We start from the raw sequence: 72,089 nt of genomic DNA, 5'->3' as shown, positions 1-72,089 counted from the left end.
ACACAAGTCACCCACGACTCAACATCGTGGGATGAGGGAGTTTATATGATAATGGTTTAACATAGTTCATTGCACTGTACCAATTAAGCTACTTTTCTCCTTATATAAATACCTATATTTCATGCTCAATGTGAGATGAGCAACCTTTTGTCTATTGATAAGAAAGCACAAGCTTTTGGGCTATGTTAATATGAGAATGGTAGAACATGGTTCAATGTAATGTACCCATTAAGAAACTCTTCTCCTTATATAGATACCTATATTGCAAGATATTTAGATTTATAAACTTTTTTATAGCATAATACAAGCATATGTGATGAAAAGTAAATTAAACTCATCAAATATGAGAAAAATAAATTTTTTTAAATGAGAAATGATTAGCATAGTTTTGTTTGAGCACAAAAATTTACTTACTTTTTAGTTTTATAGCTTGGTGATAGGATAGTAAGAGCCCTCTAGATAAAATCCTAAGCATCAAACTAGTCCAATGGAGCCTTAATAATAGGGAGACCACTAAGAAAATAAAGCAAGGGTGATTTTAAGTCCAAGATTTTTAGGAGAGATCATGAGGGGATAACCTTAGACAAAAGTAACACTCTAAGAACAAGAAATCCATGTGCTCTTGATGGGGTCTTGATGAATGTGCCATATAAGAGGCACACCCTGCTCTCCCTTGTGACTTATATAAATGCCCCCATAATACACTCTCCTTAAAATCAATACCATCTTGCATGATTGGTGCCAACAATGCCATGGATTAGTCCTCATGCTATTTGCATCCTATTTGTTGACTTCACCTTCCTCTTCCTTATTTTATAAGCATTAAGGCACATAATTATAAGGCATCAATGTTGAAATACTTATCATACCACCTCCCCCTTATACAAGCTTGAGTTTTTATGCAAAAATTTGGGATTCCAATGGATGAGGAGATCTTGCCAAAAGTTGAATAGAAAATTGTTGTGCATTTCCTTGAAGAACTAGACTAGCCTGTGACAACACATGCGATGTCATGGTGGACTTGGGAATTTTAAATAGTTGAGATGTATTAATACTTATACTTTATGACCTTAAAGTGACATCATTAAGGCTTGAACCATGACATTAGTATGGCTACATAGTAGATATAAAGTGGTCATATATATTCATATGATGTATGAACTAAAAGCCTTTTGAGATCATGGCACAATATTTTATGTTGCTATAGTTTTGGAAAATGAACATGAATTATGAATATCTAATAACTATAAGAAAATATTCTATTCCCTTTATTTTATATGTTTATTGTCATAAAAAATAGAAAATGTGTTAATGTTCACAATTTACAATCTTAGGTTTTCAATTCTTGGTTATGTGTGGTATTTCCTTGCACATGATATTTTATATGTGAAATATATTAAGTCAATACGCTTAACGATCTTCCACTATTCATGGGCTGACCATGTGATTAAGTAAATTCTTGTGATTTCTGCATGGAATAAGGTGACCTTGCCCATGTACATGCATGAGGATATTTTCAGGACCTAAACGGGCCCGCGGCACTGGCTCCAAGGCACTAGCCCAGCCTAGATCTACTACACACCCAAACCATCCCACACGGCCTTGTGGCTAGGAGCATCTAAGGGTATACTACCTTAACCTCAAATACATAACTTTGTGTTTGTATGGATTATAATCCATCAGATAACCCTTTCCATTCTCCTCAGAGGTAGTCCCTACACATATTGGTGTAATACACCACATAAGCACAAATAAAGGGAGTGTCCCTTGGCTGATTGCCGTAGCTCCACTACGGCTCTCCTACATCTTGGGGTTTGGCCCCAAGATGAGTCATGAACACATAAAGCACATTTGAGACATAATCCACTCCTTCAATCGATCGATTTGGGAGATAATAGGCAATCCTCACTAAATACTCCCCAAAGGAATGAACCACTGACCCTACAACTTACGGTACCTCACCTCCTCAACATAGGTCATTGTTCATGAAAACAATTGTTGTGCATTTAGGATGATACCATGTTTTGTGTGCAATGCAATTGTGTATGATTTATAGTGCTCAAACAAGTCTATCCATTAACAACCTACATTGTGAAGGTGCAAAAATAGTTCTTTTCATGCCTTTCTCCTAATCGAGATTGCCGCGTTGCTTAGGGCCAGCACCGAGCATGCTCGTGCTACTAGACCCTCTTAATTTTAAACACATGTATTCTATATGCCATGCATTAGAAAAACATCAAAATTTAGTGTATTTTAAGCATTTAACACCCCCCCTTTCTCCCTACCGCTTAAGATTGTGCATTTGATGGTAGGTTCAGAGAGCGGGTTTTTATGTATTTTTCCTTCATGAAAGCAATAAAAACCCACTTTAACATAGAGATAGGGCTAAGAACTGAGGCTAAACCTCATGCCTAAGCCTTAGCATATATTCATAAACAAAAATATTATTTTTCTCTATTTTTTGGACTAAAAAAATCTAAAAATTTCCATTATTTATTTTTACTATTTATTTATTGATAATTACTATTTTTTGATTTATTGATTTAGATTGATTGATCTTCCTAATAATTATTTTCTATCATATTCCATCCATGCGAACACTGTATGCACAACGAAACTCCAAAAACACATAATTTTAAAACACAATGTTGTGGGTTTTATGTGTTTATAAAAAATTATTAGATGACTGATTTTTCTTGATTTCTCTAACATTTCTGATGGATTAGAGCATTAGCAACCAAACACAACTATTTCCAACTAAAATTTGTCATAAAACAATAAAATCTACCGCTTACTCATAAAATCATGCCTTATGACGTATATATCTCATAATTGGAGGTCCATTGACGCTTTCCAATAGTTGACGATCCTTCCAACCTCGATTTACGCTCCTTTATACTCTAGCATCATCCCACGATCAAAATATTTCATCTCAACCCACCCTTTTCTCTTAAAGAATCAACCATGGAAACACACAACAAGAGAAGAGACAAGAGAGAAAGATTGAAAATTAAAATTTTGATTCCCTTCATGAAAATTTGCACACTCATAGTCAAATTGAAGCCCTTGAGGAGTAGATCAGGAGGGATGTGCCATCATCTCTTACTCATCCCCAATATTAAAGAGGCATCAAATCTCACAAATTTGGGGTGCCAAAAAAATTGCACCCCCTCCTTTCTCATGGCTACAAAGTTGCATTCTTTTTTTATGTTGCATTTTATGTCAATTCATTTGTAAAATATATGGTTCACACTTTGGGCGTTCACATTGCCTGGCAACAAGTGGTTATAACATGAAACCTTGCAGGGATTAAATGGGGGGTCAAATGGACTCCAATCAATAAACCGAGACTTGCATTGCATTCCTGGCATTGAACTCCATCTTGGAAAACTAGCTCATCAATCCACAACCGTTTCATTTTGCATGAAAAATTGATCTTTTACACCTCTCGGGCCACTTTTTTGTTTCAAAAAAATAGGCTCCAAAATCTAGCTCTCATTAGCAACCACGGGATAGGGCGACTCAGTCCGTCAAATTCCACGAATTGATCTATATAAATAACAACTATAAAAAGCATGAAGTCTTCACAAAACAGAATACTCAATCAATGCACAATAATAGCTCTCACCTTACCCCTTGACAAAATCGAGGCACGAAAATCCGTAAGGGATAGGAGGCCCAGCATAATCTGATAGAAATCTAGAGCAATTTGCTAACCAATTGCTCCCCCATAGACTTGCTAAAAATAACCATCAAAGAAGTCATCCTAGGTGGTGTCTAAACTTCCTACCTAACTTGGGAAAATTGGACCAGGGACTCCTACTAGGCGAGGACTCCTATAGTCTAGTCAACATATATTTTCTTTTAACATAATTTTTTAAAAGTTTACCATACTCGAGCATGTAAAAAGGAGGGAGCTAAGAATAGTGACCCAAGGAGAATAGGACATTGGCCTCAGGTCCTCAACCCAAGAACCTACCAAGCTTTTTCGAGGTGACACTTAATCCTTTTCTTGTGCTCACTTTTATTTTCGCTCTAACATTCCTTATTTCTTTATTTTGGCTAGTTGTTCCCTCTAGGAAGACAAGGCATCGACCCTTTTGACTCGTCCGTAGGAACCTATCAGGCCTTTGCAAGGCAATAATCAATTGTTCTTGAGATATTTTCCCCCTTTTCTTTTCTCTTTTAGGGGACTAAACCCCTTTTTACACACCTCTATATTTTGATATTGCGAGTATACTCATGCTTGTTTCTTCCTTTTTATTTCGATAGGCTTCTCTAACTGCCTCACACTAGTAGGGATTTCTAGAATAGATGCCTAGTAGGCTAGCAAAACAAAATCACTTGGATTGCCTTCTAAAAACAAGTCTTAGAATGCTTGACAATGTCGTTAAAGGAGGTAGACAACTACTTGAACCTCCCCTAGATATACCTAACCTAACCTTAGGACTTCATGCCTTGATTGCTGGTCCCCAACAAAAGAACAATTCTCTCTAAGTACACAAACACATATAGCATAAAAGGAAAGTACTCATAAAGGAAAAACATTACCTAGCCTTGGCCAGAAGAAGCTTCTGCATAGCAAGAGGCTCCCTCTAGGTTCTCCTAAATCTATTTAGCACAACACTAAAACAAAACCCATTAACCACACACGCACCAAACAGACACATGGCCCTCTTAGCCTAAGGAAATGCAATATTTTACTGCAAAATGATTGGCCCTCTTGGCCTAATGAGATAATTCACAAAATGATAATTCAACATCATACTATGAAAACAAGCCCTTGGTCCTAACATTTCTCTATTGAAGCACAAGTCTAACCAAGGATAAGGGCTCCTCAGGCCCTACACTAAATGCATCAGATTACTGGCTAACTCTTGCATAAATAGCAAGGGATGTTCGACAAATATGATGATAAACAATCCTATGTGTCCATAATTGTAGAATAGGAAGGTGCTCAATTACTACTTGACTCATAACCCAAACTGGCCACCATCAGTGGCCAAAATAGGACGTGTTAGTAAGAAGACCCCAAAGTAGTCTTGGGCTAATGTTAGAAGGTAATTGTAAGAGCTCCCCTAGACCAGAATTGAAAAAGGCATCTTTAATGAAAGCATAATTAGCCAAGGAATCTACAAAGCGATTCTACTGTCGAGGAACTAGCTGACAAGTCACCGTCTCAAAAATATGCAACATATCCAAGGCTGCACGATGGTACATTTGTAAGATGGGATTCCTCACACTATAGGTTCCATTCAACTAGTTGATCAGTTATTGCGAGTTACCTTTTACCAATAATTGACGGATACCACCAAATTGGGCTACATTCAGCCCCATAACCAAGGCCTTGTATTTTTCCACAGTGTCCTAAATATACTCCCATTTTTATAATAACCCTACATTGGGAATCTTTTTAATGACCATACCAATGCTCACATGTTTAGCGGGCCCTCTAGAAGCTCCGTCAAAATACAAAGTATAGACCCAGTCTTCAGTGATAGGTTACACCATACTAATCAGCTCACTCGTACTTATGATAATGAAGATTGCGTCAAGCGAGAGGATGTATGATAGGTACAATCCCTCCTTCCTCGTTGAACTCGATAGGAATACTTGTAAGAATCCTTTGACAATGGTGGCAGTAGACCTTAAAACTAACCTTTCACAAATTTATATTTCTTAGTTCGAAGGTCATGAAGTTCTTTCATTTTCTTCTTCCCTACCTCTTGATGTAATAAAGCTTGCAATCGAATTTCATCAAGATGTGCAAGAGAAATAAATCTTTCTTACAATGCTTTTGCCTCACCCAATGAATGATTGCGAGTGAATTGCTCAGTGAATAGCTCTATTTCTAATCATAAGACACACTCTTCCCCATATGCTAGCTTGAACGGGGTGTGGTCTGTAGCTCTTTTAAATGTCATATTGTAAGCCCAAACTGCCACATACAGTTTCTTATTCCAATCTCACTTACTTTCAGACACTATCTTGGATAAGACCCCTACAAGCTGTTTATTTGTACTCTCAGATTGACCATTTGCTTGAGGATTGTATGGGGTATTTTTGTTGTGTTTAATCTTCAAAGCTTTCGTCAAGGCTACTATGATCTTATTTAGGAAGTGTGTCACTCGATCAAATACTATCTCCTTAGGTGGACCAAAATGGCAAACAACTTACTCCATAATGAAACTAGTGGTCTCCTTAGCATTATCCTTCACCATTGCTTGAACTTTAGACCACTTTATAAAGTAATCTTTTGCTACAATGATATAATGCTTTTGCGTAGTCGATGAAGGGTATATTGGTCCAACAAAATTGACACTCCATTTTTCAAAGGGTAATGTAACTAAAAAAGGGTTTAGTGGTTGCTTACGATTCTCCCTCGCATCATGTCTTTGGTAGGCATCACAATGTTTAACATAATTGAAAGCATCCTAGAAGATCAATGGTCACCAATATCCAGCATGGAAAGCTTTTTGGGCGATAAGCCATCTAGCAAAATGTCGCCCACATGATGTTGAATCATGGCATTCCTCTAGAATGAAGGGTACCTCATTAGGTACTATGCATCAACGATAAATCTCATCCACCCATTTTTGATACAAGACACCCACTATAATCAAAAAGTGTAGTGCTTGTTGTTTAATCTTTCTCTTCTCAGACTTTGATAGAGTAGCCCCAAATCCCCTTGTAGATAGATAATGCATTATAGTTACATACTAGAAAGGGATGGAAACTGTATCAATTTTCAATAGACCTTTGATGTCACTTCCTTTATCTAGAATTTCCATTGGCTCCCCGAAATCCACAAGACATTCCATAATGCCTTGTAACTTCTGTGGTTTACTCCTAATCTCATAGTCAAACTCCTGCAAAGTGATTAACCACTTTGCTAAATGGTCAGGTGGATGCAACTTGTTCATCAATAGTCTAAGTCCTTGCGCCTTTGTAAAAAACACCACATTCTCATAGAGAATATAGTGCCTAAATTTCTTTATCATGCAGACCATTCCAAGGCACAATTTCTCCATATAAGTATAGTTGACTTTAGATATCCCCAATTTACGACTAGCAAAGGCAATTGGATGATACCATTTCTCTCCCTAAATTTGGGCTAAACAACAGTTAATACTATGCATTGTTGTTACTGAAAATATATAAAAGGCCTCACCTCTTTTGGGTGCTTTTAGGAGTGGCACTTTCGTTAGTTCGTGCTTCACATCCTCAAAGGATACTTGACAAGCTTCACTCCAATTAAATAGACAATTAAAAGATAACAAGTTCGTCAATGGCAATGTTATTTTTGCCAATGCATTGATAAATCTCCGATAATACCCCACTGATGATAGAAAGCTATGTACCTATTTTGGAGTGCACGGCGGGCTCATATTGACTATAACCTTTATCTTTTTAGGGTTAGTCACTATACTAGCCAAGCTAACCACATGGTCCAGTAACAACCCATAGGGCACCCCAAAGACACACTTTTGTAGATTAATAGCAATGCAAAACTATCTACAATGCTCAAAACATTTGCTTAAAATGATCAACTACCTTTCCCTTACGGTGGTTGGCCATCGGGGGGGTCACTCATGAATATATGTATATATAACTTGAGTTCAAAATAAGGGGTTTTTAAAACATAATTTTTATACATTTTTTACATACAGAAGGGTGTCATATAAATGGGTTACTTATAGATTGAATAGAAAAGGGTTGCGTTTTATTCAAGAAACATTCATAGATTAGGATATTTTTAAATCGACCATGAACACACGTTATATAGAGAACATATATATAGTGAACCCCTCAAGGGTTGGCCCCAGATCATCGATGAAAACTTTTAACTCCTCTAGAGAAATGTCACCGAAAGTCTTATCAGTTGTACGTTGCCAAGACACTGGCGCATTTCATAACCCAAAGGCCATCACATGATATACAAAGGTACTAACGACAGTGATAAATGTCATTTTCAGCTTATTTTCTTTCCCAATAGCCATTTGGTTGTATCTAGCAAAGCAATCCACAAATAAATAAATTTTCCTACCCATCAATTGATCTAAAATCTGATAAATGAATGGTAATGGATAGGTAATCCTTAACCATTATTAACCTCTCTAAAGTCTATGAAAAGTTGAATTTGATTATTTTTCTTCTTCCCAATAACAACTAGTGAACAACACTCCATGTGTTGTATCGAAAATATCAAGCCAGCTTTCTATAGTTTAGTTAATTCCTCGAATAGCCCGTCCCTTAGTTTGAAAGGCATACGCCTTACTTTTTGTCGCACATGGTGGATACCTTCCTTTAAGGGAATGATATGAACAGCCAGCCTAGGAGAAATACCTCTTAGCTCATCATAACTCCAAGCAAAGATATCATGGACCCTAATGTATTTGCCCTTAAATCATTCAGCATACTTAGGTCCGACTCAATTATGTCTGCATCTCTTATCCTTTCTCGAGCCTTTGGCTCATTCAAAGTTACTTGATAAATATTCTCTATAGTGGACCTCTCATTAGATTCGTCACTTGATGACGTCTCACTGCTAGCTGCATCCTCCAATGTATCTATCTCTATAGAGGATAAAGAAACTCTCTCACTTTGAGGAGATTCAGGGTAGGCATCTACTACTACATGTCTTACACCTCTATCAAAGATCAACTGACCAGCAGGTATATCAACCTAACAGTCCACTTGTAATATCCATGGCCTACCTAGCAATACTTGATAGCTAGGTTGCCCCGTGAACTTGATAACCCTAAAGTCCAGAACACATTCCACATTGGCAACGATCACGTGGACTTTAGTAATGCAACCTTCAGGTTGTCTTAAACTATCATCAGCCATTCGAAGAATCATGGAGGCATCTTTTTTATTTCTAATCCTAGCCTCTCTATTAATTTGGAACTCATAATGTTGACGGAGGATCCCGTATCTACAATAGCATGATCCACTAATATGCCATCAACATATGTTGCTACCCTGGGACGATGCTTTTTAGCATGTTCAAACCAGTCATCTCCTACTCTCACTATGCCCAAGGGCTCCAAAATATACCCAATGTGAAGAATCTTCTTGAACTCTTTACGCACTCTTGAAGATAACTAAATCAACTGCAGGAGGTTTACATTCGGCTTAACTTCACAAAGAGAACTTGCTAAATCAAATTCATGAAGAGCTCTCTTATCCCGCCAAACCATTCTCCCATTTGGTCTTTAAACCCGCTTTGGTGCCTTTTTCTTGGCTTTTGCCTTCTTCTTTGGCAATTCCTTATCCTTCTTGCCATTAGCTTTACCATCAAAGGCTTTTAGAGGTTTGCCTTCCGTGTCATGATTCATGACTTGTGTCCCCTTATCATCTTGCTTAGGGTTTCCCTCGATAGGTTTCCCCTTGTCTTTGCTAGATTCTTTACCCTTTTGACCTCTCATAAAACAACCCATAGTTTAGAAGCTTCAATGCCATTGACACAAATGGCTACAATAAGGCTAATTCCACTGCCACTAGGTAGCTCCTCTATAATAGCTTTCTCTCTTTGCAATATTTGTTTTGGTCCGTCATCTTGTTGAAGATTATTCCCTTGCGCTCGATGGTTGACTGGACCTGTTGTTTACTTCCTTGCTGGAGAGAGCTAATCTTGCTCCAACAAGTACTAGCTAAATGGTTGGACTTGCCACATATGTTACATTTAATATTTGGATAGTTCCTAAGGATATGTTGGCCACCACACCACTTTATAGCTGAAAATTGATGGGGCACCCTCTTCAGGGCGTTGACTCCTTATCAAATTCTATTGCTTCTTAAGGAATTTGACATCAACAACTATTTGCCTGTATTGTTTGGTGATCATGTCAGTATAGTGCTTCATCATATCCTCATCATATCCTTAACTTCGCCGAGGACATTTAAGGTACTTGCCTCATAGTCACCATCGTCTACTTGCTGTTCCATTGGCCTAACCACTTGATTGGGAATTGGCTGTTGATTCCCTAGAACAACACTAAGGTTTATTGCTTGGCCTGCAATACTTGGTGGAGCCATCTAACTAGCCATAGGCATGGTTACACTGGGAGGAGCTAGCAACATGGGCACATTTGGAATCATGCTTCTTCTCCCATTGGCAGTACTCATGCCCCCCCCCCCCCCCTGACCTCCATTTGTTAATGTCAAAGTATTTCCAATACCTAGACTTGGATTTCAATTTTTCCTAGAGGTATAGGCCGCTTATAATCATGACTCTACCTCCTTTGCTCATATAATAGCCATATCAATGTCAACAAGAGCAACATTGCTCAACTACACTTGAATATTAAAGTCCAGCCCATGCAAAAAGTATAGCAACTGAGCAACAGCTAGAATAGGAATATAGGTTTGCAACTTATGAAATACTTCCTTTAGTTTCTTAGCATAGCCTCAAACATTCTCGCGAGGTTCTTAACGTGTTCCATTGAGAACACATATATTGACCTCCCCCCTCATGGATAAACTCTCTTCGGAAGGCCGCAAAAATACATCATTCATAGTCATCATTCTAGCATCTAGGTTGTGATAGCATACTACATCTCATCCTTTCAAAGTCATTTTAAAGAACATCATCAAGTGTCCTTCATCTTGGATTCGACAGTTAAACATCAACTTTTGGAATTCATTGATATGAAGCTCTGCATCTTCCTCTACTAACCTATTAAAAATGGGTAGAGGAAATCCTAAGATTGGCAAGTTTGGCATTCCTATTGGGATTATAGTGGTTGTGCCATTATGATCGGATTCATTAAAGGGGTTTGAATGATGGGAACTATCACTCCACTGAAAGTGGATTGACTAACTAGGAGAGGGGAAGTATTGGAACTTTCTCCTCCTCCTAAAACGGACTATGCATTGGGCTAGGGTTAGTTAATCCTCAGACAAACAAGGTGGAAAATCGAGAAAATCTAAAGTAGAAGACAAGGCCAAGGCAAAAGTGGAATGGAAGACGAAGGCGTGCGAAGGAAAAAATCAAGAAACACTAGAGGTGTGAAGAAGTCCTAAATCAAGGAGAGAGGTGCACACGAAAAAGCGCAAGTCAATACTTTTGTAAAAGAGCGCAAGGCGCACCATGATTTATTTTAAGAGCACCGGTGCAAATTGTAAAGGTAGATGGGTGATAGGAAGGAAGCTAGGAAGATAGGAGGACAATGGGAAAAAGAGCCTAGGCCACGGCCAGCCATGTAAAAAAGGGGATAAGGGGATGACCACCCAAAAGGGATCTTGGAGGTGAAGCTCTCCACCATCTCCTCCCTTCTTCTTCTTTTCTCTTCTCTCGCCTTGCGCATGGCTATGGAGGATGGAGCTTGGAGGAAGAGACTCGAGGATGCTTGAGCTTGCATCATGAATCATGGGGCTATTAGAGTGCTTGAGGGAGGAAGTAACTCACTCAGGCATCAAGGTAAGCTCACTACACTTGTAGACATCGATAGTGTGTCGGCTATGTGAGAGTGAGCCATTAGTGCTCACTTGGAACGCTTGAATAATAAGCGGTCTGTGGGTCTTGGGGGTTGATCTTGAGCTCACCTCTACATTTTGGTTTCGTTGCTGCAACTAACTGATTCAAGCTTGAGCACTTGGGCACTTCAAATCGAGCATCAAAGTAAGAGTTTCATCCCCAAATCGGAGCTTGAGATGGATAGGGGTTTTTGGGTCTTTAATTGGTGCTACAAGTTTTGGATGGTTAGTGAGTTGGAGAAATCAGTTTAGCACTTTTCTTTTGTTTCTTGTTGCATTTAGAGTAGGTTAAGGTTAGGAAATGGGTTGGAAAAGTGTGGGGTTTGCTATTGTAAAATAGGCCAAATAGGGCAAAGATTTGGGAAAAATAGGAAGATAGAGAGATGAAGGGGGTTGAGGTCGACAAGTGAGGGGGCAAGAGTGGTAAGAACCTTGTGAGGGAGGGGTTTTATAACTAGTAGACCAAGGGGGAGCTCATTTGAGACCCTAGCTGTTTGAGAGAGAGAGAGAGAGAGAGAGAGAGAGAGAGAGAGAGAGAGAGAGAGAGAGAGAGAGAGAGAGAGCTCCATTGCATGGACCCGCTTCAATCGTGTCGTTGACAAGTTTGTTGCCCACTACAGGTATACCCACACCTTCTCCTTTATGCGTAGGTAGGATCTGGAGGTGCTCGACTAGTGTGAAGGCCACAATCACTTGGCACGGTGAATTTCTCATCAACTTGAAAAAAAAAGAACGCATCTGTGTTTGGCCCATCTGAGTGACGGCGATTCTGGGCTGAGTCCCAAAATTGGCCCTCGGCCCACTCGACTCGAACAAGTCGAAAATCGGCCCTCATCCTGCTCAACTCAGACACGTCAAAATTTGGCCCTTAGCTAGGGGGGATTCACTAGTAGTAATAAGAAGACATCACCTACGTGCAAGAAATATATGAAAATATTCCTTATCTACCCCCTATTTATGGGACCTTACCTTATAAAATGTACCTTCCTTCCCTCAAATAACCCCCCTCCCTTACACTCACGTGGTACCATACGGTAAACCCTAGTAGACCCCCCGAGCCCTTGGCCAACTCGACTCACTCACTACTCGGCCCGCTGTTCGAATCAGTTGCTTGGCTCCTGCAATTTGGACCTATTGGGCCAAGTTTGATTTTCCTAGAATTTTTTGAAAATTGGACTAGACCACCAAGACACTGGTGGTACGAACATGTGAAGACCATACATATGCTTGAGATGCCTTTCTGGCACAAGGAACAAAGGGATGAGAGAGACTCAGGCATAGAGGCAACTCTTAAGAACTTGAAGGAACCCACCAATAAGAGAAGGCCCATATACATGGAAGGGTGATCGAATCCCCAAAAGTAGGACCAAGTGAAGAACACAGCCAAAAATCCGAATGCAACAATGATAGACAATATCGTGGAAGTGGATCTACCTGGCCTTGTTGACTTGATCGATAACTTGGCAGAATAGGAAGTCCTAGACATGGAAGAGGGCAGCTTAGGTTGTAGAAGCAACGAGGAGCTTAACCTAGGAAACTTTCCTAAGGTTGTGCAATAGTTAGTGAACAAATACGATGCTCAAACTTGGCTAGAGTATTGCAGCAGGCCTGTAGAGGACATCATAGCAGATCTCGAGGAGGAGAGGAAGCTGGCACGTAGGGCTCTGCAAGGCCTAGCCACGTACAACCAGGACTAGCAAACCATGAGTTTGTGCCAAAGCTTAGAAATGCAAGAGATTTAGAGAGTGCCAACCCTAGCAGGCAGAAACCGGTCGGAGAGCGAGAAAGTGTTGGAAGGAGACCTCACATTGAGCTGACGCAGTGACTGTTAGATAATACAATAATAGAGCAAAGCACTGCAGCATTAGCAACACCACTACTAGCAGGGTTAGGGGTTAACCAAGGCTCTAAGAGCCAATTGAAAATTCATGTGGTGGAGAAGTAGCTAAACAAATACCAAGCAACAATGACCCATATAGCTTTGTGGAATAGTTCGAGCAGGTTTGCGAGGCCAATGGCCTCATCGGTCCTACTCAATGCTCCCAAGTTTTCAGACTGTGCTTAGGCAACAAGGGCCGAACGTGGTACACGAGTCTAGATGCTGCAGAGCGTACCAATTTCAATGGCTTGAAAAATATCTTTATTAAGAGATTTTCTGAACCTGGATACTTCGATAACTTGCTAGTGTGACAACTCATGAACATCAAGCAGAGAGAGAAGGAGGATATCCGAGATTATGTGACCCATGCGAGGAGCCTCTTCAAAAGAATCCCAATGGGCAAGAGACCAACTGAAAGAGCGGTATCCATAGATTCATCAACGGAATACGAAGTGTAGAGCTCTACAAAGCCTTGGTCGGCAACTCCAGCTTACAAGGAGATGCACTAGCAAGGGTCTTTGAAGAAGATATTAGAGTGGATGACTAGCAAGAGGCTCCAGAGGCTTAGATTGAGAAGAATCTAGCACCAGGAGTTCTGAGAGGGTCTCAACGCCAAGTGAGAGAGCCGACCCAAGCGCGCATGACAAAGGGAAGGGAACTGACTCAGGACAAGAGCTAGCAGAGATTAGGATGGACATAATCAAATTACAAGAGATGATGAGACGACTAACGTGCTCACATGTCCAATGTGTGCATTGTGGCAGAACCCACTTGCCAGCTGAGTGTTAGGACCCTAGGTCATGACCTTGTGCTAATTGTGGTAGGTTTAGTCATGACACCATGCACTGTCGATTACCTCAGAGACTCCCATACCTGTAGCCTTATGGTCAACCCTGCCTTGCGAATAGGCCACTGAACTTCTTTGGAAGGGGAGTCCCATTGGCTCTTCTAGAACCTAATGATGCTAAGCCACCCATCCTTGGGATGGAAATAAATCCTACAAGTATCCCTCGACCACACCGACCCTATGTGACCCACCCACCAAGTGATGCTCTAGTCCACTGTGTGGACGAGCCTAGCTGCGACGAGCCTTATGGAAGCCCATATGTGTCATACGATGAGGAAGGCAATGCAATCCTTATGGACTATCGACCGGTGCATGTGATGGCATTAGGGAGGGGGAGAGCTAGAGTCCTAGGAGCACAAACCCAAGAGCCAATAGTGTGTTGTTGCAGTCACCTAGGACACATTTCCTCATGCTACCCCAAGAGGGAGCAAGCAAATAGAGATAAGGTTGACATGAGATGGACTGAGTGTGCAATCACTCATCTCTTTGTCGATTGCCCTAGGCAAAGACGATCCTCTAGTTCGAGAAATGAACCATCGGTTTGGTTGGGGTTATTCAACATCGAGATACTCGATGGGGAGGCCACTCCTATCCCGTTGCATGTCATGACCCACATGCAGACAAAGCAGGCCATCATATCATTGCTAGGGCCTAGCAACCTTGACGCAACCTCATTTGGAAAGAAGAGTCAGAGACAAAGGAAGAAAAGACCAGACGCTAAGGTCACCCTCAAAACCGAAAGTGCCACGACACTACCTGTGGGGAGGAAATTCATTGATGCAAAGGAAGAAAAGTCGGCTCCAAAGACGACTGAAAGGGGAAGTGCTAAGGTTGGGGAGTATCCCAACCCAAAGCGCTAACTTGAAGCCATCAAGAAGGTGAAAGAATGGGTGAAGGAGACCCATGAGCACCTAAAAGACGCTGAGCCCATACTAGAAGATGAGATCGATGATCTCTCAAGCATGAGTACGCCAATCTCTCTACCACGACCAAAATCAAGGGAGGTGATAACACCACAAAAGCAGAGCCACCTAGACAAAGGCTAAATGCTTCATGTCAGCAAAACAATCAAGGCCATTGGCCAAGAACCACAAACTTAGGAGAGATGCAAGTGACTAGCAACCTCCTCAATACACTGGGGACCACCCCTATAACTCTAAGCTTGGGCGACCTACTTAGGCTGCATCCAACGCTATGGCTAGAGCTGAAACAGTGGGTCGAAGAACCAAACGAGCCAATTACTACAAACTTTCCTGAGCACGATGTGAAAACTAAAATACCGAGTCTGACGCTACAGTCCAAGCCTAAATCCCTGCTTAGGCAGCATCCAATGCTATGGCTAGAGCTGAAACAGTGGGTCGAAGAACCAAACGAGCTAATTACTACAAACTTTCCTGAGCACGATGCAGAAACTCAAATACCGAGTCTAACGCTGCATTCCACGCCTAAATCCTTGCACGTCAATGCTTTTTGGGAAGGCACATAAATGCATGCAATATTTTCTTTATTCATTTAATTAGTGACTTTTATGTTTGATGGGATTGATGTTTTCTTATATCCATCATTTCCAATGGGTTTTGATCAACAACTATTCAATCTTATCTTTAGTAGATCAACTTATAGGTAAATTGGCCCTATTTTGTATCCGGCTGCTCAAAGAATGTACATCTAAGCTGGTTCATACCGATTGCAATTTTTGCACACATGTTCAAGGAATGTAAGGGTTTGAGATGTACCAAAAGTGCATACATCATAAAAAGTGCATCAGAGGATTATGTAATAAGGATTCGTGGACATAAAAAATGACCATAGTCCTGACACAGTGGAGTGTCAAGTCACAACAAGGGACATGGCTTTTAGGTAAATTTTTTCTCTCTTTGTTGACTATTATCTTACTTTGGGATGAATTATCAGCTAACTTTCCTTCCAATTATAGGTACTTTGTCTTCCCAAAAAGCATTGACGTACTCTAGACACATGGCCTTAATCCTATGTCTACAATCCCCTTTCTTGTGACATACTTGTGGGCCTTCATTCTTGACCAACAAGAAGAGAATTGTCTTTCAGAACTAGGAGAATGAGGAGCAACAGGACAAAAACAGCTCTAACCACGAATATGAGGACTATTGTTTCAATACTCTAGAGAGCGAAAGGGAAATCAGGAGACAAAAACCAGGAGAGCGAAAGGGAAATCGATACTCTTGAGTATGACATTGGGGGGCATATAATCGAACAAATATGAGTAGACCCCAGACCACGCAAGTAGAGTAAAAAAAGGATTTAGATGCAAGGACTGTGATCGAACTTGGTTGGAGCACACTGGTGCAATCGACTACGAGCAGGCATGCCTAGCCCAACCGAGTAACACACCAGTGCTGCAAATGGACTCACCTTCTAAGCTATGAACACTAGGAGTGAGCCCCTCTTCTAGCAAAAATGGAGAGTTCAATTCCAAATCGGAAGTCAGCTCAAATAGTGACCCTGAAATACCTTGGCCTCCTAAGACTAGACGCACTAAGGGAGACCTACCCATCCACCTACAACACTGATGGGTAAGGGGGGAACGACGGATGCTGAGCAATAACATGTGGACACAAGAACAGCCAAAACCACAAGACCTGCCAAAACAATTCATGAAGTTCAAGAAGGGAGGTAGGGTGGTGATCTTGTTGGGAGCCAAACGATAGGGGCAAGCAAGCAAACCAATCGAGGGACCCACCAAGGTTAAAGAGGTCAATTTAGCCAGGGAGGGGGAGGTCCCATGACCTATCTTTACAGCCAATAACTTGGTTGAGAAAGATGAAGCAAGTTTCATTACTCTCTTGTGAGAGTATGTAGACATCTTTGCTTGGTCCCTAGAAGAGCTCAAAGGGGTAGACTCGAGTGACTCACAACATACCCATGAGACGTGGCGTAACACTGGTCAAACTAGACCATATCCCATGAATCCAAAGCACACCCAAGCCATCAAGGAAGAAATAGACAAGCTAATGAGAGCAGTATTTATCTACGAAATTGAACACACGGACTGGGTTTCCCCCATAGTCATCCTATTAAAGAAGAATGGAAAGATTAGAGTGTGTGTCAATTACAAGAAGGTAAACGCAGCTACAAAGAGAGATAATTAGCCAGTGCCGTACACTAAGCACATGCTCGAGAGAGTGGCTAGCAAAGAGGCCTACAGTTTCTTGGACAGCTTCTTTGGATACAATCAGGTGCAAGTACATTCGAACGATAGGTATAAAACCGCATTCGCCACTGAATGGGGAGTCTTTTTCTACATAGTCATGCCTTTTGGATTGACTAATGTGCCAGCCACTTTCCAATGACTGATGTGTACAATATTCAAAGACATGCTAAGGAAGGAGTTAGAGGTCTTCGTGGACGACTTGTCTGCTCACTCTACTTGGCGAGAACACTTAGACAGCGGTCTTTGAACGATGTCGACTATATCACCTCTCATTGAATCCCTTGAAGTGCCAGTTCTGGGTAAAGCATGGGTGTATCCTAGGACACATGGTGTCAAAGAATGGCATTGCCACAGATTGCTCGAAGATCAAGGTCATTATTGATCTTCCACCCCCAATTGATTACAAGGGTGTTCAGTGCTTCTTAGGACATATAGGGTATTATCGACGGTTTGTGTTGAACTATGCATTAATTGCTAGACCTCTATACAAGCTATTGATCATATTCGAATGGACCGAATGCCGATGTGCGTAGATCATGTGTGAGCATGAGATGCATGACATTCTGATAGAGGCACACGGTGGTGTCATGATGTTATGAGGACATAGCGTGAAAAAGTATGGAATGCATCATCATCCGACTTCTTTATTGATCTAGAGAGTCAATGTGATCTGAGCCATTAGTACTAGTGTGCGTTGCATAGCAAGGATCAAATAGAGTTGACCCCAATCATTGCACAACAACCCTTCGAAAAATGGGGGATTGACTTCATAGGAGCTATTAGTCTTGCGGCACAGTATTCACATGACAAATATATCATTGTGGCCACAGACTACCTAACAAAATGGGCAGAAGCGAGAGCGACACGAAAGAATGACGCTAGAATGACAGCCAAGTTCTTATGGGACTAGGTGATCTCACGATTTGGCTGCTCCATCGAACTAGTCAGTGACCAGGGCACACACTCCATCAATGAAGTGATAGTGCATCTTCTATCCACCTTTCTAATTATCCATCGAAATTCCTCTCCATACAACCTTTAGGCAAATGGGTAGGTAGAATCGAAAAATAAGATCCTTCTAAACGTCTTGACCAAATTAGTCTCTGCTTCGCACAATGATTGGGATAATAAGCTGATGGCAGCTTGTGGGCTTACTGTACAGCTTATAAAATGGTTGTCAGCCAGACTCCCTTTAGGTTGACTTATGGGACTAAGGCAATTCTACCAGTAGAGTTCTTCATTCCTAGCCTAAGAATAGCACTTCAAGAACGATGGGAAGGGAAGGAGGCATGGATGAAATGCTTGGTTGGAACTTGAATGCCTCTCAAAAACTCGACTTCTAGCCACTCATGTGCTCATATGCAAGAAGGCACAGCGCAAGAGCTGGTTTGACAGGCATGTCAAGTAGCGTGACTTTGAACATGGCAACTTAGTGCTCCTGTACTCATTTAAAGGACACAAGCAGAAAATGAAGTTTAGAGGTCTTGGGCCTTTCAAAGTTCGTGCAATCAGCCGAACTGGAAACGTTGAGCTCAAGACTCTAGACGGCAAGGGCATATGCTTCTTCAATGGCAGTCGCATTAAGAAGTACTACCCTCCCACTCATCTGCTACATTAGCCACCAATGTTAGAACCCCCTATCAAAGTACAAGTCACCACAATCACGGAAATTGATGATGAGGATAAGGAAGTCATAGAACCTGCATACCTCCACATCACAGTCACTGCCAAGCATGTTGAGATATGAAAAATCAACTCTACTACTGAAATTTTTCAGAGTTTCAAGATTGATTCTCTATGAAAATTATGAAGACTAAGGTTTGAAAGATCTTGATGGATTTTTTGAAAGGTTGAAGATTCAAGGACATAGTGTCCATTGACACTCACCTAGTGCTTCTTGGCACTTATACTCAACTACTCTACTGCTGAAATCTAGTACTGATTTGCTGTTGCTCCAGTCTTCTAACATGGGAAAAGACTCTCCAACTGCTCGCTTCAAAGGAGTTGGGTTTCACACATGGCAGACCCACATCAAACTGATCCTGATGAAGAAGGGCCTCTGGGCCATTACCACTGGAAAAGAAAATAAGCCTTGTGATGCGGATCTTGCTATCACTTGGCAAAAGAATGATGACAAGGTTCAGGTCATTATCAAATTGGAGCTAGATGACAGCTATATCCACCATGTGGATAACTGTGAGACTTCATAGGATACATGGAAGAGACTTGACACTTTGTTCGATGCATAGTCTAAATCATCAAAGTATGGTCTCATGATAGAGTTTTTCAGGCTTGAAATGAAGTCCAACATATCCCTTGCCACACATCTAAATTACATGGAAGGACTTCTAACCCAACTTCCAGGAATCAACATTAAAATGGAAGAAGATGTTTGCATCGGTGTTCTACTTAAGAGTTTGCCTCCTGAATATAATAATGTATTAACAACTCTAATTAATATGCCAAACCCTGAACTTGTTGATATCTAGGCATCACTATTAGAGGAGGAAAAGAAGCTAAAAACTAAGGAAGAACCTGGCACCTCAATCATTGAGATTGGGCAACTATAGCTTCAGCATTGCCTCTTTTCAGAGTTGCTGCCATAACTGTGTCTGTGGACAACACCTACCTACCTCTGTTGAAGCAATCATATCTCATCAACCAGGCCATATCTCTTCAAGCTTTCTTCTCGAGAGTTGTTCTTCAAGTCAAGTGCAACTTCTTGGCACAAAAATCAAGGAGATTGATGTACATCATGCGCGGTATTTACATTTTCCCAAATCTGAGCACAGTTTTGACAGTGACCACTTTGAAGGATTACATCTCTCAACTCGGGAAAGATGGGTACAAACCCTAGATCCATTAGTGATGGTCCTCCATCTCAAAGGGTTTGAGCAGATTCAACCTGTGGAGCTCGTGGGAGCTCATTTACTAGTCACTGGTCCCTGTTTTGACAGGAGAACCATAGCCACTGACCTTCAAGCTCATTTTTCCTTCATTTTCTCTCTCCTGCCACTTAAACCAAGCCAAGACCACTCTAATCTAAAGTTTTTAGCAATTATTCAACCATCAAATTAGTAAGGAGGGAAAGCTATGAAGAGTTTTTGAAGATTATCAAGTCAAACTCAAGGAACAAACATCAAATTTCAAACTAGTATCTTTTGATACTTCACTGCCATTGCTTGTGTCTTTTGACACATACAAAGATCAACTCATTGCTGGTTATTCTCAGTCATTTGAAGCTAATTTCCATAATGGGAATGACCAAAATCAAGTCTTTTATGAAGATGCTTCTCATGAAGATTAACATTACTCTTGTTGCTCAATTCAACTACATGGAAGACTTGCTTATTCCGCTTGCAGGGATGGATGGATTTACTTGTTTTGAAGAGAAATCGATGAATTTATTTGAATATTTTGAAGACATTTCTACTGCCTCAAAGACAACGATACCTTTGCTTGAGGGGGGCATGGACATAAAGACTGATGCAACTATTGCAAGCAAAGCCAATGAAGAAGCAGATCAAGAGGACCAAAAGAACAATAATAAGAAGAATAAGAAAAAAAAAGCATGAAGACTTTAAAGTGCAAGTACAGGAAGCTAGACAAGAAGAACTGCAATGAATTCAAGATCTATGTCAAAAGAAATGCTAGAAACCGCAAGGGCCTCACGGTCCTTGATCCTATTTTTTACTAGCTTTTTTAGCCTTGTAATGTCTAGCCCAAATATCTTTATCATAAGCTTGTAAAACTCCTCATGTAGCCTTGTATTACAGCCTCTGTAAGGCCCTTGCTACAACCTCTGGATGTCCATAATGTTTTTGGTACCCACACTTAGCCTTTTCTGCGACAGGCTCTGGTGTTTTACCATGTTTATGGTGTGCCCACACTTTGCAGGTGTTGCTTTCACTAAAGCCTCTACACATTTTGTCCTTTTGGTTGTGATTGAGGAGGGGTGTTGAGATATTTGAAATCACACCTACTTCAGTCCCTTTGTGAGGAGCATTGAGGGCTTAGGACCAGAATTCCATATGCACAGTAGGAGAAAGTACCACCACTCAATTCCTATAAAGCATTGTACTTGCACTCTTTTTCTAATGCAATGATAGTACTCTTTTCTTTCTAGTAAAGTGCCATGTCATTGTCAATACACAAGATTGTGTTTATGAGTCCAAGTCTCAATCTTGGAACCTAATTCACTTGTGTAACAACTTGTCCTAGTCAGGGTCAATGTCTTCATGAGTTCCTTTCTCCTCTTTCAACCTCCATAGCTTCCACATTTGCCATGCTCTAGATCTATGCTTTTCACAAAGCAAACATGCGCTTTCAATGCCTTGACCGACGAGGGAGCAGACTTCAATGTCTTAACTCATGATCATTGGACCCAACTTGGTAAACCACCACTACAGCCCACTAATGCCAAATGAAGCCCATATGGGGGCTGCTCACACGCACTTCTCTGCAAGTGCAGGGCCGGTGTTGCTATCGAGTCTGAGATTGTACCAATGATCTTTTACGTATTGCCAAACACTAAAGACGCAGTCATGGAGTCGCTGCTAGGGCGATCCTTCAAGAAGCAAACTCTTTGCAATGTCAATTATGAGTCGTAGTGCATCCACCTCGCCATAGGCAACGTCCGCATTGTTATAGCCTTCAGTAAGGGCTATGCGACCTCATCAAAGTCTGCAAGGCCACCGGTAGAAATACTCGTAGCCAAGTTTACAGAGAGGGGAAGTGCTCAGCCATCATCCACAGAATCTCACAAGCTATTGCTCACAACAGCAAAAGCTAAGGCCCAACAGCTTAAGTTTCAATGGAGGCCTAAAAAACCACAACTACCACCTAGGAGTAGACGCTCACATCCTCGTAACACAAGAAACTCTAAACCTAGGAGGCTAAGATGCAGTTACAGAAATCGAAGCATGATCAAGCCAAGATGGGTTCCTAAAGCCCTCTTGCACGTGCAAGGCTACTATGAGGGAAATGCTTGGATATGGATCCTTAAGGCCCGAATGGCCCAAGGCACTACTCACATGCCGCCCTCAAGCTTGATCACCCCAAGCCCCATATAACCTCAGAATTAGAAGCCGCAACGCTTCTAGGACTTGCCTCCTACAAGCTCACCCACGCATAAGCCTAGAAGAGTTGAGCAAGCCTATTGGCCCAAACCACAAACGCCTAAATTACACACTTCAACCCCTGCTAGTGCCGATAAGACTTGTCAAACCCAATCTGAATGTAGCAGCCCATCCGTAGCAGCTACTGCTCCAATGCTCATCCACGAGGCTCAACCATTGCTTCATGGGCAACTGCCACCATCTGCCGTCAAGCCTTCTAGCCCCATCAAACCCCAGCCACCTCTGCAGGACTTAAAACCTCCTACGAGTGAAAATCATTCTTAACTCTAGCCATAGACCTAGCCGAAGACACAGGGGATGACGTTATTGCTTGTCTTAGACGCTTAGATGCCACGTTCATGTCACTGGCTCTAAGTTATGACCACTTGGACTTAGGCTTGTTGTAAGAGCCTTTAGCAACTAAAGTTCACATGATGCCTTATTCCTGGGAAACATTCAAATTCGCATTTGTCAAAACACCCCACTCAGCTGCCAAGTTGCTACGCACTGAGATATCAAGAGAACAAGCCATCAAGCAATGCCTCATTACGTCCTACGATAAGTGCATGACTTCTTCCATCACTGACAAAGAAGTCGAGGAGTTGAAAGTGTTAGTTGACACCGAATCCCCATTTTTACAAAAGTGGTACACTCTGCGATTATAGTGGGAACTCGAAGGATGTCAAATCATGACCAACGCTAAGCAATGCCACGCAATCAAGACATTAGAGTATGACCCAACCTATGTTGCACCCACCTAATATAGAGTGTTAACCACTCTTTGTGGCCGACCCATGGAAAAGCACGTCAAAGGACACCCATATCTTGATCGTCTCCTGACCGAAGAAGAGCTACACATCGCTAGCCGTGTCGATTCTGGCGATTTCCTAACAGATGTCCTCACTTACATCACACATGTAAGTAGCCCACCCTTCGATCTGGACCACGAGGCTCAGCTGGAGATCCAGAATTCTATTTTTGGCTCATGTGCAAGTAAACCTTATACTTGAATGCTGAATGCCCTTGACCTCCTAACCTTCAATCCTAAGAAGGATTTTTCTCACTCTAGAAGGGGAGGGGATAAGGTGAATCAAATTAAAACCAATCAAGATCAAGCAAACACGTAAATACATAAGAAACTGGTGATGTAGGAGGAATGTCACAAAAGCTTTGAAATAAAAGGCAAAAAGTCTGAAGGGAAGAATCTATGTTGGATCTTAATGCTTTCATTCAACAAACATAAAGTCTTTATTTTTAGCAAATTATTATTTTTAAAAGCACTAATGGGAATTATGGTTTATGACAGGAACGAAAGATGTCGCAACAAGACCATGCCCACCGACTCCCCTTCATGGAAGAGGAGAGGACCCAGTAAGACATCTTCTTGGAAAGCCCTGCCTACAACCAACTAAAATTTCGAACCATCCATAACATCGAGAAAGTAGTGGCCAAGGAGGAAGTAGCCAAGAGGGTCGTAGAGCAGTGCAACCTTGCTAAGTACCTCGAGAAGTTTGCACAAAAGCCTAACCACCCAAAGTGTGTTGAATTCCTCAAATTTTACAACCTAGATTAGGAATATGGAACTGTAACAATGGGAAGGGGGGAGAAGGCCAAACAGGTACAGGTACCCTTGAACCTAGCCCTGGTGGAGAAGGCACTGGGGTTAGAGCCTAAGGTGGAGAAGAAGTAGAAAAGAGACGTCTATGCCATGCTTAAGATGAAGAGGGAAGAGGTGCTGACCAACGACGACATCAGCATCCAAGATATCCCTGATGCTAAAGCCCGCATGTAGGCAAAATTGGTGCATTCACTATTCCTTCAGCGCTACAATTCCCTCATGCACCGGATTAGTATGCATGTGCTAGAGAACGTGGCAGCTCGCACCCTAGATGAGGTTGATTGGAATGGCTATGTGTGCAAGACCATAGACCATGCAGCGAAAGCACTAGCCTTGGGAAGCAAGCCAGCAGGTGGGGAGTCCCCAGCTTCCAAAAGCACTGAGAGGAAGAAAACCTCATCCAAAGGCTCTTTCATTGGCTATGGAAGTGTTTTGACTGCCCTCATCCAGGAGGCAGTAAAAGAGGCACAGGACGTAGAGGAAGGAGAATGAGAAACAGCCGACAGATCGCCCCCTCACCAGGATCAAGAGTTGTCTAGCGACAGGACCGAAAGTGACAAAGAAGGGGGAGAACAGAAGGAACAATCAAGGAAAAAGCAAGCAAAGAGACCTAAGAAGAGGATGACACAAAAGAAGAAGCAGGACGAAGGCCGCAAAAAGGAGAAGGAGGAATTAGAGAGAGCAAAAAGGGAATCCCTCAATGAGGCGGAAGAGAGGGAGAAGAAGAAGAAACAGGAAGCAGAAAAGTTGAAGGAAGAAGCCAAGAAAGCCAAGAAGGTGTCAAAACAGGAGGCCGAAGAGAGGAAGAAGAAAGAAAAAGAAGAAGCAGATAAATTGGATGAAGAATCTAGGAGAGCAGAAGAGGAGAGGGAGAGAAGGGCTACTGAGGAAGAGGAGGAGCTGAGAAGGAAGGAGGAGGAAGACATGGCCGAAGCCACACGTCAGTCTATAGAGCAACAAAGCAGGGCAGATGACCTAGGAGCTCTGAGCCCAGCCCATGGAGGAGGGGCCAGGCTCAAGCACTCAGGTGCTGGAGATCATATCACCAACTATCACTAAAGGCAAGGGTAAAGTCCCCCATCCTCTTGGCGCCTACCATCCAAAGCAACCACCCTCACCCCAAGCACCCCCACTAGTGCCGACGTCTCAAACTTTGTGGCCTGGATGTAATATTTCATCAATAAATAATTAGCCCAAGGGAAGAGCATGGAAATCACAGCCACGGGGCAGAAGAGGCCGTCCATAGATGCTGAATCTAGACAAGATCCAAAACACCACGACCACGGCCACGGGGTAGAAGAGGCCATCCACAGACGCCGAATCTAGACAAGATCCAAAACACCAGAAAGTGGAGGCCTCAACCACTCCGATCCACACAACGATGAAGCCACCAGCTAACTATGACGAATACGTTGCTGAATTGCTCTCTCAACTAGAGAAAGCTAAAGATAAGAGGAAGATAGCTGTGACTGAGGTAGCTGTGGAAAAAGAGTCAATAGCTACTTTTTAGCTTGAAAATACCTGACAGATAGCTATGCAATAAAAGGAGATCTTTGATCTCAAACATGAGCTAAAGGCTAAGGACGCTAGGGAGGAAAGCTGGAGGCAGTGGCAGCTAGAAGATGAGAATCAGGAGTTGGTAAAAATGCAGAGGGAGTATAAACTCTTGATCATGCAACATGAAGAGCTAACCGCAAAGACTGATCAGATCGAATGAGGCATGGAGGATTTTGCCGCCCAAAGAAGAGGAAAGGAAGAAAGATGAAGAACAACATCACAAGGAGATGGAGACCATGACTGAGAAGTTGAACTTAGAAAGAAAAGAGCAGGAGAGAATGAGCAAAGAATTGAAAGACAAGGAGCAAAGACTCATAGCTCTGGTGCAAAAGCAAGGGGAATGCATGGAGGAAATGAAGAAGAGAGTTGAAGAATGGGCAGGACAGAATGAACGGAGGATGAAGACCTTGGCGCGTCGCTTAGCTCTCGTGGAAAAAGAGAAAATCCTCACAGAGAGCATAGCAAAGGCTGCCCAAGTAGCCTTCAACACTCAATAGAAATCCTTCTTGAATACATTAATGGATACCACCCACTCAAAGGAAGGGGAGTCCCTCAAGGTGGCAAAGAAGAAACTAAGCATAGTCCGCAGGGCCCTGCAAGTAGGACTGCACATGCCAGCCCAACCCAATGTCGTGGGGCTGAGCCTTGATGATCAATGGAGGTACTTATTGATGTCCCACACTTGCCTATGGTTAGACCTGTTACCCTACGCTACACATATTGCACCTCTCTACCGCACAAATGGGGTCCTCAAGTGTGGGACATCACCCAGGCTTGATTGTGGTTAGACCTAGCTCCCCATTCCACCAACACAAGCACAATGCACCACACAATAAGGTAGACACTCCCCTTAGGTAGAGCACTCGACCTTCTCCTTTTAGGTACTACAAAATGTGGCAAACCACCAACTTCGGAGGCCCCATCATCCACTTGACATCTGATTGGCTTCTCCATCAATCATCATTGCCAAAGCTTCCAAAGCATCTGAGTCCACATGTGGCCCTACCATCACCTGACCAACAACTTGCCAATCGCCTACCCTTTCCCAACGAACAACTAGAAGTGCCATGGGAATAGCACCCATCTCGGAGAGGGGTAATGTTAACCTCAATTCGAGATGGTGAAAAAATGAAGGAAAAAGCAAAAAAAGGATGGAAAAAGAGCAAAGGCATAGAGGCAGTCCCTAAAGCTAAGTTGAGGCAAAAAGCACAAATTTAAATGAATGGTGCCTCAAAAAACTCAAAAAACTCTTGTAAAAGAGCGTCAGGCTCCCTCCTGTGCCGTTTGTAAAAGAATAGATGGGTATAGGCTTAGGGCATGAAGCAAGAAGAGGGAATTAGAAAAAGGGACATTGCCACAATGGCCGGTCATGTAAAAAGGGATGGGTGCCCATGGGATTTCAGGGTTTGTATATAAAATTGAAAAGTGAATGAGAAGCTCATTCTTTGGTGTGTGGCTAACAAGAGTCCTCTCTTCTTCTCTTCTTCTCTTCACCTTGCTTATGTGTGTGCTCTTGGGAGAGGGAGTGTGAGAGTGTGAGGGAGTGAGTGAGTGTGTGGGAGTGAGGGATCAAGAGGGTGAAGCTCTTCACCATCTCCTCTTCTCTCTTCTCTTCTCTTCTCTTATTTCGCGCGTGCGGCTATGGTGGATGGAGCTTGGAGATGGAGGAGGCTTGAGGATGCTTGAGCTAGCATCTAGGATCGTGGAGCTATGGGCGCGTGCGAGATAGAAGGCAACTCATTTCGGCATCAATGTAAGCTCACTACACCCCGAGAGGATCGACAGTGCGTCGGCTAGGTGAGAAATAGCCATGAGAGCTTGCTTGAAACGCTTGAAACAATAAGCGGGCCATGGGTCTTGGCGGTTGATCGTGAGCTCCCACTACAATTGGGGAATCGGTGCCTATCCTATCTACAAGTGCATGTGTGTCATGTAAGATGCAAACATAATTCCTTTTTGAATAAATTACGATCCTTAACCTCACCTCTCATCGGTAAGAATTGACTTTCTTATTTCTGGATTTAGAAATATTTTGCTCATTTTTTGATATTCATGACATGATTTGCACCAATGATTTATGATTTTATGTAGACTTGGCCACATATATCCTTCAGTAAAAAAAAATTTGAAGTGTAATTTTGTAGGTGTAATGTTCTCCACAAACTCCCTCATGGTTGCTTTCAAGAATATAATGTATTTTCTCTTTCCAATGCACTCTTCTTAAAATCAAATCCACTCCTTTTGCAAAAAGAATGTCATTCACTAATTTATAGATTTCAACTCTTCGCAGAAACCGATACTTTTTCTCTTTAGGAACACTACAGGGTACTTTCCTAGTCTCAAGTGTTTCTCTTTGTTTATATAAAGGAAAATCTACTCTAATAGCAAACACTTGACAAATTGCAACTTGGCCAGCATTATGAGCTTCTTGATTTTCTTCTTTGGCTACATGTTTCAAACTCTAAGCTTCAAAATAACTTAAATCTCTCTTGATTTTATTATACATTCTCAAGTTTAGGATTCTTGATTGGCTAGACTCTAAGAATTTTCTTTACTAAAAGTATGACATCACCTCTAATCCTCAATCTTCGAATTCCCATTCTTTGACAAAGTGAGGTAGCTACCTGTAAAGTTGCATATTTAGCTTCATTATTACTGGTTGCCTCAAGTTTTACCATTTTTTTTCTTATCAAATTTCTTTGTGGATCATAAATCATAGTCCCACACGATGATGCTTGATGTGCTTTTTGATATAATCCATCAAAATACATAAAAAACGAGTTTTTAATTTTTGGTTTAGTATTTTCTTTGTCCCCAAATTTCCATTTTAATAAGATTGAACTCCCCCTATAGGTCAAAAGGTTTGCTTTTAGTTTTTGAGTTGAATCATCAACTTGGAACTTATACAAAAATTTCTCAAGCTTAACAATCCATTTTATAACTCTCCCCTCGAAAGATTTGAGTTATTTACTAGTTATGGCAACAGTGTATAGCTAGTCAAAATTGTAAAGGGTCTAAGTAAAAAATACATCCTCTTTAATTTGTGTGTAAGATGTTACAAAGTGATTTGGATACTTACTGATAATAGTTTGGTATTGTTTTTTCTCTCCTTCTATCAAGTCAAAAATCAACATTTTTTCCAACAACTCTCTTTTTCCTGATGAAACTTGAGATTTTTCCATTAATTTCTCTCACTCCTCTAGTTTCTATTCTTCATCCTCTCCAATCATTACGCTACCCTAAACTTCCTTCATTTTTCCATCTAATACTTAAACGCTAGATGGTCTTTCTTCTTCTTCCTCATCTTCTTTTGTAAATTCTTCTTCTTCTGATGTTCCCTCATCCCTAAGCAAAAATAAAAGTCATTTTTCTTTTGCTGAAAGAATTGTCTTTCCTTTACCAAACATTTCAAAAACTCTTGTAACTATTGTTTTTGTTTGATATGAGAGTGTCCTTTCTCTTTTTTTTTTGTCTTTCTATAGGGTTAAAATTTTTATCTCCTTTTCCTTCCTCTCTAAACTTTCTCTACTATTATTGATGAAACTTTTGGATCCAAATCACTTTTTGAACTCTCATCCTCACTTTCATCTTCCTTCGTAGTATCACTCTTTTCCTTATCTTCTTCTTCACTATCATCTTCATTCACCATTTTTGTTCTTGATGACATGTCAATCTTTCTTGCTATCCCTCTTCTCATAAATTTTTGCGGTTCTTCTACCCCAATCTTGTATAGCTTCAACCTTCTTAAGCCAAGGTCTACCAAGAAAAAGAGAAAAATCTCCCAATCCTACTGGCATAACATTGCAAGTTATTTTCATTGCTACACCATATAATTTAACCTCCAAATCTTAAATTATTCCTATGCATTTCACTTTAGCATGATTTACAAGCCTAATATGAAATCTGGAGACCAAACTATTCTACACAAGCTTGAGTAATCACACTAACTTGTGCTCCTCCATCTATATATGCCTCTCTATTTTGTTTCTTATACCATGTATCAACAACATGACATATATGGTAGTTCTTCTACACTCAAAACTCTTGTTGCTCCTTTTCTTCCTTCCTTCTCTTTTAAATTTACTAAATTTTTTAACTATCTTCTCATTCTAGGACATAGCTTCATTGATTGTGCAAAAGTTATGTTTGCTTTGCTACCCATTATATCCCTTCTTAGATCATAATCACTTTTCCCTTTCCCCTAAACGAATATTAGAAGCATGATAAAATTTCCTAGGTTTTCTCTTTTTTTCTACTGCTTCTCTTTCTTCTCTCCTTTTTTTATCTTTCTTTCTCTTTCCTCACCATCCTTACTAGTTTTAGGTTCCTCTCTCTTCACATCTCTCCTCCTTTTGATTGTAGGCATCACATCAATTGTTTTATTTTCCTCAATCTTTTTTTCAACAAGAATACAATTTATGGTAGTCTTTCCTTTCTCTTCTTTTGTGCACCTTGTTGCTTGAGATGAAGTATGGTCTTTAATTTCTATGCCATAATCATTTTATCTATTTGGAATATTTTGGGATAAACAATACATATCTCCTCCTCCATGAGGTGCATAAGGACAATTGCGCTTATATGTCCTATTTCTTTGCATGAATAACAAAACAATGGTCTCCTAAAATAACCTTTTCCATTTCCTCCTCTTTCTCCTCCCATATTTTCTTGATTTGTCTATCCTATCGGTCCCCCATTACCTCTTCTTAAAGGCCTTCCTCTCAACACTCCCAATCTTATGTTTTGCATTTGCCCAAATAATTGATCTACATTCTCAGGAGCTAGTTGTGCATTCTACCTTACTAATATAGTTGATAGTTTGTCCATCCCCTTGCATAGTTTGATCTCTACTTTCACTGTTTGGTATTTTAAATATTTCTCTCTTTTTTAGTTTCTCAAAATTTCTTTCTTTTTCCATCGCAATCACTACTACTTCCTCAAAAGTACTCAATTCCTTTATTTCTAATTTAGTTCTCACCTCTCCCTATAAATTTTCCACAATATGTTTTACTTTTAACATTTTAGGTGCTCTCTCTCTTGTACCTAAAGATGTGTTTCAATGATCCTAAAGAAAGGTGAATTTTAGGCTAAACAATTATATAGTCTAGTCTTCTTTTTTTTGGCAAAGTTTTATTTTTTGCCGAAGGTCTTGGGAAGTCTCGATCACTTTAAATCTCTCAAGAATTTCTTGCTTGGTAGCTTCCTACTGATGGGACCTAAAATGGGCCGGCACTGGCTATAGCTGGCACTAACTGGACCTCATGCACAAAACAGACAACCCCACCACATGGCCTCGTGAGCTAGGAGCGTCTGTAATACATCAATGTACACTAAATAGACTTAATTATGCGTTTGTAGCTGATATGTAGTCCAACGTTTACCTTCCCTTCTCCTCAAAGAAGGGAGATCCCATAACATAGATCCATAGTGCCTCGTCACACAAACATCAGGAAGCTCCCCTTGGTTGATTGCCGCGGCTCCACTGCGACTCTCCTACACCTTAGGGATTGGCGCCAAGATGCATTGCTTCAATATATAATACATAATGCATAAACCCCACTCTTTTCTTGTTTTGCACGATCCAGGAATATATAAATCCTCACCAAATAGTCCCAAGGAAAGTGTACAACTGACCTATAGCAAAGGCTCCTTTCCACTCCACGTATAAGTCATATCCTAGAAAGACAATTGCTATGCAATCAAGGACTGATACCATGTCATGCGTCATGCATAGTGCATATGATCCTAGTGCGCAAAAAATATTTAACAAATCAACATTTTGTGATGTGGAAAAAATATCCATTTCATAATTTTCACTAAATATATGCTTCGATGTATGGAGTCTAGTACCGATTCCTCGTGCTACTAGCACCTTCAACTGGAATATTGCAATTCAAAATGGAATGCACAATCAAATGTTTCAAAAATTCAAACCCTCTCAGCTCTCTTAATCTCTTAACCTCACCCTTTCCCTCTAACGTTTAGGTTATGTTGCATGTTGCATAGGTGTAGGGTATTATTTTGTATGTATTTTTTGCATAAAACGGAAAAAACATGAACTATGATACATAGACAAAGCCAAAATTCATGCCTCAGCTTTGTTATACAACCACAACCATGAATCATAATTTTCTAGATTTTTGTTACGTGAAAATCCTATTTTTCTCAAATCTTAGCTATTTTCTCTATTTATTTGTGCATAAAAATAGATTTTTTTAAATTTATGATTAGTGACTAATTATGACAACTGAAAGATGTTTTGTCTCAGAATTTTATCCCATGCGCATCTCTTTTTCCCACCTGAAACCAATAAAACCTTCATTTTTACACTAAAAAGGCGCTTTTCAGGCCATAATTTAATTATTGCAAATATTTATTATTATGAATCTACATTTTTTTAATGCATAGCCCTCAATAATAATGAAAACAAGATCCAAAAAAAGTTTTGTTCCATATGAATTCCATTTCAACCATCAAACATAAGCAAGAAGCAAATTTCCTTTGTAAAAATTAGGCATACCGCTTATTTGCGTGTTTTGGGCTTTGTAATTAATTTTTTCAGGTTGCCAATGGACTGAACAATAGAAAATCTTCAATGTTGAACATCTCCCCTTAGCCTTCTCTTGATCTTGGAGCAATCCAGTTCATGCCGGGCAAGCATCCTTCAACTGATCTTCATTCTTCTTCATGTGCATGAACTGCCCCTTAAGGGGAGAGAGACGAAGGAGAGAGAAAGATTGGTTTTTGATCAGGCCATCCGGGCAGCCATTTGATGTGCGAAGACTGGCGATAGGGAGTAAAGAAACACACAAGGCCAAGCATGTAATCTATTGGGGGGGTTGCTTGCAGCCCCCATATCTCCCCTCTCCCAAAATCGTCACCCTATGAAGATGGTGCCTCCATCCATTTTTTTTGGGCGAAGAAAACAGACCCCACCCCCCTCCCCCCCCGAAGGGAGTCCCCCAAGGGTCACAACCTTTTAATTCTCAAGTGGTTGGCTAATTTTTGGCACTCCTCCCACGTCGTGCGTCCAAATCAACTTCTGAAAATTCCTGGGCATCTCTCTTGAGGTCCCCCACTACTGGGCATCTCCCGAAGTCTCATATGACATGTCAAGAAATTATGAAAATTCCCCAATGGCCTCTCGGTGGGTCTTTAAAGCACTTTTGGGACTTGCCGCTTAAAATTGTACAAATTGCAACAACCGCCTTCGACGAAGTCTGTTTTCCCCCTGAAATTTGGATTTTTTGGGCTATTTTTAAGCACTTCTCGACGTAAAAAGTCATCTGTCATTGGCGACCACAGGATAGGGTGACTCAGCCTGTCGAATCCCACGAACAAATTTGCACATACACACAACCACAAAGAGCATCAAGCTAATACAAAATAGATACACAACAAAACATATCACAACTCTCACCCTACCCCCTGACAAATCCAAGGCATGAAATCCACGAGGAGTAGACCTAGCATAATCTGACAGAAAGCCCAAAGCGAGTCACTAACCAACTGCTCCAACACGGCCAAGCTAAAAAGAACTATCTCTCCTCTCATCACTCAACAAGGAAATTTTGTACTCCTCTCCAACCTCCCAAAATTTATCATAATCACTTAAAAAAATATGGTCCTCAATATGTTGACCAAGAAAATAACCCATCTTACAACTGATGATGTCATTCGTAACCCTCAAACTCACCCAACCACCTTTCCTACTCATCCAATGGTTCTCAACTCAATGATGAATATCCCAACTCTCATGTGTGCAAGAACAGTGCATGCACAATGAAAGGTGCTATCTCAAGTGCATGTAAAACTAAGATTTACTGCATATAGTTGTAGCAGACATCATGGCATGCTAGTGCTCAACAATGGTGCAAAACATGCATCAACCCAACCTATGGCATTCAAGTAATGGTTAAAATAAAGAGATGACCCTTGAGTGCACTATATTGAACAAGTGCAACATGAAGTGCTCGTGAACCCACAATCCTTTTGATGTGCAAAGTAGCGACAAGAAATTATATCTGTTTCTCAATGTTTGGTGACTATCAACAAACTCTAGCTCCAATCTATCCATGGAAATACCGATCTCAACCATGGCTAACAAGTTTCCATACTTAAAAGTTCCAAACAAAATGACAAAAATAATTCCTGGACTAAACAAACACAAAAAATCCAACTTCAAATCAACAAAACAAGCAATCATGCAAACAACTAAGTTATAAAAAAGTCAACCTATCTAAAGTTTTCTAGGGGTCTTTAGTTCTCACGAAAATGCTTGACAACATGAGACCCGTGTTACTTATACCAATGTAAGCAATTAGAGAGTGAATACATGGATGAAGATAAATATAGATAGTTTCTTGAAAACGATCTTATTCTTATTAGAGTTTTATATATACTCTTGTTTTAATGAAGAAAGTAAATCCCAATGCTCTATCATCTGAGCATTCGGCTTCTAGTTTGTTGCCAAATAAGACTAATTTTAACAAAATAAGTCCATTATGAGTGTTATAGATCAAGATTTTGTCGCTCGTTAAAAAGGTAAAGGAGAAGCTACCCTTTCTCCTCGCAATATTTTGTAAATATTCTATAGATAAAGAAGGGTTAAAATAAGGATGAGGGAAAAAATGAGAGTCAAAAATTTTGCAAATATTTTAAAGCAATATATTACATCATTAAGGATTGTTTGGCAAGAGATTACATGATTAAGGATTGTCCTAAATTGGCTATGAAAGAGGCTAAGAAGAAAGAGGCTAGAATGGCTATTATTGATGCCTCTGTCAAGATTGTGGGAGAGAAGGAAGGAGTCTCACTTGTAGCTTTCTTGCTTGCACAATGGGGGAATACACACAAGGGTGGAGGCTGAAAAACAGTTTTCCTCTTCTTAGTTGTGTAAGCCAAAAAGAACTCTAGTACAAAGAAATAGAAGAACCCTATATATGGGTCTCAAACCAAACTCAACTAACTAAGGTGGTATACTAACTGAGCTACGAACTAGAGTAGATAAGGATAGCTGTCATGTAGCTATTATTCATGGGCGGTGTACCAACCGCATCTGCAAAACTGACAAGTCGGTGACATAAATGCACAATGGTCACCCTGGCATATCACAAGTGGAGCTCGATATCTCAACACTCCCCCTCGAGCTCAATCCCAATTCCTACACACCAAGCAAGTCTCTGAACTTGCGCAGCTTCTCTGCGTCCAATGCCTTCGTGAATATGTCAGCTACCTGATCCTCTGTGCTGACATAAACTAGATCAATAAGACCTAGTAAAACCCTCTCCCGCACATAGTGATAATGCACCTCAATGTGCTTTGTTCTAGCATGATAGAATGGGTTATTTGCCAAGTGTATACTACTCATGTTGTCACAATAAATGACAACTGGCCCATCTGTAGGCTGATGCATATCATAAAGTAGCTTATGCAACCAAGCTACCTCACATGCAGCCATTCCTGCACCCCTGTACTCAGCCTCTGTGCTGGACAAGGCAACTCTAGGCTGTTTCTTGCTGCTCCAAGTGACTGCAGCACTCCCAAAAGAGAACACATATCCACTAGTAGATCGTCTATCAGAAATGCTACCAGCCCAATCAGCATCAGTGTATCCATGCAACTGTATCTGAACCCCAGTCACATAAAATAGTCCATACTGTAATGTGGACTTCACATACCTGAGTATGCGTCTAGCCGCATCCAAATGCGGTTTCCTTGGAGGCTGCATAAACTGACTTACCAATCCAACAGTATAGCTCAAATCTGGCCTGGCAATAGTCATATAAATCAAGCTTCCTACTATGCGTCTGTACATAGTAGGATCTTCCAGAACCTCACCTGCATCTGCGCTCAGCTTTACATTCTGCTCCAAAGGAAGTGAAATAGGCTTATAGCCTGTCATCCCATATTTGGACAGCATGTCCAATCCATACTGCCTCTGCAAGAGCTGTATCCCACTTGGTGATCTAATCACCTCAATGCCCAAGAAATAACGTAGCTCTCCCAAATCCTTCATCTCAAACTTTTGCTTCAATAGCATTTTCACATGAAGGATATCTTCATCACTGTCACCTGTCATAATCAAATCATCAACATAAATGACAAGTAGCATAATACCTTTCTCTATTTTTCTCATATAAAGTGAGAAATATGCCTTGGAAATCTGAATGCCAATAGTGACAAGATACTTTCCTATCTTGTCAGACCATGCTCTAGGTGCTTGCTTCAAGCCATACAAGGCTTTCTTCAACCTGCAAACAAACTCAGGATGAACATCATGCACATAACCTGGTTGCTGCTCCATATAGACCTCTTCTTGCAAATCACCATGCAAGAAGGCATTCTTTACATCCATCTGATGTAAAGACCATCCCTTTGATGCAGCCATAGCAATGACTGCTCTTACGGTTGCCATCCTTGCAACCGGACTGAATGTTTCTTCATAGTCAATGCCATATGTTTGTGCATACCCCTTGACTACTAATCTTGCCTTGTATCTGTTCACAGAACCATTTGCATTGTGCTTCACCTTATAAACCCACTTACAGCCAATTGCATTTTTACTTTTAGGCAAAGGTACCAATTCCCATGTAGCATTTGCTTTCAAGGCATCCATTTCTTCATCCATGGCTTTCTCCCATTTTTCTTTTCCCATGGCTTGCTCAAAAGAAGTGGGTTTTGGTTCCTGTATCACTTTGACCATATAGGCATAGTGAATGGCTGTAAATCCATTATATTTCACCCTATCCACAGGATACCTAGCTCTGATAGACCTGCGCAAAGTAGGTTCACTCCCAGGTGCTCTCAAAACATCCCTGGTCTTCCTTACTCCAGGTGTAACAATAGAAGGAATACCCAACTCATCATCAATGCTCTGTTCTGAGCCACTAGGTTCACCATCCACATAAGAGTGACCTGCATTCACATCAAACATGGGCTGATCTACCTTCTCTTTTCCTTTTCGTGATACCTGCATGCCACTATCTACATTGCTTTGAGAAGATTCTCTTGATCTCAATCTGCCTGTCCATGGCGAAGAATGTGAACCACTGCTAGAGGACGCTCCAGGTCCACTAATATTTTGTGACTGCTGCTGTGAATTCTGTGCAGCATTACCATTTTGTGCATCTACATCATCAATCACATTTACTGGTTTATACCAGCTGCTCATCTCATAAAAAATAACATCTCTGCTCACTATAAACTTACGAGTAGAAGGGTTATAGCATCTATACCCTTTCTGCTGCAAAGAGTAACCAATAAAGATGCACTTCTCAGCTTTTGGATCCAACTTGGATCTCAACTCATCTGGCACATGAACATAGGCAATGCAACCAAAACTTTTCAAATGAGAAATATCTGGTTTCCTACCAGTATACCTCTCCTCTGGAGTCATCCCATGCATTGCTGCAGTGGGAGTCCTGTTCATTATGTAGACTGCTGTAGCAACTGCTTCAGCCCAGTAAAAATCTGGCAAGTCTTTTTCGTTGAGCATGGCACGAGATACCTCTCCAATATGCCTATTTTTCCTTTTTGCAATTCCATTTTGTTGTGGGGTAAGACTGCATGAATATTGCTGCTTTATGCCATGCTCCTGCAGGAACCTTGCAAACTCATTTGAGATGTACTCTCCCCCTCCATCTGACCTTAGGCATTTTATTTGCAGGCCTATTTCTTTTTCAACCATAGCTTTAAGAGTTTTGAAATGCACAAAAACTTCACTTTTCTTTTTCATAAAATACACCCAAACTTTTCTGCTATAGTCATCAATAAAAGTGACAAAATAATAACAGCCTCCAAGAGATGCAGCTTTAGTAGTCCACACATCAGAGTGGATTAATTCCAATGGCTTCTTACTCTCTTGAACATGTCTAGGAAATGGTTTCCTTGCCTGTTTTCCAAACTGACAGGCTTCACATACCTTATGTATTTCTACAACCTTGAATTTAAGCAATCCTGCAACAATATTTTAGGCCTGTATTGATTTAAGTCGCTGTACATTAACATGACCAATGCGTTTATGCCAGATATCAATATCTGCAACTACACCGGTCCCATGTGCAAACATTGATGCACTCAATTCAGGCATGTCTGCATCCAATGTAAACATTCTGCCCTTCTTCTTTCCTTTTGCTATCAAGCGACCTTTATTTTTCATATCCTCAACAAAGCATCCATGAGGATTAAATCTGACCTGCAAGCCCTGCTCAACCATTTGACCAACAAAAACCAGATTCTTGGTGATATTTGGGACATGAAATACATCGAACAGGTATTTCTTTTTCCCATCCTGCATAGACAAAGGAATTTTTCCAATCTGCACAATAGGATGTGCAGTATCATCACCAGTCTCCACAAATCCTGGTTTTTCCATTTTCCTTGCATCCTCCATCCATTCTGCATGACCTGTCATGTGGTTTGATGCACCTGAGTCAACATACCACACATCGTTGCTTTCTTCTGCACTTGTCACAGAATTGTTCATGTACTGCACCATAAACAAATGCTCATTTCTGTCATCACCCTGTCTACTAGAAGATGCATAATTCCCTTATTGCAATTTCCCATTCATGATGTCATTCTGCTTTTTATAGCAGTCTTTAGCCATATGACCCATTTTACCACAGTAGTAGCATTCAACATTGCTGTTTGCATTTTGGCCTCTTTGCCATCTACCACGACCTCTTTGGCTCCCCCTGGCTCTAGAGTTACCACGTCCTCCTCCATAGGACTGGCTTTCTTGAGTTTGTTGCATATTCTGATTTCTACCACGGCCTCCAAATCGGCCTCCTCTACCTCTGCCTCTACCTCTTCCAGTATTTGAGTAGAAGACAATTTCTTTTGAATTTCCTCCTGAAGAAGATGCACCACCATTTCTCTGCTCCTCAGAAATTAGAAGAGCAATCAACTCCTCAAAATCAGGAAATCTTTCATGAACTGAAATGGATGTCCGAAACTGTGCATAATCCTTTCCTAGACCATTCAAGGTCACAGAAACTAAATCATCATCTTCCACTGGTGACCCAATGGAAGCAAGTGCATCTGCAATCTTCTTCACCTTCATGTGGTAGTCATTGATGCTCATACTTTCTCTTTGCACATTATGCAACTCTTGCTTGAGCTGCATTTTCCTGGCTTGCGTATTTGTGCTATACATTTTTGACAAAGTTATCCTATGCCTCCTTTGGCGTACTTGCATCCTGAATATGCACAATCATAGAGTCTGAAATACTGATAGACAGCCAGTACATAACTTTCCTGGCTCTCTCATGCCATGCTTTGAATGCCTGTATTTGCTGTTGATTGGGAACATCAGGAAGAACTGGTTCTTCTTCATTTCCTGCAACAAATTCCCAATATCCTTTTTCCATAAGGAAATTCGTCATTCTAAACTTCCATGCTTGGAAGTTGTTCTTGTCAAACTTTTCAGTGACAATCTGTGAAAGAGAATCAGACGCCATTACAGAACACTGCAAAATATTTTGTCACTGCAAAGAACACAACTTCAGCCTCACAAGGGCTAATCTGCAAAACTGACGAAAGTGGTATTTGACCACACAGTCACTTCCTAGTGACGATTTTGCATCAACAGGCAACAAGGATGATTCTGTAACTCCCAATGTCTCTATGCACAGGTATACGATGCAATTTCTACAGTAACTTTTCACCGACCTGTAGAATAGTGGTCGCACAGCATAAAACTGGGCCTTTTCTTGAGTGCATGCAGAAAACTTCCGCCTCCAAAACAGGCCCCGAAATGGCCTCAAATAAAAAAACAGGGTCGCCGAGGCTAAAGCCCTCACCCGCAGCATATACTACCCTCTTGCTTTACCGCGAAGGGTGTCTCAACCTGAGACAATGCACTCTTGCACTTCCCGGCTGTGCTACCTGTAGAGACTTGCTCCCAAAACGGAAAAATGAAAGCAACACTGGTCCTCTTACCAGAACACCGCGAAGTTGGCTTTCTTTCTTGAGCTCCTTACCACAAACAAGTCTCTGATACCATGTCAAGATTGTGAGAGAGAAGAAAGGAGTCTCACTTGTAGCTTTCTTGCTTGCACAACAGGGGAATACACACAAGGGTGGAGGCTGAAAAATAGTTTTCCTCTTCTTAGTTGTGTAAGCCAAAAAGAACTCTAGTACAAAGAAATAGAAGAACCCTATATATGGGTCTCAAACCAAACTCAACTAACTAAGGTGGTATACTAACTGAGCCATGAACTAGAGTAGATAAGGATAATTGTCATGTAGCTATTATTCATGGGCGGTGTACCAACCGCATCTGCAACTGACAAGTCGGTGACATAAATGGACAACGGTCACCCTGGCATATCACGAGTGGAGCTCAATATCTCAACGCCTCTCCTAATTCAAGATCTATAAATGTTGTGTAAGATGTCGAAATGGGTATATAGTACACAATGCATTTATGACCCTTTACTACATGATACTTGCATGTCTATTGTGGCTTTAAGTGTGTGATAATTTGATAGTGCTATCCGTAAACATATTACTTTGCAAAACAATTTGTTACTTCTCTTGAGTCTTCCCTTAAGGGTAGTACTATCACACATATAGCAATAAAGACTCTTCTCATGTTAAAGGAGTTGGTAAATTTGCATTGAAGGCTACTAGAGAGATATTACTTTCACACTTTCAAATTTCTTCTATGTAGCAAAGATAAAAAAGAGTTTACTACCAATTTCTACACTTACATACATGAGCTTGGTTGTCAAATTTGTGGATGATAGATGTATTGTTCATGATCTCTTATGTAGTGATAAAGTTGTTGCATTTGGTTTGCTAATTTTCTATAATATAGGTTGCACAATCTCAACAAGCATGGCAAATATGCTGAAGATATGGGATCTAATTTGCTATAATATGGGTTCCACAATCTCAACAAGTATGATGGTAAAATATGTGGAAGATATGGCATCTAATTTTCTATAATATGGATTGCACAATCTCAATGAGTATGGGTTACTATAATACGGGATGCATAATCTCAACAAGTATGGTAAACATGTGGAAGATATGGCATGTGATGGTTCATATTCATGAGTTGTTTCAAGTGTAAAAATTTAGCATGTAGGTATCATTTATTTTGCTAATTTGCTAGGCCTATAGAAATCTAACATGGGGTCTTCATTGCCCACTCTTGAGGCACTTATAAAACATATTTATGGGGTTTGCATATTGGGTAAAAATTAACGTACTTCTATGTCAAAAGATAGTTTAGCTATATCTGTTTTCAAATTGTAGCTTGTACAAAAAAAATGTTTGCAATCCAATGTAGACATAATCTTTCAGTTGGCAATTACCTATATTTCATGACTTTGATTGACAATTATTCTAGACATAAATGAAGGTATCCTTTGAGAGCTAATTCCACACTGTTCATGTGCTTCAAATAGCTTGTATGTGTGGTTGGAAATTTGTTAGGATCTAATGTGGGAATTCTCCATCATGGTCAAGGGATGTAGCAATATGACTAAATATTTTAATGCATTTTTTGTCAAATATAAGATAAAAGTGCAATGTATTATGCCATGTACACCAATTAAAAAATGATGTAGCTAAGAAAAATAATAGATCTCTCATGGAGATGGCATGATGCATGATCAAAGAATTAAGCTTTGCCACATGGTTTCTAGCTTGAGGTTGTTATATGTGTAACTTATCTACTAAATAAGTGTCCAATCAAAGCATTTTAGTTTGTCATTCCATATGATGCTTGCATGGAAAAAATATTTTTTTCCACTTTTTTGTTTTTATTTTCTTGACTTATACATTAGTACTTGTGCAACATTGCAAAATTTGGATGGCAAGGCTATGAAATGTATCCTTGTTGATTACAATCCTAAAAGGTAACACCAATTGAGACAGTCTCTCAAGCCATGTAGGTTTCTAATGAATACAACCTACTTTTGATGTAGATGTGAATGTTGCACTTATCAATGGGAGAACAAAGATTAAGAAGTCCAAAAATATGTTAAAAATGGCTAGTGGAGACATCACCTAATAGTAAATTGGATGCACCTTTGTCTAGTCATACTCATTCTTGCTCTTGCATTGTATCTTATGCATCAAATGGCTGGTGCAAACATCACATGATAGTAAATTGGATGCACTAAGTGTGTCTAGCTACACTCATTTTGGCTCTCACAATGAGTCTTATTCATCAAATCGTTATGCGCTGGTTGTTTCCACTATGTGTGGCAAGGATGATCTTTTTCTTTTGAAGACTAGGCATACAGTTTGGATTATTGAATGGTTGTTATGTAATTTGAGTATGATGTATTGTCAAGAATCACACTTAATTCTTGTGTGATTTATGGAAAATGTTTACACTCCATAGAAGGGCACTGACTTTGATGAGACCTTTGCTCCAATTTCATGTCTAATAAAAACTCATAGAAGTTGTGCATTACCAACTGATAGTAGTTGGAAATGCACATCAGCTAAACATTAAGACTACATTTTCATATGACAATTTGAGTGTTACTTGACATCTTACACTATTTAACCCTAAGAGGGAAAAGCACTCCCACTCAATTTACATAATTTTTCATGACATAAAGATTGAGCTAGTCATTATAATACTTGTGTATCCACATAGTCTTTGCTTTATGCTTGGTAACTCATATTGTGGTTGACCAAGATCATCCCAATATGGCCACTTCTAGTTTTGAAGCTCAACTTAGGGCAACTTTCATATATATAATAATTGAGTGTATTTTTCTTGGAGGCATTTTGGCTAATTTGGGTGTTTGACAGCCATGTTCCACCACCAACTTTATTCATATAGTCAAAGCACATTGAACAATTGCATGGAACCCAATGTACCATGTGTTAGATATGCTCAATGTCCCACCCTCATAAGGTCTCACCAATAATATATGGTTCTTAAAGCTGTAAGGCTCCCATTATGAGGAGAATCCATGTGTGAGCTGGGACCTTGATTAGGTCTTGACTTATATCTTAGATGAGGTCTATGTGTGAGTCTAGCTATTGGGTCACATAGAGTAGTTAAGCTAGTAGTATGTTGAGGTACATTACATCGAGTTACAAGATGTGAAAATTAGTAGGGATCCTTATTTTGAGATTTGGGGACCGTGAAAGCAACCCCTAGCTTAGGGGGTCTCAAGGCGGCTAATAACCCCCTTGATTAGGGTCTACGGGTAGTACCCCTAGCCCAATAATAAAGAGAATATTTCTTGGAATATTTCTTGCAAACTAGGAAAGGCTTATATGGTAGGTCGAATAGGTCAATCTGACCACCTTTCTAGGCTATAAAAGTAAGACCCCTCTAAAGCCATTATCAATCTATCTTTCATCCAATCAGAGTTCTTTCAACTAGCCTTAACCTTTGTGTATATAATTTATCTAGATCACCGTCTAAGCTTCACAGTAGAAGTGGGCACAAGTGGACAAAGCTATCTTTGTATCAGTTTGTTTGGATTTAAGGAAGTTTTTGTTGTTCCCATATTTGCTATGTACTCTTTATTCCTTTCTTAGATTCTAGTTAGTATGACATGTAGTTTTTACATAGTATTAAAGCCTAAGGGGACTTCAAGAGGTGAAGAGTACTTGAGAGGCAAGGGCTTCAACAATGAAGAGGAGAAATGTTGTCATTCTAGAATCAATTTTGGTGCATCTAGTAGTGGTGCTAATGTATTGGCAATTCAAAATCTGAGGATTCATCCACAAACCTTAAATGAATGCAAGTTAGATAGTACAAACTACGCTTTGTGAAAGTTTAAATTTACAACTATCCTTGATTCTTATGAGCTCTTGGAGATGATGTTAGGGATTGACCCAAGACCAAAATCCATTATGTATCCATCAAATTCGAGCATTATGATTTTTCCAAATGTAGATCTTCTATAAGCATGGAAACAAAGAAATGCAAATGCATTGTGTGCCTTAGTTACTCCTTAGTTACAAGTTATTCTTCTGACAATGTTTTGACCTTGATTCATCATACAACCAAGGCATCGTAGGCTTGGAACGTACTCAAGAGTTAGTACAAAATGTAAAACCAAACAAGGAATTAGAACCTAGAGAATCAACTAGTAGAAAAAAAGTTTGTCGAATGAGAGAGGACTGAAGCATTCATCACTCGAAACAAGAATTTGTGAGAAGATGGCTTATACTAGGATACAAGAGATTAGTGAGGAGCTAGCTCGAAGGTGTGTTTAGATTTTTCCACCATCAAAGTTTGATGGATTGGTAGCTATGCTGGACACTTAGATGAGATCCTAATGAAAAAATGTAGGGAGAGAGAGGGAGCTCGAGCTCTTGCAAGGCATACAATGTATAGAGAATGCAACATAGAATACATTGCAAGTCAGAGTAGCTACTTTATTTGTGCAAGGTTCAAATTGGAATGTCTTCAAGAAGGTGTTCAAAGATGAATATTTGTGCAAGATTTATTTGTGCAAGATTCAAATTGGAATGTCTTCAAGAAGGTGCTCAAAGATGAATATTTCCTAGAGGATTATGGTATTGCTACTCGGAAGATCTTTAGAGAGTGGGTCTATCAGCCCAACAAAAGACTTATTGCTTCCGAGTTATTGCGTGAGTTTGAAGAACATTACAATCAATTGGATGCACTTGAACAAAGAGCCCTAAACTCGGAGAAACGGGAGTTATTTTTGTAGACAATTGATCCTGCACTTCAAGACGAGTTGGGAGATCTTCTTGAAGACCGTACACATCCTATGGGATTGAAGACGGATTGGCAAGATGTTGTTGATGCAGTTTCCACATTGAGAAGAGGCGGAGATAGAAGGCTTGCTTACAAAACGGTATGCAAACACCTCTAACGATGTCTTCTCCTACCCCCACTTCTCCTGTTGCTCCTTCCACTTCTTCTCCTACTTCTCATCCTATGTCAATGCATGCTTCTATGCCTATGCCTATGCCTATTCTTCTGGTAGTTATTAGACCATTTGCCAAACCAACTATCGAAGACATGGTGGAAGAAATTTCAAAGAACTTGAAAGATCTTCAAATAAAGATGGCCAAAAGAGATCAACAACCACTTAACCCAACTCCAACTTCTGCCCCATCCCCTTCTATTCCTATGATTTTTTTCAGAAATGATCATGTTCGCTGTTGCATATGGTGTGATAGTTCCGGAAAGACTGTCAAGACTTTGAAGAGGCAAAAAGGCTGAAGTTGGTGGTTTGGAAGGACAAGGTGATATGTCTCAAAGATACAGAGCAACCACTTAAAACAAATTTTGGTAAAGAAAAAATGAAGAAATTATTGGAAGAGTCTCTCTTACATTCTTCTTATGTGATGCGAGGTGGCAAGAGAAGCTGCTGCCTATGGTCTTCAATTGGAGCAGTTGCCGAAAGATAAGTCTCCTTTATGGTCCTATGCACTACATGCAGAAAAGAAAGGTAAAGCTTCATCATCTGAACTTGCATTCATAGGAGATGCAATTAGAAAAGGGACTGGATGGAATGATCGTGTAGATGTCTTCTCTATATATGCTTATATTGCAAAATCTCAAGGATTTGAAGCACTTGTTGAAGAAAAGTGCAAAAGAGATAATGATCAACTTGAAGGATTGAAGAAGGCAATTAGGAGGAGTGAGCCAGTTCTTCAGTCTTCTTATTCAGGATCGGAGTAGAGTATGACCGACGTACAGAAGCCAAAAGTGCAAGAAGACTAGAAGGCCCCAAAGACAAAGGATTTGAAGCCAAAAAAGTAACATGGATCCAAGCTGCTATTCAACATTGAGACATCCACAAATTTGAAAAAGGTACTTGAGGATCGAATTCTTAATTGCGAGGTTTATATGATATTGGTAGATGGCCAGTTGATGTGGATCATGGTAGGTGCATGCGAGCAGCCAACAACACTGCAGGAGATTTATATGCTATCTATCAAAATATGAAGATTTCTATTGGAGATGTGGGTGAGTCCTATTATTCTTTTGGACAAAACTCTTGTCCTTATCCTATTATTTTGGGGTAGCCATTTATTGCTAAGTCTTGGATGGAAACTAAGGTTCTGGATGATGGGTCTACCTATGCACGGATCCAAAGCCACTAATATGCCTAGAGTCACTAGGCAGTATGTAAAAAGAAAAGAAAAGAAAAAGAATTGATGATTTCAAGTGTTTTGCAAGAAGAAGACCGGATAGATGGTCTCTATGATGGCCTTTCATTCTCATATACCATGGAAGAACTTTCGGTATTGATAAATGCTAACAATCAAGAGTTGTCATGTGTCTTATAGGTCCATTCTTTGGTGATGTATTGTGAGATTGCTGATTTCATGCTTCAAAAGAATTTGGGTGCTGAGGATTCTCAGCAAAAAGTATTCCTTGCTGACATAATTTAACAAAAAGATTTGGGTATGCCTGTTTATACACAACAAAATTTGTGTTTATCATGGTATTTTCATCGAGGGGTGAAATTTGCAGGTTGTAGCAATGAAGCCAGAGTTCAGACAAAATATAAGATAGTTGACAAGAAGGTTAGACTAGTTGTAGGACCGCCACCTTTGAACAGTGATGAGATGATTAGGAGAGCTACTATGCAACCTCCTTTGTGAGATCCTGTAGGTATCGGACATAAGTTCTTAGCTAAGACACTCAAAGAGATGAAGATTGGGATCGAAGATTTTCTACTTCCTGAAGAGATAAGATGTTTTGAAGAGATGTTATGCAATCATGAAAAAGTTTTTTCTTTCTTTCCACATGATATTGGATGCGTTGATCCTACGGTTGTGACGCCTATGGTTATTTTTACCATTCCGCATGTCCCTTGGAATCTACGGCCTATTCATGTACCGAGACTCACTTGCCCAAATTGGTAGAGATTTTGAATGAGCGAGGATGGGGATTCATATTCCAACAAGTGGTTCATAGTTTCTAATAAGAATGGGACACTCAGATTCATACAGAACCTACAGCTAGTAAACAAGGTCACTATTCGAAATGTTGGTGTTGGACCTATTGTGGATGAGTTCGCTGAAGCTTTTGTTGGACATGCTATCTATTCGATCAGTGATATTTATTTTGGATATTATCAGTTTCAACTTGCCCTTGAAAGTAGAGATTTAACTACAATGAAGACACCTCTAGGCCTCGTCCGAATGTGCACACTTTTGTAAGGAGCTAATAATTCGATTGCTCATATGATGAATGGGATGAACAAGGTTCTACGAGATTTTATTCTTGAGCTTACTATGCCTTTCATTGATGATTTACCTATCAAGGGTTGCCTGGAAGAAGGTAAAGATGATTCTTTAGATGACCATGGATGCAAATTCTTTGTGGCTTCACACATTAGAGATGTTGAGAGCATTCTTTGCAGACTAGAGAAAGTGAATTTGACCTTGTCAGTGTTGAAGTCTGTTTTTGGAGCCATAGAAGTTTTGATTATTGGTGATATGTGTAGATATTATGGCATGAAACCTTCTCCTGCGAAGGTTGATGCCATAATAAAGATTGCGGAGAATTGCTCATATTTTTATATTTTTCGCATGCTAATCATATTTTTCGCAAGCTTCTTGGAGCTTGTGTGTTTTATCTTATTTGGATTCCTCACTTTGCTCATATTGCATATGATCTTTATCAGCTCTTGAGGAAAGGGCAACGTTTTTCCTAGGAGATAAAACATACTAAAGCCATGCAAAAATTGAAGAAATTATTGAGAGATGCTCTGACTATTTGAAAGGTAGTTTATGAGTGTGAGAGACCTATTGTTCTTACTGTTGATACTAGTCCTATCGGCATTGGATGGGCTGTTGGCCAAGATGATGTAGATGGAAATAGGTATGCTATTTGGTTTGGGGAAAAAGTCCTAAATGAGCGACAATGAAGATATCCACAAGTTAAAAGAGAACTCTTGGGAGTTGTCACGGCTCTCAAGAATGACAGAGAGTACTTCATTAGTGTTACTGTGGTGGTTGAGACTGATTGTTTGCCTCTTCTAGGTATGATCACGAGTTGTTATACTCCAAATATTTCCATGCTTAGGTGGATTGGGTACATAAAATCCATGAATCCTGAGTTCAAGCACATAGCAGGTAAAGACAACCCAATAGAGCTGATATGCGAGCAAGGTATGATGATATGGATTTTTCTTGCATTGATGGGGCTAATCTTTCAGCCATGCATGCTGATCATATTTTTCATGTGTCTACTTTGGAAAGCTTTGATGAATCTTTATATATAGGAGAGTATTTACAGATTGGTCGTTATTTGAGTATTATGTCTAGACAAGATGAATGGACTGATGCAGACTTCAAAAAGATTAGAAGAAAAGCTTATAGTTTCTTCTTGTGAAGTGGGCTACTTTGGAAGTGTCCAGGAAAGCGAGGAGGACAGCCATTGAGAGTTGTTTGCGATAGATTTTCACAGGTGCATATCATGAAAGAATTCCATGAAAGTCTTTGGGCTGAACATCGAGCTATATGGACAACCTATGAGAAGATCAAAGAACGCTATTGGTGGAGAGGCATGTATAGAGATATCTCACAATTTGTTGAGACATGCCCTGATTGTCAACTTTTCTCTTCAGTGTAAAGATGAGCTTCATCCTACCTACCTGCTATGTATTCATTACAAGTGGGTTCTTGATTTGATTACTATGCCTATTGGTTTATGGCATATATGCTACATTGTTTTGGCACGAGAAGATCTCACAAATCAAGTGGAAGGAAGAGCATTACAAACGAAATCTTCTTTAGTGGTTTGTAAGTTTCTATTGGAGGATGTTATTTGCAGGTATGGATGTATTGGACAAGTTACTATTGCAAATAGAGGTGAGTTGGATGCTGATGAGGCTAGAGAGTTTTTTCTCGCCTTGGCATTAAACTTGCTTTGACTTCAGCTTATAATCCCGAAGGCAACGGGAAGAGCAAAAGAGGCCATCTGTCAATTGTGAAAGCCTTGGACAAAGCATGCGGTGGATGGGTTTGGAGTGGCCTAGGTTGTTACCTTATGCCTTATGGGCTGATCGCACTACTCACAGTGTGATTACAGGATATATGCCAGCTGAGTTGATATATGGACAGAAGCCAAGTCATGCCTACAGAGACTTGCACACTTACTTGGAGTGCTTTACCATGGTAGCAAGAAGAGATGTCTAGATAAGATATTTTGGCTCTTCGTATTCGTCAATTGGAGAGAAGACTTGAAGATATTGAGAGAGAAATTCAAAAGCTCAAAGAGGCTAGAGTTTGCAACAAAGACCACTTTGATAGCAAACACAAATTGAGGCCTAAAGAGATTAAAGAAGGAGATTAGGTATTGGCCTATGATAGTAGTCTAGACAACCAATATAGTGCTATCCTCAAGGTTTCCAGATGATGGTTTGGGCCCTATTTAGTGTAGCATGTCCATGACAATGCCACATATTCCTTAGCAAAACTTGATGGTATAGCCTTGCGGATTCCGATTTTGCAGGGAAGAGAATCAAACTCTTCAAGAGAAGAGATGATACAACCTATGCAGTTGAGGAGTTGGATAATGTGATTTATGATGGACTTGAGCCAGGAGAGGGAGAAGATGAAGATGTGGGCATTGAAGATGCTTTTGCAGAAGATGAAGAGATTGCATTGACCATCGATCTTGGCGGTGATGAGGATGGGTAGCTGTGGCCCATTCATAGGATCTGCATGTTTGGAGGGGGGAATGTTGGGATGCAACACTGCTATTAACGAAAATTCATTAAAGGGGCTATTTTTTCACAACACATAGTCTAATTTTAAACCATAATTGTTCACAAGCACTCCTATTGGTATTTGCATTATTTTTTGCTTCTAGAACATCCCTCTCTTCTCTTTTCTCAGAGAGGGACATTTCAGCCTTAGTAAGAATTATTTGTCTTTAGTTTCTATTGGGAATACGGCTTTCAATAATCGGATGATACAAACCTCTTCTGTTCTAATAGATAGGAAATTCTCATAGATGGTACAAACCTCTTTTGTTGTGGTACAAACCTCTTCTGTTCTGATCCCCATCCAGTAAGACTTTCGATAGACTAGGCGTTTGTTCCTAATGATAACTGAAGTATCTAGTCCAGCACCCTAAGATCCAATTTCTTTCAATGAATTCATTCTTTCTTAAAGAAAATGGAATTCAGAAAAAAAAAGATAGCAATAATGAGAATCCAATCATTCGGGATGATCATCCTTCTTAGTTCCACTTCTCATAGATTGGAATGAATTATTTCTATATCCATTTTGTTATCCGTAGAGAACATGAATAAATATCAATGCAATATATATATATATATATATATATATATATATATATATATATATATATATATATATATATATACCTATCTATCTGTATGTATGTCGAGAGAACTTTGTACCGATTCAATCTCTATTTTCTGTGAAAGAATCAATGTGTATTCCAAATATTCAATATGTTCATTTGGGAGAGACGGCCGAGTGGTTCATGGGTCTAGTCTTGAAAACTGGCATAGTGCTCAAATGCTATCGAGGGTTTGAATCCCTCTCTCTCCTACTATACATTAGAATAGGGGATAATTTTGCTAGTAGCACTATACTAATGTCCTAACACGATCAATTGGGAATCTTTTACTTTGATATCCCAAATTCTTTGAGATACTAATTCTATATATACACCCATAGTTTCCAAAAACAGATGTGTCTCTTGATTTGAACTGAGTAGGTGAGGCTGGTGTGCTCACACTAGAGAGCTCATTGATCTCATCTTCCATGATGGGTTCTGCATCCTTTAGGTGTGGTTGGGCTTCTCTCACCCACTCCTTGACCTTATCAACAACTTCTAATTGGTGCCTCGAATCAGGATATTCTCCAAGATATTCTCCAATCTTGGCACTTTCCTTTTCTCGGTCCTAGGAGTATATGTATTTTCTTCTACGTCCGTGACTTGCTTCCCCTTTGGTAATGTGGTGGTACTCTATGTCTTAAGCATAATCCTCATCTTATCTCTCTTTTTCCTTGTTTTACGGCTTCTCTTCCCCATTGAGGCTGCATCAAGGTTTCTAGGTCCTAGTAATGAAATACTTGCCTACTTTGTCTATGCTCAGGTCATGACATTTAGCAAAATTGGTGTGGCTTCACTATCAAGTACTTCAACTCCGAACAATCCCAATGGTACAAATGGCACAATAGCCAAACTAATGCACAGTTTTTCCCTGGGACACTCGGCGTACATGTGTGATCCCATGCTCGAGGCATCTCAGGTTGGCCTTCTCTCAATTGGCTTATTTCTTTTGACAGCATCATGATGAGATGTGTCCTAGGTGATTGCAAGTCCACAATGTGATAGGTTTTTGGTTCTGTCCTCCTATACCTCTACCTCTTCCCCTACCCAAACCATCATTAACACTAGTCTGAAATCCATTTAGATGGGATTGCCCTCTTCATTATACGAGAGTAAGGTTTTACATATGCTTCATCCTCATTTGGCTCCTCTATGTAATGTATTAGAGCATTTATTGGTGCATGGGTCGCGATGGGTCCAAGTGGTCTAGGCATCCCTATGGGGGTTGATGTCCATCCTAGGGAGCTAGCTTTGAATCATTAGGTGCTAGGAGAGCTAGTGGAGCTCCCCTTCCATAATGTCGCACTCTATTCCTTAGGTAGTAAGGCTGATTGTATGATTGTGGGTATGGCAATTGCCTCGGTAGTCGGCAATGCATTGCATCATGGCCAAAAAACCTACCACAATTGGCACAAGGTCTAGATCTAGGATTCATGCACTCAGTGTTGAAAAGGTGATTTCCTCTACAAATGCACGCATTGCATGTGAGATCATGTGGGCCTTCTCATCATCTCTTGAAGCCTAGCCAACTCTAGCTTCATGTTCGCCAAATCAAGGCTCTGGTCGACACTCTTTTCCTTGTCTTGGGTGCTCTAGTTAGATCTTTTACTAATAGTCGTAGCACTTTCTGCTATTCTAGAGGCAATGTTGTCTCGGGTTGTGGGTCTTGAGCTCCCCGCCTTGAGTGGGTCATCCACTACTATGGCTTCTTTGAAGACCCCAACTAGCACATCCCTTTGCACGGTTGAGTTGCTTACCAAGGCCTTGTAAAGCTCTCCACTTTGGATTCCACTTATGAATACAGTGGAGACTGCTCGTTTGCTAGGTCACTCTGTGGCTGGGATTCTCTTAAAAAAACTTTGCACGTGCGTGACATAATATCAGATATCATCCTTGTCCTTTTGACTGAAGTTCATCAATATAATGATAAGGTTGTCAGAGTATCCCAACTCAGATAATATCTTGATGAAGAGACTCATGAGGTTATTAAAGTCATTACGTTCTTTGTCTCCTGAGTAAATTTTGAAAGCTTGTGTATATTGAGTAAGGTCCATGAGGCCGTTTGCCTCGCATACTTTCTCAAACTGCTCCACAAAGCTATATGGCCAGGCCGATACTCGAGTTGTTTAGCAAGCACGTGTATGTTGGTGTGGCTCCTAGAGTTGGAGGTGATTTCTAGCCCTGCTAGCAATGTAGTCACTATTAGTAGTGTAAGATCAGCCTCTAAGGCTCTCTCCCTCTCAACATTTAAGCCCATCCTAGTTCTATTGGTGATAGCTAAGACACATTAGACCTTGTGTATTTCTATGTCTTGTCTTAGCTTTTGAGCTTGTTGCTCTCGATTGTAGGTGGCTATGCTTTGCAATGCTTTCCTTGCCAATCTTCTCTCCTCCTCTAGATCGGCGAAGATGTCCTTGACTGGTCTACCATGATGCTCCATTTTGGTTTGCAAGTCATACTAGGTCATCGATTGCTATGTGTTAAGAGACGGGGAATTCTCAAGTCAAGATCCTCATTTTCTGTGCTGGCACTGGCTCCTGATATATTGCTAGCTTCTTGAACAACTAGGGTGTCAATCACATTTATCAAGACAGGTAGAAACGTGTACCTAATCATGCCTATTGTTGTTTGGCTCCCTAAGGGGATTGACGATTCAAGTCTCTCAGTATTCGGTGATTGGGGTTCTTAGTTGCTATTCAATGTCTGAGGGTCTCCTCCTATGAGTGGGTTCATTCAGCTTATCTTATCTTAAGTGAATTACTTGTTATTAAAACAATTCTCAATGTTGCAAGCACTCAAATGCTAGTGGTGTGCTCCTCAAAGTGTGGTGTGTGAAATTAGGCTTTCAACTTTTCTGGTGTACGTTAAAAGTCAATTTGATACAATCTGCAAATCCAATGAAAATAATATAGTGCAACATACACTTTTCCTGATTCTTTTGTGCTTTTAACAACCACTTTAGCTCATTTATTCTAGTCTCTATAATGTCCTAGATGTGTGGTCTGAGGGGTACCAGGTTTGGTTGATTAGTTTGGGTCTCTATCGGGACACGGGGCTAAGGGTCAGTGTTGCAGCTATTTTTGGATAGTTGAATCTTACTTCTCACGTCAATTGGCTCTATTGTTGAGATATTTGCAATCACACCTACTTCAGTCCCTTTGTGAGGAGCAGTGAGGGCTCAGGATCAGAATCCCATATGCACAGTTTGATAGTGACCACTTTGAAGGCTTAGATCTCTCAACTCAGGCAAAATGAGTACAAACCCTCTTTGGAGGAGTTAGACCCATTAGTGGTCCCTGTTTTGATGGGACAGCCATAGCCACTTACCTTCAAGCTCATTTTTTCTTCATTTTCTCTCTCCTACCACTTAAACTAAGCCAAGGCCACTCTAATCTAAAGTTTTCAGCAAGTATTCAACCATCAAATCAGCAAAGAGGGAAATCTATGAAGAGTTTTTGAAGATCATCAAGTCAATCTCAAGCAACAAACATCAAATTTCAAACTAGTATCTTTTGATACTTCATTGCCATTGCTTGTGTCGTTTGACACATACAAAGCCTCGTGATGTGGATCTTGTTGTCACTTGGCAAAAGAACAATGATAAGGCTCAGGCCATTATCAAACTGGAGCTAGACAATAGCTATATCCACCATGTGGATAACTGTGAGACCTCACAGGATACATGGAAGAGACTTGACACCTTGTTTGGTGCACAGTCTAAATCATCAAAGTATGGTCTCCTGATTGAGTTTTTCAGGCTTGAAATGAAGTCCAGCGCATCACTTGCCACACATAAATTACATGGAAGGAATTATAACCCAACTTGCAGGAATCAACATTAAAATGGAAGAAGATGTTTGCATCGGTATTCTACTTGAGAGTTTGCCTCTTGAATATAATAATGTATCAACAACTTTAATCAACATGCCAAATCCTAAACTTGTTGATATCCAGGCATCAATGTTAGAGGAGGAAAAGAAGCTAAAAACTAAGGAAAAACCAAGTACCTCTAGAGATGAGCATGCATTATATGTTGGCAATAGGTACAAAGGCAAGAAGGATCAGCTCTTCTGTGACTTTTGCCTTATATGACTCAAATTGGGTAGATGACAATGATTCTAGAAAGTCAATTTTAGTGGCATTGTCGTCTATCAAAACTCAGTACAAGGCAAATTGTTTTGCTACATGTGAAATAGTATGGTTAAGGAGGATCCTATGGCATATGGGAGTACAGGATGAAGACCCAACAATACTAAGATGTGATCATTAGAGTTGCATCACCATTACCAAAAGTCGAGTGTTTCATGCATGCACCAAACACATTAAAATTGAGTATCATTATGTGTCGATTTGATTGAGAATGGGATAGTAACACTTGTCTACTATCCAAAGAAGGAGAATGGAGTAGATATCTTCATCAAACCTTCTATCCACTTTGCACTCATATTCAAAGACTCGATATTGGGCTGAGGATGTATCTCAATGCCCCACCCTTGTAAGGTCTCACTAATGACTCATGTGCTCAAAGTTGTAAGGCTCCCATTATGAGGTAAACCCATTTGTGAGCTTAATGGATCCTGACGACTTGTATGTAAAATGAGGTCTATACAAGTGGATGGAAAAATGTGACCTTTCTTGGTCTAGATTTTGGGTTAGATGGAGTAGTTAAGCTAGTAGCAACTCAACATATGCTACATTGAGTTGCAACATGTGGGAGTTAGCAAGGATTTTGGGATTTGGGGATCATGGAAGTGGCCACTAGCTAAGGGGTTTGAGGGGACCGGTGTGTCTCCCCCTTATTAAGAATCGCATGGTGGGAGGACTTGCTTGAGCTGCTACGCCAAGTACACACTATATACACGAGAGGAAGCTCACTCAAGAACACAAGAAGAGAGATGGAGGCCAAAAACGTTTTCTTGTTGTTTCTTCTTCTTCTTTTGCACACAATACAATGTACACAAAGGATAGATAAGATACAACATAAAGGAAAGTGGCCTACTAAGTCAAATAATGCATAACTGACTATACTAGTCGATTAGCACTATACCTATATCATCTATAGGTAGGTATAATAAACTAAATATAATAACTGATAAGTCAATGGCCATGTGAGAGTCATAGTGACTAGTAACGTGCTAAATGTAGACATGCAAATCCATCTAGCTAAGCGATCCATCATCAATGTCCACACATGTTGAGCTTTCCATCTCAATACTCCCTCTCAAGATCAACTCTATCTCTGCAACTCCAAGTAAGCTTTGGGACTTTTGAAGCCTCTCTGCGCCCAATGCCTTTGTGAAAATATCAGCTATCTGATCCTCTGTGCTAACATATACCAAGTCAATCTCTCCTACAAGCACCTTCTCTCTTATAAAGTGGTGGTGCACCTCAATGTGTTTTGTCCTAGCATGGAACACTGGGTTCTTGGCTAGCTGTATGCTGCTCATGTTGTCATAGTGAATGACAATTGGACCACCTCCCTGCATATCCAAATCACCTAATAACTTTCGCAATCATACCACCTCACATGCTACCATAGCAGCACCTCTAAACTCAACCTCTGTACTTGATAAAGCAATTGTAGGTTGCTTTTTTTTTCTCCATGTAAGTGCTACTACCAAGGGAAAACGTGAATCCACTGGTCACTGACATGCTACCAGCCCAATCTGCATCTATGTATCCAAACACCTGCACATTCTTACCTAACTCATAAAAATTTCCATAATGTAAAGTGAACATCACATACCTCAATATGCATCTAACTGCATCCAAATGAGGCTTTCTAGGCATCTACATAAATTGACTGACAAGACCAACAACATAGCTCATGTCTAGCCATGTGATAGTCATGTAAATCAAGCTTTCTACTATCCTCTTGAACATAGTAGGGTCTTGTATCTCGTCCCCAATATCAGCACTCAACCTCACATTTTGCTCCAATGGTACTGAAAGAGGCTTACATGTTGTTATACCATACTTGGATAACATATCCAAGCCATACTGCCTTTGGGATAGCCATATACCATCATCACATTTGATCACCTCAATACCAAGAAAGTATCTTAGCTCACCCAAATCCTTCATCTCAAACTTCTTCTTCAAGAAGTCCTTAACTTCAACAATCCCATTGTCACCGTCACATGTAATAATCAAGTCATCCACATAGATGACTATGATAACCAAACCTACATCTCCCCTCTCACGTAAAGTAAGTGATCAACATCAGAAATATAAAAGATAATATTGAAAATATACTCTCAAATCTTGTCAGACCATGCTCTAAGTGCTTATTTCAACCCATAAAGTTCCTTTTTTAACCTGCACACATATATGGGATGCTCTAAATTATCATAACCTGTTGGTTTCTCCATATACACCTCTTCTTGTAATTCACCATATGTAACAAGGCATTCTTAACATCCATTTGCTATAAACTCCAACCTTTGGCTGCTACCAAGGCAATCATGCATCTAGCAGTTGCCATCCTAGAAATTGCACTGAATGTCTCTTCATAATCTATGCCATATGTTTGAGCATAACCTTTTGCAACCAACCTAGCCTTATATCTGCTAATCGAACCATCTACAGTATGCTTGACTTTGTAAACCCACTTACAACCAATAACTTTATTGCCCTTAGGCAAGGGTACCAAATCCCAAATCTTATTGGCTTCTAATGCAACCATCTCCTCATCCATTGTTGCATTTCAAATAGCATGACCAACAACATCCTCAACTACCTTCACCATATAAGCATAATGGTGAGATATATAACCTTTAAAACCAAATCTTTTAATAGGGTATCTAACCTTGCTAGACCTGCGTACCACTAGATCACTCAGTGGAACCTTTACATTACTATGTGCTCTCTATACACCTAGTGTCTTGATTGAAGGAATACCAAGCTCATCATCCAAACTCTCTGAACCACTAGAATCTCCATCAAATCCCAAATTACTAGTAGATGCATCATCACCATACAACACTTTCTGCTTTCCTTTGTCTTTACCTGCAACACTTGTAGATCCACCTAAAGATGTGGGGCTACTTCTTCATCTCCCATTCCAAGGGCTAACTCTAGCTGTAGTGCTAGATGATGTTTCTGGTCCACTAAGGCTTTGTGATTCTTGCTTTTCTTTCTACACATAGCTATCATTATCATTATCATCATCTAATGCATCACCAGTAGATGCATACCAACTACCCATCTCATAAAAATAACGTCCCTACTCACTCTGAACTCACTTGTAACAGGATTATAACAATGATATCATTTATGCTCTAAAGAGTATATAATAAAAATACATGTTTTAGCCTTTGGATCAAGCTTCTTTTGTAGCTCATCTGGCACATAAACATATGCAATAAGGCCAAACAATTTTAACTGTGGCACATCAAGCTTCTTGCCTGTAAAGCATTCTTCAAGGGTCATCCCATGAACTACAGTTGTGGGAGTTCTGTTCATAATATAGACAATAGTATGAACAACTTCAAGCCAAAAATGTTTTGGCATATTCTTTTCAGCCATCAATACCTATACAACTTCTAAAATATGCCTTATTTTCTTTCTACAACCCCATTTTCCTATGGGGTATACCTACAAGTAAATTGCATCTTTATCCCATGAGACCTCAAGAAGCCACTAAACTCATTAGAGAGGTACTCTCCCCCTCTATCTAATCTCAAGCACTTAACTTTCAAGCCTATTTCTATTTCAACAGCTGCCTTGAATGATTTGAAGTGCTCAAATACATTACTCTTTTCGTTCATGAAATATACCCATAGCTTCCTTGAACAATCATCAATAAATGTGACAAAGTATTTGCTGCCACCAAGAGATACATTTTGTGTAGGCCCCCAAACACCTATATGCACAGCATCAAGTATATTTTTACTCACTTGTCTATCATGTGAAAAGGGTTATCGTGCTACCTGCTTCCCAAACTGACATGCTTTACACACTTTAGGAAACTTAGTAACTCTAAAAGAAGGCAACCCTGTAACCAATCCTTAGGACTGCATTAATTTTAGCATTTGTACGTTTTCATGTCCAATATGTTTATGCTATATTTCAATGTATGCAACCACTCATTGTAGGCATTCCAGCATCTAAAGTGAACATGCAGCCAACTCTACTTCCTTTTACAACCAACGTGCATTTATAATTAAAGTCTTCTACAAAACAACCTTTTGCATTAAATCAAACCTACAACCCTTGCTCTACCATTTGGCCAATAGACACTAAATTCTTTGTGATTGATGGCACATGTAATATATTAATCAGATTCTTTGTCTAGCCATCATGCAAGGACACATGAACCTTTCCAATGTGTGAAATTGGGTGGCATGAATCATCACCCGTTTGCACATAACCTGGATTTTGTAAGTCTTGCATCTCTCCAAACTATTCAACATGACTGGTCATGATTAGATACACCTAAATCAGCGTACCATACATCATCATATGTCCCATTTTCTATAACTACATTCATCATATGCTGCATAACAAATAGATGCTCATTTTTCTCTTCATTTTGTCGTGAAGACGATGCATGTTTTCCTTGTTGCAATTTACCACTATGGATATCATCCTTCTTAGCATAACAATGGGTTGGAGTATGACTTGTTTTGCCACAATAATGGCAAATAAAAATAAACATAACGTGTATATAATATATAAAATAGCCTTGTTAAAATTTATATCGTCCTCGTTCCCCGTTCCCCTCCCCCTGCCAGACGATGTATATAGTATATAACAAAGTTATATAAAACAGCGTGGGCAACTAGAAAAAGATTAGGAAACGGCGAGAGAGAGAGAGAGAGAGAGGGTGGCATGGGGGGGGGGGGGGGGGGGGGGGGCGTTCAGTACAATGCAATGACAGCAGCTAGGGCTACCTACCCTTTGCGGATGGGAGGCGAAGACGAGGTAGAGGGCGAGGTAGAGGGCCTGGAAGAGGGCGCCGGCGCCGCTGACGGTGGCGATGAGGAGGCCGTGGTGGCTGAGGAGGAGGAGGCCGTAGCAGAGCCACAGGAACCCGTTCACCACGCCCATCACGTAAGGATCCGCCGAGAAGCCCTCCGTCGATCTCCTCTTCCATATCCTCCAGAACGTTGGCCTGCCAACCATCCCGTCCCATCCATTCAAATGCACATCCCAGCGCAGCTCAACACACGTCATAGCAAGTCAGAGCCAACTCTACCCTCTACAAAGTCAATAGCAAGCAAGAGCCGCACTTGCATTGCTCTAGCTATGCATCCCCCCTACAAGATGTATTATATTCAAGTCTGCATGTCTTATCTCGAGAAAACAAAAGAGAAACTCTAAATCTTGCTTTGTATGCTTCATGCCATTTTAGGCGCTCAATGATTTGTGCCTTTGGGGAAGCACTACGGAAGGTTTGAACCCACACAACCATCATACTCAACCCACACACAATCAATAAGCTTTGGGGTTTGACACGGACAGAGAAAGGCCTGCAATAGTGAAAGTTGTCATCATCAAGCAGCTCAGCAGTGGCAGACAAGCCTGGGGAATGAGCCGCTGGTTGGTATGGATCTAGAAGGGCTAAAGGAGCTTTTTCTTGGGTTGATTCTTGAAGGAGAGAGGTGGGGCGTCTATACATGCAAAATCCAGATATGGTACGTCTTATACGGGTGGCAAGCGAATGCTGTTATTTGTCAGTAGTAGTACTCATGAGCGCTGTCAAGGATTATTGTCCAAGTACGCCGACAGCAATTAGAATGGGATTCGGGAGACAACAAAAGCCTGAAGGACGATCTGTCTGCTGAGTGCTGATGGAGAGAGCATGAATGTGGGGTCTGCCAACCGACCCTTAATAAGAATGCGTCCCAACCACTTCACATCTCAAGAGCCGCCGGCCCCTTTGCACTGGAAAGATCGCAGCAGTGTTTGATTATGTGCTGCTTGTTTCTACCAAAAGGCGTGCGCCAGGACTCAGGAGGGTAGATGAATAGTCAGTCCTTGCCAGCAGACAGACAGTACGTAGCTATAGAGAGTCCAGGCCTATACAGAGATATGATCCCCCCCGACGCACCCACCCACGTTGGAGTCTGGACTACAACGCTCGCACATGTTCTTTCTTCGCTGGGTCGGCGGGCGAAGCCCACTTGGCTTCCTCCCACTTCCAGTACTCTTCGTACTGCAATCCCCCACCGGCTAATAATATCCAACCTGCATCACACGGGCTATAGAGAGAGACTCATGTCCTTTCCCACAACGCATGCACCAAAATGCTGGGGCATTCGTCTGCATTGAGGTAGGCTTAGGATCTATCTATGGATGCCCAACTCTCCACTTCCCAATTTTCTGTGTGGATCTTAATTTCGTGGATTATTTACTTTCAAGTTCCACATCCGGCCTAGCAATGTCTTTTTTCAAGTTGGACCAATGTCTTTTAAAAAAAATTTTTAAAAAAAATAGTCACCCAAAGTTAAGGGTTGGACCTAGCAAGTTGCAACCACCCATCCTGTGCTAAAAACCCATGAGCCCACTCAACACACCCGGCACCCCAATGGATCGCACTTACACTCTTTACTGGGTGGGATTTGGGTCTTGCCAAGTGTAGTTTTTTATAGATAAGAACTAAGATATATAAAAGTAACTAGCAGCGAATAGGCATACAACCATTATGAAAGTCTATCATAAACTCAAGGGAGTTAGCAATAAACCAATACATGCCATGGGCATAGACATCATGTATGTAAGAGATCTCAAGTTCAAGTGTAGGGATCCATCAAATACACAAGTGATGAGCAAAGAGTAATGAAGCTCAACACATGACTAAAAAGCATATATACGTCATTGAATCTTACTAACAAAGGTAAGTGTCAGTGTCCAAAGCATGTAAATCAAATTAGCCCACTAGTAGGTATAATTGCATCCAAGAGTATCCAAGAGAGTATGTACGTAAGACAAGAGTCTCACTATCTCAGTAAACCAAGCTCAATTGCATAGGAGATCCAAAGCTCTAATGCAATATATCTAAGAAAATGTTAATATTTCAAAGGCACATCCACTAAAGCATATCCAAATAGAGGGGAGCTTCGAGCTCTACCCCAAGACCTATGAACCACTTATTGCTCAAGTGTTTCGAACCGAGCGGCCATGGCTACCTCTCACATAGCCGACGCGCAATGCCTACCTTATGGGTGTAGTGAGCTTACCTTGTTGCTCGATCGAGTACCCTCCTCTTTCTTGCACACCGGTAGCTCCACAATCCTTGAGGCAAGCTCAAGAAACCTCAATCCCTCTCCCAAGAGCTTCATCCTCCATAGCCATGCGCGAGACAAGAGAAGAGAAGAGAGGAAGGAAAGATGAAGAGAGAAGATGGAGAGCTTCTTCTCCAAGATCCCTCACTTTCACACAATCTCTCCCTCACTCCCTCACTCTCTCTCAATCCCTCTCTCAAGCACAAGCAAGAAAGCAAGAAACAAGAGAAGAAGAAGAAGAAGAAGAAGCAGCTTTGGCCACACACAAGAATGAGCTTCTCATTCACTTTTCAACTTTATATACATGCCCTACTTTTCATGGGCGGTCATCCCCTTTTTTACATGGCCGACCATTAGTCTAGGCCTATTTCTCATTTCCCACCGTTCTAGTCTATCCTATTCCCAACTAATGCATACAATTTGCACAGGAGTGAGCCTGGTGCTCTCTTACAAGGATGTGGGAGTTTTCACTCAACCGCCAAGACCCACGGACCGCTTATTGATTCAAGCGTTCCAAGCTGAGCACTAATGGCTACCTCTCACATAGCTGACGCGCCATCCATATCTATGGGTGTAGTGAGCTTACCTCCGTGCCGTTCGAGTTACCTCCTCTCCCGCGCACTCCGGTAGCTCCACGATCCAAGTGCAAGCTTCAAGCAAGCTCGATCCTCCCGCTCCAAGCTCCAAGCTCCATTGCCGCAAGCAAGACAAGAAAAGAGAAGAGAAGAGAAGAAGAGAGGAGAAGATGGAGAGCTTCTCCTCCTCGGTCCTTCACCCTCACACACTCACTCCCTCACACTCTCACACTCCCTCTCTCAAGCACAAGCTCAAGCAAGCAAGAACAAGAAGAAGAAGGAGAAGAGGAGAGCTACTTTTGGCCACACACAAGAATGAGCTTCTCATTCACTTTTCAACTTTATATACAAAACCCTAAATCCCTTTTGGGCGGTCATCCCCTTTTTCCCTTTTTACATGGCCGGCCATAGCCTAGGCCCTTTTTCCCATTGTCCTTCTATCTTCCTAGCTTCCCTTCCACCGCCCATCTACCTTTACAAATTGCACGGGTGAGAGCCCAGCGCTCTTTTACAAGATTTCAGGGTGCGCCTTTTTATTTAAAACGCGCCTTTCCCTTTTTGCCTTTGCCTTGGACTTTTAAGGTTGCCCTTGCGCTTTTGGCCTTTTCTTATTTTCTTTCTTCAATCGGGCTACCTTTTTTCGCGTTTGCCCTGCGTCTTTTCCACTTCTTTTTGCTTTCTTCGTGTTGGGGTTAACATTACCCCCCTCCTAGACGAGTGCCAGTCCCATGGCACTCACCGTCGTAGGTAGCAGGCTGTAGCATGCACCGAAGACATGGGTGACAAGGACGCCTGTGGTTTCCGTGGAGGAGTGTTTGTGGTGGTGTGGCAGAAGGTCTTGGGGGCCTATTGGTGGTTAAGGTGGCTGGTGGAAGGTTGTTGGAGTTGGTGGTAGGGCCATGGGGTGTTGGGGATTGCATTGATGGTCAGCACAAGTGTTGGTTTGTTGGGGATTCTGCACATGTCGATTCTTTGTGGGCTTGTCGGGTGGTAAGGGATAAGCATTCAGAGTTGGGTGTTGATGAAGATCGATTGACACGTTCTGTGGAGTCTTCAACACCTGCAATTTGAAAACCTCTCGTGTGGTCTCTCCCTAAGGGGTAGTGCTAGTCTTCTTATCGTGCACAAGACATATTTGATTAGTTTGGGAGACAGGTCGAACTCTAAGCAAGCTGAGAGTATTGTCCTGCACTTGAGGACCCAAACTGTGGATATACTTCGGTGCAAATATTATGTGAGTGTTCGTGCATACTTAGATATTACATAGTTAGAAGACCGCGGGCTAGTTTCTCATAACAATGCGTGGATGAGGCAAAGGTGTCCATGTGGAGAAGGAGTACGCGTGAAGGTACATAAGACATCCTTTGCATTGTGACTGCACGATGTAGCATAATGGAATACAAGGACACCGCACTTTCAGTAGCTGAAAACTATTGGACTTGCTTGATGAGTACGGTGTACGTTTCATAGCCAATCGTGCGGTGCCGATCACACTGATTGCAATGGTACTAAGGCAAAGTGCCAAAGAAGATTGTGCAAGTGGGTCAGGGTGACAGGTCTAACCGTAGGCGAGACAAGCTCCCCAGGTATGTCTTGCCCTTGATGTGCCCTGAACAATTGTGGGTGATTGTAGGGGGCTAGGGGACTAGGGACGAAGCCGGTCGACCAAGGTCACCAGACGTACCTAATTTGAGGACCCCTAGGTGCTATGCCGTGATCGTGGGTGCTTCTTATTTTTCCATTCATTTCTTTTCCTTTTCTTTTTCTTTCTTTTCGTTTCTTTTTCTTTTTCTTTTTCTCTCTTTCTTTCTTTCTTGCTTTCTTTTTTTTTTTTTTGCCTGAGTACAACCATTACAATATGTTGAGGCTATCAGCCTTTCCATGGGTTGGAAAATGTCAAGCTTCGAAGGCTTCGGAAATGAATAGTACCATGATGGTGCCCTAGCCTCGTTGTTAGAGAAGCAGTTGGCAAAAGGGGGAGATACACTTGAGATATTGCAACCCTCCTTGCGGCACATGCGATGTGGGTACAATTGAGGTGACGACTGCCATGAGCAAACTATAGAGCTTGTCCCAAAAAGGGGGCGTGGCCCAGGAATGTTTTGTGGGCCATGCAATGTGGGCGATTGGCAAGGGTGCTTTCGGCAGCGTGGCTTTGCCGCGGCTCGCTGTGGGGTTGTGGGTGTTGCGGTGATTGGGCATTGAGCATTTTCGCACAGGGACCTGTATTATCCTGCATTCACTTGTCGCTTCATGAGAGCATATGCATTGTGTATGCCGCAACTATAATAAACCAGTGCAATGAAAGGAGACATCACTTATTTGAATTTTATGGTGTTGACTAGACATTTATCACCTACGCTTGATTAGCTTTTTCTTTTGCTAAAGGCGTAGCATATATTAAACGCAGATATGATAAGTTCATACATGTCAAGAACATGTCAACACTTAATAAGTCGGGAACACGCAACCATTTAAACCAAAAAAGTCCTGGCCAGTTATCATTTGATAAGCCCCTTATGCATTATGGGCTACTCGATTTGTACGAGGCGGGGCGAGTCTGGATGGCCGGGCGATTGGGGCTCTGCTGGTGCGAGACTCCCGCGGGGGTGAGCAGGGAACATGTCAGTCAGGATATGAATGGTGTAATCCCGGCTTGCTACCGTCTCCAGAATTTCTTTAAATAATTCATCAAATTCTTCTCATTCCCAAGCTGCCCTTTCTGCCTTTGATCGTCTGGGGCCCGAGCAAGAGCTAGGAGTGCGCACCACTAGTGCTGTGGCCTGTTGCAGGTTTCGGGTCTCGACCTTCTGAACTCGAGGGTTCTTCGACCTTCGCCCTGGGCAATGTCGCTTAGGGCCCCGCTTCTTGGCATACCTCTTCATGGTGGGCACATAGCGCTCTGGTGGAGGGGCGCGTGCCACATGCTCCCGCCTTCTGCGAAGAGTGTCTTTGCAAGCCAACTCTTCATGATTCTCCATGCGTTCTGCCAAAAAGGAAAACCTGCAAGGTGTGAACCAAGGGTTAGACCTTGATACAGGAGACCACTGTTTGCATGGAAGGGATTTTAGTGTGGTTTATGAAGCTCATATGACAGAAAAGGGAGGAGTGAGGCATGCGGTGTTTGTTTTAGGGGAATGGTCCCCATGCTGATGTTCGCATAGCCTCCAGTCATTTGCAGACATTAGTTTATGCTAAGTCATGTGGACTGGTTGTCATGGAGTGGGACAGGGCACATGCTCGAAAGGATAGACCAAAAGGGGAAGAAGGTGTATAGGAAGAGACTCCACCCTGTCTACACCATCAGAGTTGTTGGTCAAGGCCTCCTATGGCGGCAATATGGGTTGCATGCCCTTCACTTGGAGGTGGGGCTGGTCACTCGACTTTTAAAAGTGTGATATGAGGAGGACCTGAGGAGCTTAGCCTGTCAAACCCGACTCCTCTCCCTGCGCTTGACTATCATTGCTTGTGTGTGTTGATATTGTTTATACATGGTGACACAAAAATCAGTGTTTATTTATATACATATCTATGAATCCATGTCACATCACGAGGATAAGAACCAAGTGTAGAACTCGGGGTTGTACCGGAGCATGGCACACGCATCTAGTATTCGTGGCAGCTGACTTAATACTGATAGATATTTTGCCACGTCGAGTAGCATGGAACCTTGACCGAGTCTACTGGCAATATGTAACTCCTCTTCGGTGAGAACCTTATCAATCAAAGGGCCCTGTAGCCTAGTCCCAGCCAAGTCCACACCCCGAATGTCAGTGAGCACTCGAAGGGAAGTTGGTGCCACGTAGGTTGGGTCTCTTTGAGACCGCCATTTGGCCAATCGCTCTTCTGAGACCATCATGATCTGAGCCCCTAGTTCGGCCATTACGACGCGGCTTTCGCACCAACGCTACTCAAATTGACTCTGCCCTGCTGACAGTCGCTTTAGTAGCTCTAGGTTTACGAGATTCGGTCGGCAGAGCACTTCATTGAACGTGACGGTTAAGCGTAGTTCATCAGCCTCCTCATCAGGGATGAGTCGCATCTGTTCATGCAGGAGCCTGTCGTAGTGCCCGTTAAGATGTTCTTGTTCTTCCCACGATAGAGGAAAGGTCAAGTAATCTCCAAGATGCTCCTTGGGGATCGTGCCCATGTCCACAAGGACGTAGACACGCGCGACCACTTTGAGCTTAGCCTCCAACTCATGTTCAGCGAGGGCTTGCTCGGTTGCTATCTCATGCAAAGTTCTAAGAGTTTCCTTAGGCTTTAGCATGGCTAGGGGCTCAGGCCTGGATGAGCAAGATTGGTCAACGCTAGGATTCCTTGTGCCCTTGGGGTTCTCACGTTTCTCCTGAGGTTTTGTTGTTATTTCGTCATGGTTCTTCTCGAATGTGACTGGTATAGATTTGTCACCCTGTAGTGACAGCATTGTATCCACTCTTGATTGATCAATGTGAGTTCTATTGTCAGTGGATAGAGTGTTGCAAGCAACTGTTGATGGCAACGGTTGCTTTGGTTTCTCAGAACACACGGATGTGTCTGGGGTTTCACCACTATTCGGAGAGGCATCAATGAGTTCATTGGTGGATGGACTTGAGGCTTTATTCATCGGCTCTTCGGCGCTCTTCGTCTCAAGGTTCTTGGGGTCCACAACCACCTGCAACTGTTGTTGTTTTCTCTGCTTTCTCCTCTTTTTCTTGGTCAATGAAGGTGCCTCTCTCGACGACTCAGGACCCTGGGCTATATCGACCGTTGATGTGCTTGGTCGGGCCTCAGCATTTCCCTTCTCTAGCGTGTCCTTATGGGACATAGCCGCGGTTTGCTGAATACCCTTGCCCGATTGTGAGGGCACAACCGCTGCCCTTTTCGGAGAGTCTAGCTTTTCAGCCAACTCCCTTGTGTTTAACTCCTCCAGCCTAGGATTTAGGCACTTTGAAAGTGCTGAAGTTGTCGAGGGATTTGGTTGTGACACCTCCTCCACATGTAATTTACTAAGGACACATTCCACATAGGGTATTGTCACAGCCAAGGGCTATGACTGTTGTGATCCCGGATTGGAAGTAGTAGCAACCAGTTCAGTGGACTGGCTACCCTTGGTGGATTGTGGTGTCAAGTCCCTAGGGCAACCAGAAGTGGTTGTGTCTTTCGTTGGCCTTTGAGCAGTCATTTGTGTAGATCGAACAGGAGCTGATCTAGTCGCATTAAGTGGCTTAGGCATATCCTTGGGTCGAGAGGTACAGGTGGCATCATGTCCCGCCTCTTTGACGGTTGGAAGCTTAGATGGAGGTAGAGATTGGAATTGAGCAATCGCCCTTGACAACTGCTGTGGTGCTTCCCGTGTCCGTCTGGAAAAAGAGGATGTAGGAGATCTAGGACTCTTAGGTGGACTTGGCACTCGCTGAATGATTTGCTTGAGGTTATCAGATGATTGTGCCATTTGATTTGTTGAGCGATCAACCTTGCCTTGAGCAATGTTGTGCCCATGAGGCTTGTTCTCCCCTTGGGGAATCAAAGGCTCTTTGGGCACTGATGCATGCTCAATGGCTACATATGATTTCTGTCTATTTAGCATGCTAAGCTGAGGCTCCTTCTTTCGGACACTCATGTCCGGTTTCTTACCTTGAGACCTAGAGTTTCTCTTAGATTTCCTCCTGTGCTTCGTTGCTTTTGATGCACTCTGGCCTTCAGTCGACCAGGGAGGTTTGGCAAGGGGTTTTGGCACCCAAATCCATCGGTTGCCTGCATAATACCCTTGAGCCCGAAGCAACGCCTTGGATATCCATCGTGGCGTTGTGCTGGCCCTCCATCGACGCATCCGTCTATAAGGCTTGGGCTTCTTTTGGGGTCTTCTTCGATATTTGTAAGTCCAAAGCCCGTCCTTGGCATTGTCTCTTGACCTTTTTGTTTCAAGCATGGCCTTACTCACTGGTCCTTGTTGTTCGACCTGTGCTTGTATCAACTCTTCCAACAAATCCTTGCCCTCGTTAGTAGGCTTGACTGTTACGTCAGCACCTTCCTTGCCTTTCCCTTGAGGTTCGATGAGGTCACCCTTGCTAAAGGTGGTGACTATCCTCACACCCGGTAGTGTCAGGTGTATCCTCTGTGCTACACAGTCAGCCTCACATTTGGTCGCCCTTTTGAAGGGTCTTCCTAGGAGGGTTTCTTTCCTGCAGCTAGCACTTTTTGGAGGAACATGAAATAGGATAGGCAAGCTTTCCGTTTCAATTGTCGCAAGGATTTTGCACTTCCCTATGAGTGCTTGTGGGTGTCCCCCATAAGGGCTAAGAGTTGCACTAGTCGGTGTCAGCTCTGGTTGGCCTAGTAGGGTCCATGATTCATAGGTCAAGATATTAAAATCTACTTCTTCATCAATTAGAGCATCAATAGTATGCTCTCTTTTTGCGGTGAGTTTGACCCTAAGATAAGCAGGTGGTACTATGTCTTCATCTTCCGGATCCTGGCTTGTAAATTTAAGCCTTCTGACAGATGCCCTTGAGTTCTCGACTGCACGACCAGATGTGGATTCTTCACTGCTGTCTTGGGTTGTCTGTGCAGTGTTGCTCAAGGTACATCTCTCGTCAAGAGTCTCATGTCTAGTCATCTTGGCATTTGTAGCTTGCTGATGTTGCATTTCGCTCTGACTAGACATGGTGTGAACACAATGTCTTTGTGTTCTAGTGATGTGGCCTTTTTGCCCGTGATGGCTAGATTGGCCCGTTGAGGTTCTAGGGTCTTTGTTTGTCTTTGTTCGGGTGTGGGCTTTTGGCTGCTCTATTGCACGTGAGAATCCATGCTCGTGTAGAGCCATTACTTCACTAGGTTCCAATTTGGGAGGCCTGTCACGGCGCGCGTTTTCTCTCCAACCTACTCGGGGGAGGTACGAAGGGGGCAAAGCCCCCTCTGCGGGGGTCCGGGGGGGGCAGTCCCCCCGGCCCGCAGGGCCGTTACGGTAGATGCCATATGCAATTTGGAGGACCCTTTATAGCCAAGTTTTGAACTACGTGCTCTGAATTCTAGCCTAGTGAGGATCTATGATGTGCCTTTAGCTCTACGTAGCCTTTGGGGTCGATCTCGGGGTTTAGATGTATCAGAATTTGTGTTCTAGACACGTGTCCGATTTTAATACTTTTTTTGCCCGATTCTCACATGTCCGATTTTCAGGAGTTCGATTATCAGAATCGGATGTCCGATTTTGGGTGGGTCCGATTATGAACTCGTCCGAGTGTCCGAGTCGGACGAGTTGGTCCGAACGTCCGATTCTCAAAATCGGACGGGTTGGTCCGAGTGCCACGTGGCACGTCCGATCGAGTTGGTCCGATTCTAGGAACCGGACGGTCTGACTCCCGAACTCGGGTGGTCCGATTCAAGGAATCGGACCACAGCGAGTTGGTCCGAGTGCGTCGACGGGTGGACGCGATTCCCGCGCGTTTGTCCCCTTCTCATTGTCTGGTGCACAAAATCACCACAGACTTTCTAAATCTGATCAGGGCACTTGTTGGAAGACATCAGACTCACCTGGAACAGCACAAATCACCGATGCCTAGGAATCGGGGCAGCGCTTCCTCGTCCTGTGAACCAGAAGTTCTCTCTCTCTCTCACACACACAAGGCAAACCAATGAACTGAGGTCTGTCCTGGCCTCCCAGGCCTCTTAAGGTCCTCTCCCAGCACTGCAGAACCTCACAGCTAGTTCCTTGTCACTGTCTCACCCAGGAACTCGAATCTGGTCCCCTTGTTTAGCCTGTTATACAGAATAGAGAACCCTACTATTTGCTTGTTTTTTTCTTCGTTTTCTTTGTTTTTTCCTACCCTAAATGCATCCAAATCACAAACTAAATACCTATACTACTCCATTCCACAACATAAATCTCAGAAAGCAGCAAACCTACTTGCCAAGGAGATCGAATACCATCTTCAACCCCCTCGCTTCCTACCTATCTATCTCAAGCACCGGTTTGGGGGAAACCCCTTACTTTGATGCTCGATTCGAAGCGCGCAAGCGCTCAAGGCTTGAATCCGTTGGTCCCAGCAACGGAACCAAAATGTGGGAGCTTTCACTCAACCGCCAAGACCCACGGACCGCTTATTGATTCAAGCGTTCCAAGCTGAGCACTAATGGCTACCTCTCACATAGCCGATGCGCCATCCATATCTATGGGTGTAGTGAGCTTACCTCCGTGCCGTTCGAGTTACCTCCTCTCCCGCGCACTCCGGTAGCTCCACGATCCAAGTGCAAGCTTCAAGCAAGCTCGATCCTCCCGCTCCAAGCTCCAAGCTCCATTGCCGCAAGCAAGACAAGAAAAGAGAAGAGAAGAGGAGAAGAGAGGAGAAGATGGAGAGCTTCTCCTCCTCGGTCCCTCACCCTCACACACTCACTCCCTCACACTCTCACACTCCCTCTCTCAAGCACAAGCTCAAGCAAGCAAGAACAAGAAGAAGAAGGAGAAGAGGAGAGCTACTTTTGGCCACACACAAGAATGAGCTTCTCATTCACTTTTCAACTTTATATACAAAACCCTAAATCCCTTTTGGGCGGTCATCCCCTTTTTCCCTTTTTACATGGCTGGCCATAGCCTAGGCCCTTTTTCCCATTGTCCTTCTATCTTCCTAGCTTCCCTTCCACCGCCCGTCTACCTTTACAAATTGCACGGGTGAGAGCCCGGCGCTCTTTTACAAGATTTCAGGGTGCACCTTTTTATTTAAAACGCGCCTTTCCCTTTTTGCCTTTGCCTTGGACTTTTAAGGTTGCCCTTGCGCTTTTGGCCTTTTCTTATTTTCTTTCTTCAGTCGGGCTACCTTTTTCCGCCTTTGCCCTGCGTCTTTTCCACTTCTTTTTGCTTTCTTCGTGTTGGGGTTAACAAAGGATTTGGGAGCGTTTTCACTCCTAATGGTGCGCTTTTTACTCTTTTACTCTCCTTGGGTGACTCTAAGACTTCTTGAGGGTCGTGCTCGTGCTTTTAATTTTTTCCAGGGTCTAGTTAGCGGTTAAGGCACCTTTTTCTTCTTTTTGTTCTGCACCTTTTGCTATTTCCTTTTTTCCATTTCCCGCTCCTCTATGCTGCGGTAAACATTACCCCCCTCTTAGCCAAGTGCCAGTCCCATGGGACTGTGGTGGGAGGTAGTGGGATAGATGGTGCTGTTGCGAGGTGGAACTGGTGGGTAGATGACACTGATGCTTGTGAATGAGAAGTGATGGAGTTTGATAACGATGACCAGGAGAGGTTCCGGAGTGCTTTAGGCTCCATGAAGATACTCGGCATCTTTCACACTGTTGTGGCGCCCCTTTAGGTAGCCGTTGTTCTTTGAGTATCCGAAACGCTTGAAGCAATAAGCAATCCCTTAGGAGGATGGTATTGGAGGGATTTATTCTGGAGAAACCCCCCGAACGTTGTTTGCCTTGAAAATCCGTGGCTGTGGTTGAAGATCCTTGTCTTTGAGTAGAAGGTCTTTAGTTTTGAGTTGAAGGTCTTTAGGTTTGTGGAATCAATAAGCGATCCGTAGATCTTGAGGCGTTGGGCAAGGATCATTGGACGATGAGGTTCCAAGATCTATGCCAATGGCAGATCCATCACTGGGGTTCCCTTTTGCTTGATTTGGTTTAGTCATGGAACCCATCAATAGACGGATGTTTGGCAACATGAAGTGTGTTGAGCCCTTTAGACCTTCGCAATGAAGCTTCAAAGTTGTGGGAATGGAGTCATGTCCGACTCATGGAAAAATTCATTGTCATTGGAGGATGTAGTGGATGATCTTCTTCAGCCAAACAGCCAATTCTGGAAACATGAACATAACCTGCAAAGAAAAGTTGTGCACTTCCTAGGGCATGTATCTGTCTCACTGTGTAGTGTATGGTGCCTGTGCCAGTGGAACTGGGAGATGGGTCTAACCTTGGGCAAGCTCTTGGTAATGTCCCACACTTGAGGACCCAGTTCGTGCATCATTGGAGGTGTGGTGCAAAACTTAGGGTGACAGGTCTGAGAGTCCTGCCCTTGATGTGCCCTAAGTGTGAAGTGGGGGAGGGGCTAGAGAGAACCCTAGATGCAGTGAGTGTGGAGCACAATAACAGTGAAGGGACACTACAAGCACATGTGAAGTGTCCTCCTTGTCAACTTGGTTAGTAGTAAATTCATCTTTGCTCTTGTCTTGCTCTCCAGTCACCTTGTCTTTCTTTCCTTTGTTTTTGTTTTTGTTTTTTTTTTTTGAATAAGAATGAGAGAGAGAGTAAATTTGGCAAGGTATATCACACCCATTTAATCACGGGGCGGTCATAGGCATTGTGATAAGAATGTGCGACTTTGTAGGTATTCTT

The 72,089-nt window shown here is 41.7% G+C and overlaps 1 long non-coding RNA gene across 2 annotated transcripts; it reads right to left on the bottom strand.

The window, feature by feature from the left end:
- Nucleotides 1-31,840: 31,840 nt before the first annotated feature.
- LOC148015103 (uncharacterized) lies at nucleotides 31,841-59,347 on the bottom strand. 2 transcript variants are annotated; one of them, XR_015688468.1, is made up of 2 exons: nucleotides 58,880-59,347; nucleotides 31,841-31,986 (listed from the first exon to the last, which is right to left on the bottom strand). It is a non-coding gene; the product is annotated as an uncharacterized LOC148015103 (long non-coding RNA). The 2 variants fall into 2 exon arrangements; XR_015688469.1 differs by lacking the exon at nucleotides 31,841-31,986 and adding an exon at nucleotides 58,503-58,709.
- Between the last annotated feature and the right edge of the window lie 12,742 nt (nucleotides 59,348-72,089).

This window comes from Lygodium microphyllum, chromosome 24, assembly GCF_053477565.2.
Source record: "Lygodium microphyllum isolate KBCC chromosome 24, Lygodium_microphyllum_v1.1.10, whole genome shotgun sequence".
Classification (NCBI taxonomy): Eukaryota; Viridiplantae; Streptophyta; class Polypodiopsida; order Schizaeales; family Lygodiaceae; genus Lygodium; species Lygodium microphyllum.
The sequence above is the reverse complement of the archived record's forward strand: the minus strand, read 5'-3'. Positions and strand labels throughout refer to the sequence as shown.